Below are 71,246 nucleotides of genomic sequence, written 5' to 3'. Positions count from 1 at the left end.
GACACTGATATAGTGGTATAGCAGTTGAACCGGTGATTCACTAATTAAATTGCACGCCGGTGAAATTATATATACATATATAATATATTAACATTAATGTTGAAAAATCAATAAAAACCAATAATTTTTTTATTTTTATTAAAATTTTAATTTTAAATAAAAATCAACTGCCATGATCGATACAGTTCAATTGAAAACCGACTGGTATAACAAGTTTTGACCAATATAATTACATGACCGATATAGTTAGTGTATCATACTGTATTAGGACCGATTTACCAATTTACCAGTTGAACCGGCCGACATGAACCAATTTTTATAACACTGCTAGTATTGTATGACAATTATATCACACATATAATTAAATTGGTCAAAACTAAAAGATATCAACCAAACTTTATCATTTTATATCGGTCAAAACTAGTTTGGATAAGAAAATTTTCATATTTTTATTTGAACATTTAACTTAATAATTAATTAAATATTTATAAAGTATCAATGATTGAGTTATTTCAATAATTGAATTATATTTTATAAATAATAATATTTATCTTGTAAATTTATTATACTTATTTAAATATATAATTTAATTAGTATAGGATTTAATTAGTAAATTACTTATTCAACTATTCTAATCTATATAAATATTCTTATTGTTATGATAACTTACATAATATCAATAAGGTGATGATGAAAAATAAAAATTAATTTAGCATTCAACTTCTAAAGTAATATATGTTTTAAATTTATTCTCCACGTTCCAATTTAATTGTTTATTATTCCATGTTCCAATCTAATTGTTATACCACACAACTAAACTTGAATATTAATGCCTAGTCTAGACTAGACTGAATTTTTGGGTACACCCAATAAATTAACACAATGAATAGATTTGAATATTAGTGGGTAACTAAATTATAGAATTAAATAGGTATGTAACTAAAACTAGAGAGTATATCTAAAATATATATTCACAAATAAATGACATCAATATAAACATATTAACACATATTAACAAACATTAGTGATTTAAGTCACAAGCTCTTACTATACATACCTAATCCTAAGAAATTAAAAAGAGAATAATGTATCTCCTTATATAATGAGATAACTTATCTCCTCTAGCTAGTAAAAATGTGACATGTGTGCTATTTTGTTTATTTTTAAAAATATTTTTATAGAAAATGATGAAACATGACACATGTCATGATTTCACTGGCAGGAGGAGATAACTTATCTCCTTATACAAGGAGATACTCCATTCCCAATTAAAAAATATGCATTTTTAAGAGAATAATGAGGTATTAGAAGAAGTCGAGACGACTATAAGCATCACAAGGAGAATTTACAAGTGAATATATCTAAAAAAGAAAAAAAATATGGTGTATTTAAGTGTGATATATTGTAGGAAATAAGATAAAATGAGTTAAATAACTTATGAATAAAAAAGTCATAAAACTATTAGAAAAATGTATTTATTGACAATGTATCATTAATATTTAATTATATTTTACTTTTCAAAAAATAATACAAATAATAATAAATAATATATTAAATGTGTATAAATCTTGGTGCCGACAATACATAAATATTACAATTTAAAACTATTACTTTAAAGATTAGATTCTCCGTAATAACGTATCTCCTCGCATTAGGAGATAATTTATCTCCTCCGGCCAGTAAAAATATAACATGGGTACTATTTTGTTTTGTTTTAGAAATATTTTTATAGAAAATGTTGAAACATGACACATGCCATAATTTCACCAACAGGAAGAGATAATTTATCTCCTTATAACATGAGGAAGTAATTTATTACCTTCTTTATAATACCTCAATTTTGACATAGTGTGGTGGTTGTAACTAGGTAAAAGTTGTGGTAGGGTATTAGTCTAAAGTAAAAGGATAGAAAAAATGAGAAGGATGGAAGAGGGGGTTGGGAGGTTGTAATGGAAGAGGGGGTTGGGAGGTTGTAATGGAAACATATATGTTGTCCTTCTATCTATCTCAATGTGATTGATTGAAAAATATAATTAAATTAAAAATTTAATAATGAATTATATTTTCTAACTAATTATAAGTCAAGATACACTTTTGTGGGACAAAAAATTTCAACCATATAGAAATAGGGAGGGAAAAAACACATGTTTATGAAGGTAATTGATTTCAATGGCCATATCCCAGAATTTGATGGTAAATGCATTGATCTTCATTCCCATTGATCACTCTATCCTCCTCTTTATAATATTGAGTTTGTTAAGAAGTGAAAACTGAAATAAGAAAAAAGTCTTTCAAATACTCACTGAGTTAGAGAAGAAGGAAGAAGAAAAAGAAGTGTTTGAAATGGCAGTGAGAATGAATCCACTCCACACTCAAACTACACCCTTTTCTCTTCCTCAAATGACCAATCTCAGAACTCCTAAATTCATCATGGCCTCTTCACTTCCCACTCCCACCAAGTCTCTTTCTCTTTCCTTTACTTTCTTCTCTATTTTCATTTTACTCATTCCTTTTTATTTTTCGATAACATCTATGAAAGTAATGCACCAAATATTCCTTATGCTTTATTCCATTCTTAATCCTTTTTATCAAGTCCCATTTATCGTTTGAAGATTATTGTATAACCTTTGTTTCTATATCTCTTCCACTTTATAGCTTAACCAGAAAAAGGCAATTCATAGGGGATTCAGTCTCCTGTGTCTTTATTTTGTTCTATTCCCCCTTTTGATTTTTATACTTTATTTCTCATATAATCACTATTTAGTTTCATATATATATATATATATATATATGTGTGTGTGTGTATAGCATCCTTTGTAGTTGGACTTATATGAATTTGATGAATGTTCCCTGCTTGTTTATTATGATCATATCACTGGAGTTGGGTAAAGAATATGTTAGATGATATTTGGATCACAATATTATCTTAAATATGATTTAGTTAATTTCATTTTATTTGAATTTATTTATAATTTATGTTATTATCTAAGCCGTTATTATCTTATTGTTTTGAATGGTTTTTGCCTATATAATAAATTTTTGGACCGACTCTTGACTAATCTCTACCGTCTTAAAGTTCGGCAGAATTGGTTCAAGTGCCATTTTGTTTGACAAACAAAAAATGAGTGTTTGGCTTGCTGCATCAAAATGACTACTTAACATTCACTTTAAATCTCTCTCTTTTTTATGATGATTGTATTGGTGTATATGAAGTTTATGTGATTAATGATGTTGCTATGAATATGACTACAATATACACAACATAACAATTTTAGTAGTTTCAGATCATTCCAAAAGTAGTTCTTGTTTTACTATTGTTGTTAAGGGCATTTGAATTTATCTATTCATTGTAGAGAGGTTGAAAATATTAAGAAGTCTTTCAGTCCTCCCAAAGAAGTGCATACTCAAGTCACACACTCAATGCCACCCGAGAAGATTGAGATTTTCAAATCTCTAGACGGTTGGGCTGAGCAGAACCTCTTGGTTCACCTTAAACCTGTAGAGAAATGTTGGCAGCCACAGGATTTTTTACCAGATGGTTCCTCGGATGGATTTGAAGAACAAGTAAAGGAACTTAGAGAGAGAGCAAAGGAGATTCCAGATGATTACTTTGTTGTTCTTGTCGGTGACATGATAACAGAAGAAGCTCTTCCTACTTACCAGACGATGATTAATACCTTGGATGGAGTCCGTGATGAAACCGGTGCCAGCCTTACTCCCTGGGCAATCTGGACAAGGGCATGGACTGCTGAAGAAAATAGACATGGTGACCTTCTTAACAAGTATCTTTACTTGTCTGGACGTGTTGACATGAGGCAAATTGAGAAGACAGTTCAGTATTTGATTGGTTCTGGAATGGTAACATCTCGTTCCTATAATCACTTGTACTTTGCTTGTCATATTTGTTATCATTATTATTTTCAATTTTAACTGATTGAAATTGATGGATAGGATCCCAGGACTGAGAATAACCCCTACCTTGGTTTCATTTACACTTCCTTTCAAGAGAGGGCAACCTTTATATCCCATGGAAACACAGCCAGACTTGCTAAGGAGTATGGTGACTTAAAGTTAGCTCAGGTATGTGGTTTGATCGCCTCCGATGAGAAGCGTCACGAGACTGCCTACACAAAGATAGTGGAAAAGTTGTTCGAGGTTGATCCTGATGGAGCAGTGGTGGCATTTGCTGACATGATGAGGAAGAAAATTTCCATGCCAGCACACTTGATGTATGATGGCCGAGACGATAACCTTTTTGACAACTATTCCGCTGTTGCCCAACGGCTTGGGGTCTACACTGTCAAGGACTATGCTGCTATTCTTGAGTTTTTGGTCGGGAGGTGGGAAGTGGAGAAGCTAACTGGACTTTCCGGTGAGGGAAGAAAGGCTCAGGAGTATGTCTGTGGACTCGCACAAAGAATCAGAAGGCTGGAGGAGAGAGCTCAAGCTAAAATCAAGGAATTACCAAGACTTAAATTCAGTTGGATTCATGACAGGGAAGTACAACTCTGAACTCAAGAAGCAGCATCACAAATCCTCATGCCAAAACTTATTTGGTGAAATATTGAATAGCTGAATTTTTTTAGCATTAGAAATGCTATTACAGTATTACCTTTTCATTGTGGTAGTGGTGTTTCTCTAAGTATAAGCAAACTTTTTTCTCTTGCAATTTTGATGATATAGTACATTTACTGTGGTGGTTTGTTTTGGTGCTACATGATGTTGATGATACATGAAATACAATAAATTGTGTATTTGTGATACACTCTTCTAGTTTTAGTCCAACACAACTGAATTGCAATCGTCCCTTGGCATATATGTTCATCTATTAACACCGACCAACTTTGGCCACTGTTGAATTCTGATGGGAGGAACCTCTTATAACTCAATCTTCTTAAATTGTATATAGCTTGACACTGTAAGTGAAGTGAGCATACTGTTGCAAAATAATATATCCAAAAGCTCACTTGTTGTAGGGGAACTGCAAGAAAGAATAAAGAGGACGATAACCATCTTTCCTTCTCATGGATGGGAGCCACGAGTTCCCGAGGAGAGAGAAAAATATGGAACTTGTACATAGGAGCTACCAGCCACGTTCCCCTGAAAATACACCTACTTGATAATTTCCATAAAGTTGCACTATTTCCTTAAGTTTGTGGTCTTGGGTAAATTTTCCAATAAAGAAATAAGTAAAATAAAGACATAAAGTTTGATAGACCAATGAGCCTTATACCTTAAGATCAAGGAGACCAAATTCAATATCTCCAATCCATCTCCTCCTCCCAATCTCTCTTCTCCATTTCTGTGGTACCAAACAAAGTCTTAGGAATGTGATTGTGGTGAAAAATTAAATCTACACATATTTTAAACGTGAAATAATTCAGACTAGGAATAATTCAGTTACTTACATGGCTCTCCGACCAACTTGAACAAAATAAATTACATAATTGTAGAATTCCCTTGGTCGGTCATCAAAATTCCCTTGGATTTTTACAACACACCATTGTTGATGTACTCAATTGTTATCTCCAATAAAGTAGGTCCATGGAAAATGAACCAATTTGTATTTTTGTTAACTTCATTGGGTTGAATCTTAGGCAATGCATTGACTATCTTTGGTTGAACATTTTATGCAAACTATTACTAATTTTTTTGTGAAAATTCAAGCCACTTGTTCATTATTTGCAAAAGTGCTTCCAAGTTTTTGGCTTTTTTATTATGGGAGCTGATCAAACTGAACATGGAAGCCTTGTTTGGGTCACATCCTTGTCCTTGAACACCATTGTTAATCTCTCTGAGATGATTTCATCATTGATATCCTAAACATGTAAAACTATTCTTTCAAAAAGAGAACTTAGCAATTAATTAACCTCTCTAAACTAGTGTTTAAGAAGAAGAAGAAAAAATGACCTCTGCTTGCTTTCAATTACACATTAACCCTAGTATGTGTAAATGAAAAATGCTTAATATGTGTTAAGGCACACATCTAAAAAAAATCCTAAAGATTATGTGTCTTTTCTTATTTATTCAATCATATACAAAATCAACAATGTGTTGGTCTAGTAATGTAAGGCCCGACTGGATTCCCAAGGTCGATGGTTCGATTTTTAGGAACAACACTGGTTGGGAGAGTTACGAATCTCGAACGAGATTAATTTCTTGTCCAAAAACGTAAGAGATATCATTGGTAATTCTAAAAAATCATATACATAGCATACAATTTTCATTTCTTTTATTTATTATTTAATTTTGATTTCAGAGAAAAACAAAATTGCATTTTTGTCAAGATTTTGGATTTGGGAGAGTAACGAGTCAAGAATAATTAATCTAAAAAGAGGAAGAATAGGCAAAATGGAGCGGCAATAACTAAACCAGGTTTTATTAAAACATGTTAACCTGATTTATTGTGTTACTTGACATATAGCAACTACATGGGAAGGATCATACTTGAATACTGCATCTCATATATAAACAACAAATATAAATAACTACTATATATATTTTCCACATATGCTTTTTTTATGGATTATAAATTAGTTATTGGAAAAAACTTATTTTGAAAGAAATTTATAATCCATAAAAAAAGGTGTAGTTTGAGTGTGGAGTGGATTCATTCTCACTGCCATTTCAGACACTTCTTTTTCTTCTTCCTTCTTCTCTAACTCACTGAGTGAGTGAGTTCTAACAAGTATTTCAAAGAGTTTTTCTCTCACTTTTAGCTTCTTAACAAACTATATATTATAAACAGTCAAGGGGAATGAAAGAAGAGTGACTTCATTAATTAATCCCATCAAACTTGTTTAATTTATGTTTATTTGTCTAGTGGTATAAAGTCGCCATAAGAAATATGGCTCCATTCCAACCGCCCAACCCCCGTTACATTTTTCTCCCTTCTTCAACCTTTTACTTCACACTAATACCCTTCCCCAACAAACATTATTTATCAAGCATCAATATATTCAACAATATTGTTAGTTTATACTAATATTTGTTATGGTATTTATTTGCCCCCTCTTCTATTTTGTCTTCCCAATGCAACTTCAACCATTTATGGGGAGATATTCGATTTTTTCATTATTGTTCTTTGATTCCGTCTTTGCTGATCAAAAGAAAATGTGCATAGTTTGTTTCTTACCTAGGATAGATAGCATTATTAGTATCTTTCATAAATGTGTGTTAGTACTCTTTTTTGCTACTGTTAACCTCATAGAGAAACAAACAGAAAGAATGAGTGTGCTTGAGTTTGTTTATTATTGGCTTGTGTACAAACCATTCTCCCCATTTTCTTGTTATTACCAAGAATATTCTTTACCCAGAAATTAATCCCTTTCCTTTTCCGATACGTAGTTGTTCCAACAACTGTCACTCACACAAATTGAACTCAACGTTTTGCTCATCTTGTAAATCTAGTAGAGTCTTACGCTATTAAACCAACACCTTGTTGGTATTCTTCTCATTTACTGTAAAAAATCAAAATTGAAGATGGCAAGAAAGCTCAACGATATATACATTTCTTGTGTGTTCATGTGCATGTTTTCTAAGCAAATGATGTGAAAAGTAGCAGTAGTATTAGATAATTTGTTGGGAGAATAAATACTCACATATTACTCTTCTTTTATGCTTTTCATTAACATTGAAAATATTTTTTTAGATAGAAATGCACAACGTTTAACATGATTGGAACTTGGAAGTAACATGCCTATGGACGGAAATTTTATAGATTTTGGGTTATCCTGTTTGAGTTCTAGTCTAAATAGTCGGAGACCCTTGTATTCGCACGGATGATAATGTGCATTGTATGAATTTAATTAAAGAATTTTAATGAAAAATGTCATTGAGGATTCTCTACTAAAACATGGTTTATAATAATCATTCTTGATGTAAAGATGTTGAGACTATTAAATGTTATTTAACTTGTAAGATTAAAAAAATGAAGAATGTTATGAAAATTTGATTAAACTTAGTTGCAAATAACACCATGTTTGTTAATAGGAGAATGATAATAAAGATTACCTCATAAACTTTGTTTTGTATATATTTGATTGTTGATGTAAAGTTGTTATACATTGAGATGATATTGAATCTGTTATTTTAAAAAATATAATAGTTAGAAATAAATATTTGAAACATAATGTAAAATAAGATATAGATATGTTAAAAAATTTGGAAAACTTCTTTATAAACAACATTTGTCGTTGTCTTCAGTAGTTTATCATCCTTGTCATGTATCAATATCTTCAATCCTTTTTTACTCTATACTCTTGAAACAACTACATACAATTTACCATACCTGAATATTGGTCTAGGAAAACCCACACTAGCGTATAATGAACAAGAATATTGGTCCCATTTAATCACTTGCAATGTACTTTATCTTAAGATTACCTAACCACTTTTCTCACGTTTTGTTGGATTTATTCAAGTGTGAAGTCTCACATTGGATATGTAGGGAGGAGTAAAAGAATTTATAAGTAAGAAATGTTCATGCAACTAATGCCTTAAGGTTTTAGGTCAAGATGTAGTGTCAAACCCACTTATATGCTTCTTTCACTTAGCTCATGAAAGAATGATATAGCCCAAGGATGAAGATTTTCCAACAAGTGGTATCAGAGCCGATGGTTTGATGGCTTAACGGAGTATTGAAGCGACAAGTGGTTGTTAGACCCATGAAAGATCCTTGTGTCGAAAGTCTTCCTTACGAGAGGCCAAGGCGACATATTCCGTTGATGAAAGGATAAGCAAACGACAATGCAAGTAGATAACGAGTTGAGCTTTAGCGTATCCAATACTCGAAGGGGGAACTCATACTTGAGGGGGAAATGTTGGATATTCCAATTATGAATTAAGAAGTCCCACATTGTACAAAAATGGATGAGTTAAAGAACATATAAGTGGATGGATCATAGACCTAATGTCTTAAAGTTCTTGGTCAAAATATAGTGTAAGTCCACTTATATATTTCTTTTACTTAGCTCATAAATGAATGGTATAGCACAAGAAATATCTCCCACACATTTTTGTCAAGTCTCTTAATCCTATATCATCTTCTCTCACCAACAATTTTACCATGGGATACTTGTAACATACATAGTCTATTACATCACATTCAACAACTCCAATTCTATCCTTATATATGATTTTTTTTTTATTCCATTTAAATTGTATATCTCACATCTATTCATTATCATATATTTTTAGATTCCAAATATGAATAATAAATTAGAAACTATCATTATACATGGGTTCCATTTTAAGAGAATTTTTTAACAAATCAGATTTGTTGATATTTATTTGTTTGACTAGAAAATCAACATAACATTAATGATTTTTTTAAAACTCTACTTGTAACTAATAATAAGAGGGCTAGTATGTGGAAATAAATGACTAATAATAAGAGGGCTAATATGTAGAAATATTAATTACATTTTTTAATTGGTATGTTATGACTTATGACCTTGGGAGACAAATAATTAGAAAAATATTATTACTTATGAAGATAATTTTTGAGTAGCACTAACATTATTTAATTGGAGTCAAGGGCATGGTGATGTCATTAAGGATGAGATGAGTTCTTTTTGGAATATGAGGGGATGGATAAATAAATTGTTTTATAATTCAAAAAAATATGGACCCTTGAATTTTTCTCTTGTCATGTGTTAAAATCTGAATCCAATAGATGAAGTTTTAGGTAATCAGTGACATTATCTGTCATGATGTCTGATACCTATCTATAGATCAATAAAAATTCAAAAGTGATTAGGAAAAATCCAAAGAGACTGGTAGATGGACTTCATAAAGAACAAAAAAATTGACTTTATGATGATACCATTAACCCAAAAAAGAAAAGAGAAAACTTTCAATCAAACCATCAATTCCTATTATGTTTTTACTAGTTTACAACTGCTATACTTCTTGTCAAACTATCACCAATACACTTAACCATAATAATGTAACTGATAGCATCACCAACATGAACAAAACAAAATGGTTAAAAAAAAATCACACAAATCTTGTAAAAGGCTTTCTTCCCACTGTTGCTGGCATAGATACTGTTGAATCCACACTCATGTTCCCTAAAGTTTCAAATGACTGATATTTAGAGCTAGAATCCTTGTTTGAGAACAATGACCCTTTAGTCCATTTAAATGATCCAATGCCTTCTGACAAAGGAAATGAAGACCTCCTCTGTGATGATTCACTGGTTGGAGTTCCACCAAATCTTTCTCTCTGATTACAATTCGTGCGCGCTTTTGCCTTAGCAGAAACTGTTGGAACCATGTAATTTGGCACTGAAAATGGAGGGCAGCTAGTGAGACTATCATCATCCTTTAGTAGCATATCAAAAGGTGAATGTGATCCTATAGCCCTTGGCTTTGAGTATTTTGAGGTGTTTCCTTGTGGAGTTCTGTATGGAGGAGTTCTTGTCGGTTTTGAAGATGTAACTATTGTTGATTTGGTGGATTTTGGGGTTGGCGTGTCGATATTGTCAAAGGCAAAATGGTGCTGCAAAGGAGTGCTTGAGGTTGGTCTTGGACTAGTCTTTTGTTCTGAGTATGGTCTAGGAGGTGTAAGTTTGAAATTCTTCAAGACTTGTCTTTCTTGTCCATTTGATGCTGCTGGCACTTGACTTTCCAACAAGTTCCACCACCACCGAAATCCCCCGGATTGCATATCTGATACCGGTGTTTGATTTGATTTTGGAGTACCTTTCCACAACTGTTGGTAGAGCCAACAAAGTTATGATAAAAATAGTGGTTTTGTTGTTCCCAATAGACAAGACAATAAAAAATTAAAATCAACTATGTAAAGTATTTCCAATTCCAAAGAACACTTTCTTTTAGAAGTGCGAGTTTAAAAGAATTAAGCAAGAGGGCAATAGAACACACAATGTTGCAATCTCATTGAAAATTGGATTTTGGTTAGTACCTGATGTGAATATGCAAATGCCATTGCTCTTTCTCTTTTGAGGATTGCTTCCACCTTTCTCTGCAACCTTGCCTCTCTTTCTTCCTTTGTCAGTAAGCTATCATCCCAGTTTCCATGTGCCTCAGACTACATAAAAAATCCAAATTATGAAGAATACTTGGTTTCATTTATGTAAAGATAGAGGCTTGGAAAATGCAAGCAAGCACACATTTCTGATTAAACATCAAACTAAGTTACTAACTCTTTACACATCATAAGGAAGAACATGAGCATGTATAGTTTAATAGATCAAGTTGTGATTGCATAATCCTAGGATTATGTAGTTTTATAATAACTATAATACACCACCAACAATTTGAATATTTCATTAAATTTATTACCTGATTAATAAGGGGGTAAGAGAAGACAGAGGGCTACCTCCCATTGTGTCATCCACAGCAACCAAAAAAAGCGAAAACAGAACTTAACCGTTAAGGCAACATTACCGAGGGAAGGTATTTAGTCCTTTATATATTGCATGCATTTATCCATGTTCCAATGTGCTTAACAAGTTTTTTATAGGACCACAGAGGAAGGTCTAAGTAAGAAGGCTTACCAATTTGCCCAATGTACTTGCATTGTCATTCTTGAACTCAGCTTGATATCGTGCCTGGTTTTCTAGCATCTGAATCCTTCGAGATCGAATCTGAGATTGAACTCGTACCAAACGCTGCATGTGTTTCATGGCATTAACTGTCTGCCTCTTCACATTCTGTCCTCTTACTACTCCTTGAAGCCTCACCAAACCCTTTAGAGCTCTAAAACTCTTCCTGGCCTGTATTGAAAGTACTAAACATCAGAAGGTAGACCCTTCGCTTCATATTAATGAAACCGAATAAAATTGATGGGTCAGGGAATTCTGCATACAAATATTGACTCAATGCTTTACCTGTTCACTTTCTCATGGTATAATAACACAATAATCAGTCTATTCGGGACCATAACTTTGAAGGTTGACAATAAAGAAATGACTAGATTGTTTTTTGCCAGCAAAATCTTGGATGAAGTACATCAATGTTCCATTTTCTGATTGTTGGACAAACTTAACTGCCGGTATGTGCAACTCAATGAAGAATAATTATTTATACCATTAATTTGTTCTTGTACAATACAAGTTTCAATTAAAATCTCAAAATTTTGCTGTATGTATATGAACAAGGAGCAATGAACATGTGTATCTATGAAAGAGTTAATTAATGAAGTTTATGGTCAGCCCTTATATTCCATTACCTTTAATTAAATCATCCTAATCGGCAATTACTTAAATAAGAAATTAATTAACGATCATTAGATTTTCAAATTAATACCTACTTCTACTTTAATTCCTTAACACGAGCCATAAGCCCATAAGAACAAACTTAAGCAAAACCAAAATTCTATTTACGGTACTCATAAGGAAAAATATGAGAGCCTACCATATAACCTCTAAAAGCAGCCTGGACCTTAGTTGCAGAATCATGCTGGTTCCTCAGAGTTGGTTCTGGTCTATAGCCAACCTCCTTGGGGCGATGAACCATCCGGGAGGGTGCAGCTTTGGGAGAGGTCAGTCGTGGAGATAGTGGCCTTGGAGACGGAGGCTGTGGAGAAGCAGCTCTAGGAAGGACAAAAGGTTGTGTCTTAGGTTGCTCAGAGGGTGTAGGAGGCCTAACAGTAAGTATTTGTTGCTCTCTTTCGAAGTCAGCAAATATTTTCTCAATGCTGCTTGGCTCTCTGAAGAGAGGAATGAAAGAATTGGTCTCTCCATGCCTTAGTTTTCCTTTCTTCTTCTCTTTTGTACTTTTATTATCTGAATCCTGCTATATTATTAAAAATGATTATATATATATATGTATATATATATATATATATATATATCAATCTACAGAGTGGAAACATGTATGCATACAAAACATGTAAGGAAGAGTTACATGAAGACAGACAGCACAATAAAGTAATAATCATTGTGCAAATTTTGCTTCCTACTTAAGAGTTCAGACAAAATGGGCAAAAAAATTAAAACAATGCTTGAAGCAATAAGATATAAGAATGCTTGGATGAATGGCAAGTAACCTCTTAGACCACATTGCCGTATTTCAAATTATTTATAGTGTGGAACATCAATATATTTGTCCATCACCAGAATTTGAATGCAATATAAACTTGTAAGATTCAAAATGAAGATTTTTCTTGATATTGCTTCAGGTCTGTCAATTACAGTCCACCAGTGTCACTAAATTTTGCTGTGAATCCATTCACAACATTCCAGCCTTAAATGGCTAACCATTTTGGAATCCAATGGAGATGTCAAAATAAAACCATATTACAAGAACAATAAGAATAACATACAAAAAAGAAAATCAGTTACAAGCACATCAGGTTTCTTTGGGAATTTTTCCTAATTTATGAGAAAGCATAACCATTGAACCTTGGCATGTGATCAATTGAATATGAGCATATGGTCATTGAACCTTGATAGATGATCCATTGAATACATTTAACGAGTTGAAATTATTCATCGATTCTTGAAGACTATGAAGTCCAACATAGAGAGTTGATTATAGTATTTTCAAGGTGTCTCCGAAATATGACAGATTTATTATTCACTATCTTTTTATGAAGAAGCCTCCCTCCCCTTCATTATATAAAGGGAACTTGCGAGGAAGAGATGAAAAGCAAGAAGAGCAACATGGAGAGCAAGTAAGAGAGTTGATATTCATTATAGTGTGAGATTAGTATTCCTAGTAAGAGACTTTGTATTTCATCATTTTTGGGTGAAATTGAGTGTTATTTATTCTCTTACAAATATTGTAATGTTAATTTATACACTGGATATTTCTGAACTATGTCTGGTGGTTGTTTACTTCACAATTGATGAGGTTTTTCCACATCAAAATTCTTGGTGTCATTTTTGTACTTTTGCCCAATTTTACTTATACACTTGCATGCTTTTGCAAGTATCCATTTTGCATCACACAGAAAAAGGAAATTGTTTCTGAATTTCACTAACACTCTATACAAACAAGGTAGGAAGACACTTACATTAACTACCCTTTCCTTGGAGTGGTTTGTGAAAACCCTCTTTATTGCAGCAAACCAACTCCCCTTCTTTCCCATGTCATAGCATTATTCTTTGTCCCTGTTTCAGAAAATGAAGATAAACCATCATGGCCTATGATCCATACTAGAACTTTTTTAGAATTAATGAATTTTCAGATAGCTCCACTCCACATATAAAATCAATTCAGTATTTTGAGATCAAAATCCCATTCATGAATTATATATATTGCAAAGAAGCTCCACATATAAGCTAAATAACAAAATGAAAGTGGTTATAGCTTTTAATGCACTAAATTTGTTACTTGTATCAACAACAAAAAGATGTCATTACCAATATAAGGATACATGAAAATAAGGTATGATAAATTAAAGTTGCAGAGAAAAGTATGTTGTCTAATTTAAGGTGAGGCACAAAATTATGAACAGAAAATTGCAAAGAAGCCTATGTAGAAGGTAGCATAGTCAATTAAACAAAAAAGAAAAGATTTTTTGTCCTAAAAATCAAAGGAAAAGTAAAAACAAAGAAAATCCTATATGACCTATGAAAGCTATTAACATCCCAATGGAAAGAGAATTATCTCCTATCAGTTTTAAAAGCAATAATAATACTCTTATGAAGTTAATCAAATAATAATAAACAAGTAAAGTACACTTAAGAAAACATAATCTTCTGAATCTGACATGCTCAAGGATTTAAGGATCCCAAGGATGTGTCAGTTTAATGTTTGATTAAGAAGCCAAAGGGAAGAAGAACCATAATTCAGACATGTCCATGCACAAAAGAATCCTAACCATACTAATTAAACAAATTTAACACAACCACAAAAGCTTAAGCTTAAATAAAGATAATAATAATAAGTAATAACATGAACAAACTCTAAGATAAATGATACCATGTTGGTTGAAAGAACTACCAAAGTTGCAAGAACACCTAAAAGTAATGTCACAAGAACATGCACAAAGCAAAGAAGATGAAACCCTCTATTTCTACCACTTTTTCTAGCCTCTCCCTCTTTTCCAGCACCACATGCTTCTTTCTCCCTTAATATTAATATTTCTTATAATATATTGGAATCCAATTCTCTCTACCTTGTATGAATTTACTTTTGCTCTAGCCACCTTTCATCTTTTAAGTGATATATAATGTACATATCTTTTGTCTCACATAATATGCTACCATATGTGATATTTATTGATTGAAAAAATATATTTAAATTAAAAATATAATAATTAAATATTTTTTTGACTAAACATGAGATATGAAGTAACATATTTTATAAAAGACAAAGATGTCTCTCATATATAATTGTTTTTCTTTTGCTGGAACCTATAATAAACTTTGTTTTGGTTTCATGATGGTGATGATGAAAGAAAGAGAAAGATCGCGGGGTTAGGTGGCCACTTTCTTACTCAATGTGTACAACTTCAACTAACTTTACTTCAATGGGAAGATTATGTGGACACCAAGAAAACAATTATATAGCCACTTATTATAAATACTTTAGTTGGTACCTTGTGTTCTTTATTTCTTCTTCCTTATGATAACTTTCATTATTAATTATTATTACTACCTTACCTACATTCTTATATGAATTTGAGATCCGACAAAAAAACAAACTGTACTATAAAAGAGTAGAGATTTTTATTGATGACACTGGCATGTAGCTTTCTTAAAGTGCTTTCACTCCCACGCTCCTTCAAACCCCATGAACAACACGCGCTCATTTATGCTTTCACTCCCACGCTCCTTCAGTATGGGTAAACCGGACTCACCTCTAACTGGTCATTTAGTTTGGTCCGATCCTAATTTATGTGATAACCAGTATGGTAAAAAAACTGACCCATAAGTAAAATCTATACGGGTATAAATTATAAATGGATACTCGCAAATTTTAGAAATGAGTATAGTGATATTTATGGCGACAAGTCCTCGTAATATATGGAATTACTTAAATTTGGAAAAATATTGTCTTCATTGCATTTTTATAGCTAACATATACCTAACATACAAATTGATCAAGAAAGTTTATCTTTTTTTAATTTTAAAAGCAAATAACAAATACTTATTATATCCACTAGTATCCGCTAAAATTCATAAGTGAATACCCATATAGATATATATAAAATTTCTGGTGTGTAACACAGGTAATGAAATATAGATGAAAATCTACAAATAAATTTTATTTGTAAATTGTACTAGAATCTTACTAATTGTACATTCAATTCTTTGTTTGCATGGAAAGTATGAGATGCAACTCAAAAGTCATCCACATAAAAGAAAACATAGGATAACTAGTGTGTTTGTGATAACGGTGAGAATAAGATTAATAATCTATTTATAAGTTTTTTCTTGTTCGGATATATGTGCCAAAAAACTATTCTAAGATTGTATTCCTTTGTTTGGATTATATAAGAGAATTCTTTCACATAGTAAATTATGAAAATAAGTATGAAGTTATTTGTATATGCTGATAATATTCATTTAGTAGTTTATTTAAAAAAGGTGAAATGGGAAAAATAATCTTGTTGATTCCAAAATAATCTGAAGTTCTTTATAAATAAACTCGACTTTTAAAAATTACCTCTTTGCCTTAAAGAAACATCTTTTATAAATATAGCTTCATCAATTATACAATACTAAAACACCATAAAATAACAATGAAAACCATTCAAATCCACTACTAATACAAAGATATGAGATAAGATAAGGTATTAGCAAGGTGTGGTTTTCACAGCACAAAACCTGTATTATGGGGGTCATATATGCACTACCCTAACCCAGTGAGTGACCCTACAGGCACAAGGACACTGTGTATAGAGATAATGTTGGTGTGGCATGGAAATCACACTTCACATATATGGAGAAGTAACTACAACATGGGAAAGAAAAGAAGGGCCATAAATTTTGTAAGTGAAACTACACTTGATAGTATAAGGTTTTTTAATATTATAAGTGTATTATCTAACATTGATAACTCTAAAATAAAAATAATATATAGTAATATCCATTTTGCACATATTATATTATTCTAAAGCACAAGTGTCCTCCCGGTTTGTCTGTTTTCTCACGTGAACTGCCATTATCATAGCATTTAACATATTTTTTTATGCATCCTCCTATTAGTTAAGAAATTTAAAAAAATAAAATTTAATCAACTACTCTTATATCTAAGATAAATTATTTGAAATATCCTTTTAGGAGGTGAAAGTTTGAAATTATCTACTATGATCTTTAATCTCAACACTTTTCGTAAATTCATAGAATTTTGAATGAAATAGCAGTCCAAATACATGCTGAAATTTTTTGTTATGTGTGATTGTATATCTCAACAAATGTCACTCTTAAAAATTAAATTATGACATAGTACAGAGAGATTCATGAAGGAATAATTATGTTCAATCCTAATACATTAAAGAACCTCTTCCCAATCCTATTAGGGTTGTAAATGATTAAGGGTTAGATTAAAGAACCTCCTCTGCTTTCAATAAAAAAATTCCTTATCCAAAACAAGTGAAAATGGTAGAATTAGATTAGATACAAAAAAAGCTCTTAGATTCAACTTTTTGAAAGTAAACTTTCATTGCCGGTCGTGCAGCACAAGTACTAATAATGAATAGGTCATCTTTTCTTCCCATTATTACTTTTAAAACACAAAAAAAAAGTGAAAATGATTTTATTATTAATTTTGAGCATATGATTATTCAGGGAGAATTTAATATAATTAAGAAGTGTCTATGGTTGTGATTTTTCCACAATAAAACAACATGGCACTATGGCAGGACCAAAAAACAGGTAGAGAGGGCACACATTTTGGTTCACATTTATGCCACCTGTTACATAATTGAGAATGAAATAAAATTAAATAATATGAAAATGACTTGGGGTTGGAATGTTGGATAGTGTGGTTGAACATTCATAGTGGAATCTCAATCAGCTTGAAGTTGTCTATGATAGATTCCTAAATATACTATATGAACCCCTTTATTTGGATTTTTGTGTGGTGGTTGGTGGTGGGGAAATTTCAAGATTCCTTCAACTAAGTTTTTTTTCATCACAAACAAAAGAGAACACGACCATTTCATGCGTCTAGGTTGGACCGCTTGGAGTGGATGAGCAAATGAAATGGTAGTTTGCTTCACAAATTATGAATACTTTTAGGAGTTGAGTTTCAGACGGAAGATAAGTAAAAAAGAAAAGTTTTATGATCATGATAAAGAAAGTTTTATGGTCATGAAATATATGATTCTAAGCTTTAAATTTTTCTTCATTTTTCTCTAAACTTTAACTCGCAAATGAACATTTTAAAGTTACTTTTTCTACTATTATTGTCGGTAATTATAGAAATTATGGAGTATTTTATTTCGTTTTTTGTCTAGTATTGACTTCATGTTTTTATTCCAATTTTTATAAATATTTGTACCCAAAAAAAGTGAACAATAATGGAAAGATATGCAACAGGATGAAATCAAGGTCCACATTTATTGTCACACTTCTTTGTGTCACTCTATGTGCCAGAAGATATGATTGGTTAGAAAAATATTTAATAATTACAATTTTAACTTAAATAAGTTTTTTCAACCAATGTCACACTCCTTTGTGTCACTCCATATGCGAGAAGATATGATTGGCTAAAAAATATGATAGGATGGTAAATGGAATTATACAATAAGTATGACATCAGATGTGTTACCATGAAAATAATGTATAGATTCATAATTAACGAAAAAGAAAATGAATACATGATAAATATACAATCACTATTATAATAAAAAATAATGGTATAAAATGAAGACAAAGAAACATTTTCTTAAACCAAAAGACCCCAAGTAATTACAATAATATCATTCACAAGTATATATAATTATGATTCACTTAATCTGTTTGTGGTTGTCTTAATCTACTGTTTGTGACTCTGGGTGAAAAGCATGTTTTGGTAGGTAACCAATATTATCCTTCAACCATATGATCATGCTATGATGTCTCTCATTAATGTTGAATTGGAGCACAAATTTCAGTTCTTAAGTGCTTCCGTGTCCCATATTCCATTTTGCAAATTACTCTTCGATTATATAGTTAGTTAGGAGTGTGGGGATCCATTATTCCGAGAGTAATTGGGAAAAACTTCACATCTTAATTTAAATTTTAAATTAAGATTTAATGATTTAGATCTATTCATTAATTTAAAGTATTAAATTTTAATAGTTAGTTAGGAGTGTGGGGATCCATTATTCCGAGAGTAATTGGAAAAAACTTCACATCTTAGTCATCTATTCTAAGAAAATCTAATAGTTTAAATTTACTCATTAATTTAAACCATTAAAATTTAATAGAGTATATGGTTAAAATGTTAAATAAAATTTTCTGAGTTACTTTCAGAGTAAGTGGACCCAAACCAAAATAAAAAATTACATCCTTTCGTATAAATCTCAACCTAATGTTGTTCATTCATGAACAAAGAAATGCAATATAGTTTATCATTTGTTGCTTACTTATGTGACAATAACATGTGGTCCTTTCTGTTGTCTAGTAACTACTAAAAAGTGACTCCTATTGATTTAAATGTTGCTATAGAAAATTCATCTTAAGATTTAGGAGTACTAACTCCGTTCTGCATTATTTTTGGGTTCAGGGCCCCTCATTAATGAAAATTACATTAAATCTGATTAATTCAAGTTAAATAAAAAACAAGATACAACTTATAAGGAGATAAAATTCTCTTCACACTTTTCTCATTAGATAACCACTATGTCCTTCCTCTACAAGATACAACTTATTTATGAAATTTGTTTTTAGAGTTTCTTATAAGCAAATTAAAAAAATGATCTACACATAGCAGTTACTTATACTCTTAGAATACCATTTAGCATTTGCCTAAAATTTAATATTTTACACCTTAATTAGCAGATAACCCAAAACTAGAAATATGGTCAGAGGGGGTGAAATTTAGAAAGTTCATTAGATGGAAATTAAAAGGCACAAAAAGTAACAAGTGTAGCACTCATAGCAATCTAAATTTCCAATGGGTTTGGACACTTCACTCAATTAAATTGTCCAATTTCATTTGCCATAACCATCCTACTAAGTGGACTAGGCTTGAGTTTCTTTCTCCTCCTCGTACTACTCTTTGTAATAGCTTCCATTTGATTTATTCTTCTAGTCGGCATCACTGCCTCTTCCTCGATGCCAAACCTCCACATAAGAACATCACCAGTCAAGGATTCACCCTGGACCACTCTCCCTCCCTCTTTGCTAAGCCTAGCACTATGAATAGGAATCCTTTCATGTGTTGTAGTTTGTAATGGTGGTTTTGATCTTGGATAAGTATTACTTCTTCTAGGTGGCACCTTAGCTTTGGAAACCTCATTATATGAATAAATAGGTGCACAAAGACATACCCTTGTAAAGGTACTAGCAATCTTTAGAGAGGTAGATTTTCTTAGCTTCTTGTTCTTGTTGGAACTTGGTGTAAGGACTTGAGAGGTAGCAATTTGTGTTGATTTGGACATGCTTTTCCAAAGGGTAGCTATATCTATTGCTCTCTTATACCAAGGCTTCCTGTAATGTGAAATAAAGCACATGTCATGCATGATGAGTTCTTGAAATGGTGTAATTGCTTGATTCACACCCTTCACTATAGAAGCATCTATGGCAAATGGAAAATAATTAAGTTGAATTTATGTATAAAAAAAATCATAACCATAAGAACAATTTGTATGGTTAGGCTTAGGCCTGGTGTAACAAAGTTAATCATAACTTACCTATGCCATCTGAAAATTCCAAATTTAGCTTCATTGTTTGAAAAACTCTATAATGTAGGTCGGCCAGAGAATATAATTTCTTATCTTAGCTTGAGTTATAATTTGGGCTTGGTCTAATTCATTACATTATCAAAGTTGAAGGTCTTAATCTTACAATATTAAACCAATCAAAATGCTAGAATGTTGAGATTGTGCTTCCCATTTTGACCAACTAAGCCTTAGAGAAATACTGCTAGGAGAATATAATTTTGTCAACAAGATTTATATAGACTCCAAGCTTATCGATCTTAAAGTACAAATCTACATACTAGATTATAGTACTTGTAGAAAAAATTATGGTGAAAATTCCTAGAGATATTACTAGATCTTAAAGTACAAATATACCAAAATGCTAGAAATATTGCTAGGAATTTTCTCCATAATTCTCTCAAGGACTATAAACTATAGACTTGTATCTTAGATAAATATTACTAGGAACTTTGTTTTAACTTTTGCATGTATCAAGATTTAAACCCGGATTGGTAATTCTATCAATTGAATCTACTCCTGTCAACAAAAATGTGAAAATATTTTATTTTTAGTGTCCAAAATAACGCTCGGGTTTGAATTCTATTAAATATAGAATCAGAGTAATTTTACAATTAGTTGGGAGGATTTGGATTACACTAAAAAACTAATCCTACTCAAAATTAGTTTTAAAAAATTAAGTAAAAAAATGCTCAAATTTATTTGGTTTCGATTGAATCTGGATTTGTTGATTATCAGCTTGAATTTAAGCATCTAGCCAATTAGCTATGCATTGTGATTCTTTTGGGTGATAATAGATTTATTTTCCATGCAAAAACAACTAGATTGCACATGTTAGCAAATTCCGTTGCATTCAGGAAAAGTTATAGCTACATTAAATTGCTTGTCTCAACAATCTTACCTTCTAGTATCAGTATCATCTTTCTTTCAATCCAAATGTATATCTGGCTTCCATTGACATTGCTTTAAGCCAAAATTAAGAATTCATTATTGTAGTGTTATAGAAGGATCAAAATTTAATAATTTGGGCAAAGTCAGGCCAATGAGAGTGTATTATAGAAGCCAACAACTTTAAGGTTCATGAGTCATGCAAAAACTAAAATCATAAAGTAGTTGGCCAGCACTCCAATGATATCATGAATACCAACAAAGTGTTGGTCAAATGATGTAAGACTTTGTTAGATCCTCAGAAAAACCAATAAATCAAAGGTTCGATTCTTGATAGCGCCACTTGTTAGGAACTAGGATCACCTGTCCCAAAAAGTTCTCGTCTCCATGTACCAGAACAATCACATTCATCCATATGATATAAAAATATATTTTATGTTTTTATTATTTTTCTTTTCAGTTAGGTGTCACTTTTTAATTGGTTTGGTACATAAATGGGACACTAAAAGTGAGACAAGTGATCTTCATTCCACTTGTTAGGAGGGATATTCATACATCCCGAAAGAGATTAGTTCTTTACTCATATGGTGAGAAGATATCATTGGTAGTACAAAAAAATGATGAATCCATGATGCATGCATGCTACATTCACGTGCAATTTCTTCTCTTTTTTTCAGGTCATTATCTCATGTTCTCATCCAATCTTGGGCGTTGTTACTCACCAAACCTTTTAGCCCCACACCCACATGAAGATTATGTAAACTCATGAAGGAGAGGGACATTTAACACCAATTAGAAAAAAGAAGAAAAAATAAACTAGATCCTCATAAATTTGGAGACACTCAAAGCTGCATAATACAACTCTATAGTTTATAGTACTTGGTTAGTGTCCTTAAAAGTTGAAACAACTTGTGCCAACCTATAAAGGATAACTTGGTGGTATAAAGTTCCTGTTAGGGTCAGGGTTCAAGGAAGGGTTGGATCCACTATGTGAGTATATTCTAGGAAAGTCTTATCTCACATTTGCAAGAGTCGGATTCCGTGAATTGAACATTTTGACCTTCTTGTTACATGGGAGCAACTTCTAATCATTTGTGCCAAGGCTCCCCTTTTAAAGTCTTGACTTCTGTTAACTTATTAAGGAGAAAAAATAAGTTACATTGTACTAAAAATTAAAGTGCAAGTTCTCAAGTCACTACAGATTGAGAAGTCTTTTATTAGCTCACTGGCTATCAGGTTCCCCTGAGCATTTCTTGCTCCAAGCACCCGAACCAGCTTTGCGCTCCCCGCGCTTTCTTTTATTCTTCGGAACATTCACATCTTTATATAAACAGGGCTTGAGAGTTGATTGCTCTTGAGACACAGCGGCAGAGTTTGTCGCTACATTAAAATCTGTCACGGAATTAGATGCAGGGTGCAGGTTTTCTTCTGCTTCAGTTTTCACAATGTCCTGAACCTTCTCAATGGGATTATGAGTTGCACTTAAAAAAGTGTGCTCCTCTGTCTCAGCTGCTTCATGTATCAATATATTGTCCACCATCTACAATAATCAATGTCACAAATGAAGATCTTCTGATAAGCACAATCACAAATAGTGAGAATAAACTTACAAGTTTAGTTATTAACATTATCTCAAGCAACACCTTCTATTAGGCTTGATATTTTATACAGATTCTAACAGTGTATGACATTATTTCAGAAGAATGGCATTCATAACTATATGCCAAAATCACGAGAAATAAATTATAGAAAATTGTTCATATGAAAAATACGGGCAGTGGGCATAATAAGATGGAAATGAAATTTGTCATTATTGTACTCTATTATTTATAATAATAAACCTTTCTTACATTTTACATATCAATATAAAGATCCAAACAGATCACATTTTATAGCATAAGTCATTTTATGTTCATCATTTCATAAGGAATTGACAATAATTTTTATAACTAAAATCGTGTAATCCATAGTTTTATAAAACTTACATTTTCACATAAGTCCCCAGTCAGGGGAGGATGGAGGGTGATATCAGCAGCAGACAATAATCCCACAGTGCTCTCTATTATATCAGGAACAACCGTAACTGCTCCATAACTCGAAACAGCGCTGTCAGGCATAATGAAATCTCCTAAATCAAAATCAGCTACATGCTGGTTTGAGTTATAAATATCCCTAACGGATACCGCGTTTCCATTCTCGGCAGAGATTGTAGGACTATGAGCAGAGCTACTCTGTACATCACCATGAGGAAGAAGACTCAAATTCTCCGATGAAGAAAACTTCGAGGCATTTTTGGACATGACCTCATCCACTTGATTCTTCAGCTTGTGGACCCTAGCATGTGCACTGTCAATTTCCCAAAGGAGCTGCTCCAGGGAAGCATCAGCGTCGCCAAACTCGAAGAATGTTTGATTATCATTAAGGCCAAATCTGTTTGTTGGATCAGCATGCACTTCTGTAATCACTATACCAAAAGATTAGTAACAAAATTAGTCATGAGTCCGATATAAGGACAAACAAATGGCAGACCGTAACTGCAACGATGAATAAATAAAATATGCTCACTTTCTGCAAGCCTCGTCTCAAAAAAAGAAGATAAGTCAACATACACAAACCACTAACATAATGAAGATTAGTAAAAAAAAATCGAACTTTTTATTTATTTTTATTGTTCTTTTCTCGTAAGGGAAAATAATACAAGAGACATTAATGTCATCAGTGACTTAACATGTTAAGCAGCAACAGTGGTAAGGTATGATTACACGCAAAAAATTCTAACCTGGATTACCGGAATCATCAGCCAAACAGCCATCCGGATCAGACTTCTTATGCTCTACAATAAGTAAAGGCAAAAGTCACACACTTCTCCCAAGTACTTGAGACAATTTTTGGTACACAATGAGGAACGACATGCAAATCAGGTACTAAGATAAACGAGTGCAAATATTTTTGTACCAAGATAGGAGAAAAGATTGTGATGTGATGTATATGATGTCATATCAGTTGTGTCCTCAACTTTCTTTCGTTTCCTTCTTTTTTTGGCCATTCTTCTGCACTGGTTACTTGAAAATGGCAATGACTTTGAACCAAAGTCTTCTAATGTAAAATGATCAGGTTCGGTATGTTTCCCTTTATCATATTCCGCAAGTTCTTTACTATATTTTAATGCTTGTGACTCAATTTCCTTGATTCGTAGTTCTGTCCATCTGCAACGCCACATTAGAGGCCGTATAAAATTCCTCCAATGATCTGTCAACTTCTTTTTCCTACAGTTGCACAGAAAATTAATATGCATAAATAACTCAAATAGCTCCTTAATGATTACTTAAATTATATTGTAATAAACACAAAATGTTCAAAAGACCGTGACTCAACATAAATTACCAACAAAATAGGTGTGGCGGTATACCATTGCCTCTTGATGATTAGCATAAGGAAATGGATTAATGGACTCTAAAAAGGATTCTAATATGGCAAATTTTCTAATATAAATGCAGAGCAAAAAAACTATAGGTGATGCATTACCTAAGGACCTGAACAGATGCAAGCTTGATAAAGAACCTATTCCACTGAAACATCAAAGTATGACACTGACACAGTGACACACCATCAAACCATACAGCAGAAGATTGTCATCTATAAAATTCCACCCTCTTAACCTCTTCTAAAAATCATTATTAACACAGTCTGTAAACATGTGAAGGTTTCAATTTTAAACTTTCTATTAACTATGTAATTTGAAAATTTGAGTCCTTAATGTGGATTTATGAGTAACTTTAATTAGCTGTCAACAAATTCATAAGATAGGGGTTCTTTGTTCTGATGTTGATTGCTAAATCTATGGCCAAGCAATAGGATTCAATGTTTATTGATTTCGGAAGGGGGAAAATCACCTCATCTGAAACGCATAACCAAAAGCGCCGAGGGTGCATGACGAGCCATTATCACCTATGAATTCAGACTCCACTTCAGTATCACTCAATCTAGAACAGTTTTCAGTGTCAGATGTAGTGTTAGCAAAAGAACTTGAATAATCAGTAGCATCGGGGTCCTCATTTTTATTCGCTGCCAAATCACCCTTATTTGTCCAGCTCACTATATCAACCTCCATGTCTTCGAAGACTTTTGCAGTGTTAATTTGTTCTTCAAGAAAGGGCTCCACCTTAACGGTGGACTTTTCACAGTGAGCCATGTAACTCAAATCCTTCTATACTGCTTTCTCTTTAATTGATGCACATCTTAAAGTGAATTTTGATCAAATTCAGAATTGTCTAAGAAAGAACGAGCAACGCCATCAGATTGTCTTCCACAAAATTAGCTCTTAAAGTTTGCCTGCTCAAATTCAGAATGTTCAAGAACATAAGTAAACTCAATCACTTCAAAACTAACTCATAAATATAGTATTGATATTGGTTTAATATCAATTAGCTAAAACAACAAATCTGCAGCTTCTATGCAAAAAAGGCTGTATAAACTTCAAATACTCGAAGGATTAAGCTTAAATCGGGAAGTTAACAGGACTAAAAGCCGCTGCAAGGGAGCCATAGTCTCCTGAGTATGTCGCACTAGTCAAGAAGCGAGTATGAAACAATTTTCATTTGACAATTATAACAGGGCGAGTTTGACTGCTTAGTGACTATGAAGTCATGTATTCAAATCACCTACAGAGGTAAGGTTGCGCACATCTAGTCTCCCAGACTCTGCTAAGTTGGAGCCTGGGTCGCCCTTTTAATGATAACGGTGAAAGAAACCAAATTCAGAATGTATTATAAAAACAAACATATAATATGAAAGAAACCAAATTGTTCATTATATTGCAATGACAATATAAACTCACTGGTACAGACAATTTTTTAAGTTCTTCCTTAAAAGAGCCACAGGAAGCTGCTTGCAATAAAAGCAAGTAAAATGATCAAATTTGTAATATAATTCAAACTTCCTAGTAAAAATAATTCATCAAAAAATCAGCATAATGTAAACCAATAATCAAAAACACCACTAGAGGCATTAAACGAGATAATTAAGTTAATGTACACAGAATCAGAAAGAGAAAGAAAAAAAAACAAGGTAAAATGCAGTATATAAACATTAACAATTATATATATACGTATGTATTACTATAAGTACAGTAACATTATAGCACCATATATGTGAATATATAAAATAGCAACACATATACAAGTTAAAAAAAGTAGCAAGTAGCTGTAGCAGCATGAATATGAAGATATATTTAAGTGTGTGAAAATTTTGAGTTGAGAGAGATTATGTGTAATGAAAGAGAGAGAGTACCCAGTGAAGGGAATAGAATAAAAATGAAAATGGTGATGAGAGGAAAAATAGTTGGCGGCGTTGGAGAAAGAAAGAAAGTGCAAGTGAACAAGTGAAACCAACGTTATGAATAAACCTAGGAGTCTCGCTTTCCTCGACACGTGTCTCACATGGCACAAATTTCATTCTTACGAGGGTAATAAACCTCCATTTAATGAAATTGTAAGATTATCTATATTATATACAAAGCTAAAACTTGAAATAATTTTCTTTATGGTATAATTTTCATACTCAACTTGTTGCATTTAGATTCAACTTTTGAACTTGATTCACATACACTTGAATATTTTCTCCCATTTGGCATGTGGTGAGAGAAGCTAATTCAGTCATGATGCTTAGAAAAACATGGTTTGAGTTAAGATATGGAGACAAAATATTTGATAAATTTCCTACCTTTTTTGCTCCTTTTATGCTAGATAGTATGTCCACTATTTATTGTAGGATCATGTAATCTATACTTTTGTTTCTTTGAGGGGCTTTTAAGCCCGCTATGATCACCCAGGAAAAAAACAGGAACAACCAATATATACGTTGAAAATGATTTTTATTACTTCACTTCACTTGTCAAATTATTATGGGGAGTAATTAGGTATTAACTAAACATAAATAAGTTGAAGGATAGTGGTTAATTTATTCCGTTTTCACTTAACCTCGAACATGCTTTATTGTGCTTTGTAATTATAAAAGAATGTCCGTGCATTGAGTCGTTCTTTCATATCATGAACTAACCAAAAATCAACCAAGATAGATCGTTTCAAGAGACCATACACCAACCAAGATAGATCGTTTCAAGATTCTTTTACCCAAAAATCAAACTCAAGTAAAATTTGAACCCGACCCATGACAACAGGTTTCTCCATTAAATCTAGATTGAGTTTTGATAAACATCTACGAGTTTAGTTTTCATTACCCTCATACTAAGAGCTCGTAAAGTCTCACATTATATACTATTTTAGGTACATTAAAGAATGATTCCAATATAAATTATGATTTAATATAAATTATTATAATCAAATTGAAAGTTTAAATGATATAATAAGAAATTATAATCAATCTTAAAATTAATTAATTTCGGATCAATTTCCAAAAATGAAATTTTTAAATTTTTAATATTAAACTCATGAGGAAATTGTAAAATAAAGTTTTATAATAAAATATTTATTTACCATAGTATAAATTAAATTTCTATACATTTCAACAAATAAGTGACCTTTGCACCCGAGCAAAGAAATCAAAGCAAAACAATAGCATCCATGCATCCTCTATGCCATAATTTTATAGGTCAATTCTTAGTTAGTGTTCAAATTAATTCTTGTTCTTTCTCCATTAATTCCATAACTTGAAATGATTTATTTTAATTTTTGCCTTATCTATACTTTTGTTTCTTTGAGGGGCTTTTAAGCCCTCTATGATCACCCGGAAAAAAACAGGAACAACCAATATATACGTTGAGAATGATTTTGATTACTTCACTTCACTTGTCAAATTATTATGGGGGAGTAATTAGGTATTAACTAAACATAAATAAGTTGAAGTATAGTGGTTAATTTATTCCGTTTTCACTTAACCTCGAACATGCTTTATTGTGCTTTGTAATCATAAAAGAATGTTTGTGCATTGAGTCGTTCTTTCATATCATGAACTAAAACTGACAATATTATAGGTTTTCACATAGTGAAAGTTGATTTTATTCTAGTTGGTTTATGAACCTTTTTGATCTATATATTATTTGGATTCATGCATCTAATCTAACCTGACTGTTGACGCTTTTGGTGAAGAGTGAGACTTCAGTCCAAAGTGTTGTAAAATAATAAAAGAAAAACAACATATATTAATATTTAAATCCTCTTTATTTAAAGTAAGATTATACTTTTATTCTTAAAACTCAAAGGAAAAAAATCACTTTTCTCTCTATCATTTGAGAGGAGGCTCACTACTTGGTGAGTATGGTTAGTAAGGAGTAAGGGTTTGTAGCTTGTTTTGCTTTGGCCTTTGCCCCAAATTCATAAAAAATATATAACTAGATATAAATAGGAGTATGGAAAACACTTTTTTGTTTGTTTTCGCAATAGTTATTACTAATAGACATAAAATAAGAGTACGAGTAAAAAAATAGTTAGTAAGGTGAGAAAAAAAGAGACTCAAATCGTTTGTTAAAACTTAAAACTTTATAATTTATATTGTAACAATTTTTTATCCAAAAACTTTAATTGACATCAAATTTGTTTATTTAAGATAAAATTTGAGGATACTTTAGTTTCCATCCAACATCAACTTGACCATTATTATAATTTTGAATGATAAAACTGAAACTGTTCACATTTGAAACTAAAAGTATAGGCCTCAAATTGTCGTAATATTTTGATTTTTGTTTCTCCCCACCATCAGTTTATAAGTATGTTGCTAACATATGGTAAAAAAGTTTCATTTTTAAAGACCTAACGCCTTTTTTGTCTTTGTTTTCTTTTCCTCACTCTACAAAAAAAACATTTAAACCAAAATTTACTCTATAAAAATGATAAAAAATGTACCATTGAAACCTTAAAGAGTATACGAGTTTTTTACATGTAAACGTTCATATTTAATTATTGTTAAATAATAAGTTAATAACCTAAATAAGGTTACATATATAAGGTTATTAACTTATTATTTAACAATAATTAAATATGAACGTTTACATGTAAAAAACTCGTATACTCTTTAAGGTTTCAATGGTACATTTTTTATCATTTTTATAGAGTAAATTTTGGTTATTAACTTATTATTTAACAATAATTAAATAAGGTTACATATATAAGGTTATTAACTTATTATTTAACAATAATTAAATATGAACGTTTACATGTAAAAAACTCGTATACTCTTTAAGGTTTCAATGGTACATTTTTTATCATTTTTATAGAGTAAATTTTGGTTTAAATGTTTTTTTGTAGAGTGAGGAAAAGAAAACAAAGACAAAAAAGGCGTTAGGTCTTTAAAAATGAAACTTCTTTACCATATGTTAGCAACATACTTATAAACTGATGGTGGGGAGAAACAAAAATGAAAATATTATGACAATTTGAGGCCTATACTTTTAGTTTCAAATGTGAACAGTTTCAGTTTTATCATTCAAAATTATAATAATGGTCAAGTTGATGTTGGATAGAAACTAAAGTATCCTCAAATTTTATCTTAAATAAACAAATTTGATGTCAATTAAAGTTTTTGGATAAAAAATTGTTACAATATAAATTATAAAGTTTTAAGTTTTAACAAACGATTTGAGTCTCTTTTTTTTCTCACTTTACTAACTATTTTTTTACTCGTACTCTTATTTTATGTCTATTAGTAATAACTATTGCGAAAACAAACAAAACAGCGTTTTCCATACTCCTATTTATATCTAGTTATATATTTTTTATGAATTTGGGGCGAAGGCCAAAGCAAAACAAGTTACAAACCCTTACTCCTTACTAACCATACTCACCAAGTAGTGAGCCTCCTCTCTCAAATGATAGAGAGAAAAGTGATTTTTTTTCCTGAGTTTTAAGAATAAAAGTATAATCTTACTTTAAATAAAGAGGATTTAAATATTAATATATGTTGTTTTTCTTTTATTATTTCACAACACTTTGGACCGGAGTCTCACTCTTCACCAAAAGCGTCAACAACCAGGTTAGATTTGATGCATGAATCCAAATAATATATAGACAAAGAAGGTTCATATAATATCAACTAGAATAAAATCAACTTTCACTATGTGAAAACCTATAATGTTGTTAGTTTTAGTTCATAATATGAAAGAACGACTCAATGCACAAGACATTCTTTTATAATTACAAAGCACAATAAAGCATGTTCGAGGTTAAGTGAAAACGGAATAAATTAACCACTATACTTCAACTTATTTATGTTTAGTTAATACCTAATTACTCCCCCATAATAATTTGACAAGTGAAGTGAAGTAATCAAAATCATTCTCAACGTATATATTGGTTGTTCCTGTTTTTTTCGGGTGATCATAGTGGGCTTAAAAGCCCGTCAAAGAAACAAAAGTATAGATTACACGATCCTACAATAAATAGTGGACATACTATCTAGCATGAAAGGAACAGAGCAAAAGTTAGGTAATTTATCAAACATTTTGTCTCCATATCTTAACTCAAACCATGTTTTTCTAAGCATCATGACTGAATTAGCTTCTCTCACCACAAGCCAAATGGGAGAAAATATTCAAGTGTATGTGAATCAAGTTCACAAGTTGAATCTAAATGCAACAAGTTGAGTATGTCTCTATAATTTTTGTCTATAAAGCAAGTTGTTGGAGTAACTTCATATCAGGAGCCCTCAAAATTTTGCATGAAGAATTTAACAAACACCTAGGAGCTTGGAAAATGCCATAATAGAGGCTCAAAAATAGTCTTGAATAATTCTACCACAAGCAGCTACATCAGAAAAAGAAAATGAATAAGCTTCATTCGAGTTAAGTTTCACCAAACCAACAGTTATTGGTTGAAGTGGTAGATGCTTGATTCCCCTTAAGCAAGGTCTCGAGTTCGAATTTTGTGGATGAAAAATATCCGCTAGGAGAGTCAGCCCCACATACCTGTAGATATTCCCGGCTCGGGCAGGATTGCTTCCAGTGCGAGAATACCTACGGGAAACCAAAAAATCTTCATCGCATTGGTAGATATAACTATAGGATTCAAACCTGTAAGATTGAAAACTTTGGTTAGATATAAGTTCTTTTTATACATTCTAAAACCTAGTTAGTATCTCTTTGAATTACTTTTTTCTTTCTAATTTTAATATATTTTGAGAAAGATCACTGAATGTTAGTTACTGGATTGAATATTCATGTTTGGTAGATGCATCAGAAAATATAAATATAAATATAGAGCAAATAAATATTGACAAAAATAAAACACAAGGTATGATAAGGCGAAAATGAAAATAAATCATTTCAAGTTATGGAATTAATGGAGAAAGAACAAGAATTAATTTGAACACCAACTAAGAATTGACCTATAAAATTATGGCATAGAGGATGCATGGATGCTATTGTTTTGCTTTGATTTCTTTGCTCGGGTGCAAAGGTCACTTATTTGTTGAAATGTATAGAAATTTAATTTATACTATGGTAAATAAATATTTTATTATAAAACTTCATTTTACAATTTCCTCATGAGTTTAATATTAAAAATTTAAAAATCTAATTTTTGGAAATTGATCCGAAATTAATTAATTTTAAGATTGATTATAATTTGGTATTATATCATTTCAACTTTCAATTTGATTATAATAATTTATATTAAATCATAATTTATATTGGAATCATTCTTTAATGTACATAAAATAGTATATAATGTGAGACTTTACGAGCTCTTAGTATGAGTGCAATAAAAACTAAACTCTAAATGTTTATGAAAACTCAATCTGGATTTAATGGAGAAACCCGTTGTCATGGGTCGGATTCAAATTTTACTTGATTTTGATTTATGGGTTCAAGTTTAGTACAATTAATATCCTACTTCGAATATGCTCTAAACAGACACATGATTGTTTTATATATTTTATAACTATGGAAGCTACTCTTTTTGAAATAAGTTAGTTTACCAAGTAAAGGAAGAAAGAAATAGAAGATAATTTCATAAAGAACATTCATGAATAATATAGGTTATCTGAAACACGATGAGGTCGAGGATGGTAGCATTGTTTTCTACCTGTTGAATTCGGTTCAATTTTAGAATTCGAATTTAAGAGTCAGATAAGCACAAACTTGATTTCGACTCTCCTCAACGTCATTCCTCACTCTTAGCCTCTCATTTCTCAAATAGAAAAAACAATTCAATTAAGCTCAAAACTTTGAAAGAAGTTAATCCTTATCAAGTCATTTTCACCTTTTAACCTATTATAATAAAGATTAACAAGTCTTATGTTAAATCAACTAATAATAAATAGTGCAATGAAAATTTACATGATTGATGTTTCCTATAAATTAATTTAATTGCAATGTGGGTGCTACATGTTTCTTTTCCAAATGCAATCTCACAAACAATCTCTTAAGATACACTAAAGAATATTAGCATATATAAGACACTTGTTGTTGTTATTATTTTAAGGAAAGTAAATATTCATTTGCCAATTCACTTAAACAACGTTGTTTCAGTTTTTTTTAGAAAAAGACACAAAATTATGTCGTTTTATGTTATTTTCTATCTTTTCATGAGCTCCAAGAAAAATACATATTTTAATCTATTAAAATTAATATTAGTATCATTTTAAATATATCACGAGAGACTTAAATAAATATTTACTCATCGTTACACTAAAATGGTAATTATTTTCTTTTACTCTTAAAGTAATTATTCAAAAAGAAACCTCACCTAAAAAAGTACCCCACTATAGAAATCTCAGGTTTAAACTAGATGAAAATAGTGGTCCGAAAAGAAAGGGGAAAATTAGAATAATCTTAGTTCTTATCTTTTTCTACATCATACTGAATGCAAAAATGGGTTTCACTTTTTGCCATATAATTTTGGCCAAATATTGTTTCTTTTTATGTTTGGCCGTAATATCTAGACATTACTAATATAAATTATATACTATTATTATATTATCTATTTGGATTATTCCTTCAAAGAATGACCTAATTATAATTAAATTAAATATAATAATGGATGTAGTTAATACATTTTTTTTAGTTTAACTTTTCATATATTTTTGGATACATATCTTTTCGTATATTTTTGGATTCATATCTTTTCATACATAATAATAATTAATAATTAATAATAATCTATACTAACATGCCTTTTAGGGAGAATGCAGTTAATACATTCCCTTCCTTTCTTCCATTCCCTCCATCTTCATTCTTCTTCAAAATCTTCACCCCATGACTTCACCACATTCTCTATACCCTACAACGCCGTTAACTTCTCCGTTTCATTTCTCACCCCGCTCTATTTTCTGATCCGTTACCGTTTGCAAGATCATGATGGAGATGATGAACGCCACCGTTGGCTCCGCCCTCGTTCTCCTCGTACCTTCGTTCCGGGAGATCCAAGTCGCCGCCGCCGCCTCCGCATTCATTTTCTTCGCTTATTTCTTCTTCACCTATAGAACCGATGATACCGCCGAAGATCGATCGCCTAACGATAAAGACAAGGTTATTTTCGTCATTGCGCAAATATATTTCACTGCTCTGTCGTTAATGCAATGCTGTTTTACTATTTCAATAATATCTGTGGCATGGAATCTGTTTGAATATTAGTTTCTTGTTTCGCTATTTTTTCCCGATTAAATATTATTTTATGAACTACTTGTTTCTCTCTCTCTAATTTTTAGAATAATCTTGTGCTTTGTGTTCATTTGATTAGGTTAGGTAAATTTTCCTTAACGGATCATTTGAGAATTCGGTTGTGAATGTGAAGGACACTTTAAGATAGTTTCGGTATATCTGTATGGGGCAGTTCATGGATAGTTTCAGACACTTTCAAACACTTCTTACTGTACTTTATTATTTCTTTACTTTCACTTTTTTTAAATTTTTATACCATTATAGATTATCGATGAATATGTCGCAATGGTAGATGGTGAGGCTCGGGGCAATAGTAAAGTTTACTTGACTCTTGACTTGGAGGTCATGGGTTCAAATCTAGTAGAAAATCTCTTCTCTTGTGAGGCTAAAGTTGCATATATCTACCCTCTGTACATCCCACTAGTTGGGAGCCTGAACCTCTCTTTTTTATGTGGCAATAATTAGATAAATATTTCCACTTTATTATGTTTCCACGTATAACTTTCAAAACACTATTCCTCTGTTTTGATTTAACATTTCTGCATTTATGTTAGTCTACTTTGTAACATAGTCATATCTTTTGCTATAATTTTGAAAGTTTGTCGGATCTTTGTGTCCATGTCTTGTCGTATTTGTGTGTCATGTGTGTATCCCTATCCATACCTCCTAGTTCAATTGTATCTCTGCCAAGTGCCAAGAAGGGCATATATACTTAAAATGTTTATCATAATGTATATAAGATGTGATATTGAAATGGTGTACTCAAATATTTGGTAAATGTTTGTTGTATTGTGTTTGCAATGGCTTAGTTTATTTTATATTGACCTTTTCCCTCAATTATTAAGTGGGTCAACATTTTTTCTTAATTTACTAGGTCTTGTGATGCTTCTTTATGTTTAGCGTGTTTTATGAGATGACTTTTAACTTTTTCAAATGATCCTTACATGTACGTGTACATACCTGATATCCTCACCTGTATGTCTGCATCATAGGCCACAAGTTATTTACCAGGTCTTTATCTTGTCATCACTAGTTCGTTTGCCGCTGTCACTTGTTAAAAATGAAAATATAGTTAGGCTGTATGACTTGATAGTAACTCAACATTTTCGTGTTAGTTGCTCCATGGAGTGATTTTTAACTTGTTAACACGCAGTTCTGCACTTATTTTGTAGATGGGCCTGTTGAAAGGGGATTCTCAAACCAATTCTGGGTACCTGATCAAGGTATTTACGTACTAGCAATTTTAGTCTGGACCAACATCCCAAAAAAAGAAAGCAGATTGCGTTAAGCCTTGCGTATAAATGCAAGTACTGAAATTTATTGATATTGGCTGGATTTTCTTGCTTTTTTGCAGTCAGAACTGTTGGCTGCAAAGAATCTCAGTGGTGCAAACTTAAATGGCACATCAGACCCTTATGCCATCATCACATGTGGCAATGAAAAGCGTTTCAGGTTTGATGATATAGTTATTTTTACCTTTATTTAAATCTATCTATCTTAAGGTATCTTAACCGTTATATTTTTAGCCTTCAACAACACGTTTTCTTTGTTTGAATTAATACCACAACTAGGTTTTACAATATCAGGATGTGGAAACAATATAGGCAGATACTTTTCAATTTTACTTTTGTACTGTAAACAACCTTATGTCCTCACTTTTCTTTTGATAATAAATTTGTTCTTGCCAGTCTTATTAGTACTCGACAATTGTAAATTTAGGGTTGATTTTTTAAGAGAAGCGATATGTCGTGCTTTAGAATAAGTACATGCTACGAAGATAGGGGTACATCACCTAAAGGTTCTAATGTGTGCACTCAGAATTGATCATAGAATAAAATGTTGTAAATGAAGAATATGAAAAGATGTTGAAGCTGCAAAAAAGATGTTGCACTTTAAATCGAATACAGGTACATTCAGAATTCTCATATAATAAAATGAAATGGAAGAATGTGAATTATAGGAGTCTGTTAAATTTGTGATGACAATATATGTTTTCCATATGGGCATATCTTATTCTTAGAAGAAAATTCTCATGCTAATGCAGTTCAATGGTCCCTGGTTCAAGAAATCCCATGTGGGGCGAGGAGTTCAATTTTTCTGTTGATGAACTTCCTGTCCAGGTAGCTGGCTTATCATCTATGCTTTGATTTACAGTAGTTATACCAAGTGTTTGAAGCTGATGAAAATAGTTTCAGTGGATTGTGAAGGACAATTCTTATCTAAGCAGATAGATGGTGCTATTCATGCTATTATTACAACTAAGCACTGAGATATTTCCTATAATGTATAAGTTGTTTTGTTTACTGTTTTTCTCTTTACCCGGGTTTATGTCCTTATCATCTGTTTTTCTCTTAACTGTACATTATTACGTTCATGTAAGTGCTATATAATTTTGGCTGCTGTAATGCTTCCGTGTTAGTTTTTCCATGTATAAATTGGTTTTATTTCATTAATGGCACAATTAACTCACCAGTTCTCTGTTGAGATAAATCTGGTGTGTATTATTCATTCTCCATAATTAATAATCTTGTAGTTGTTAGATGATCAATGTTTTGATAAGTGTGTCCACTGTATCCTATTTGGATTGAAGTTTGTTTTAATAACCTGTTTGTAGTCATACATTTAAAAAAATTAGACCAAAAAAGATGAGAAGAATGCTGAAAGTAAATATACCTATTCATTTGTAGTTTTCTGAAACTAATCAGTGTTCAGACATAATGTTTTGAGCCTTCACTCTGATTTATATCTTACAAAAGGAGGAGTGTTAACATATGTCCATGCTTCATTACACCATATGATTCTCAATTGACAGATAAAATCTGCCATGTAGGTTTTCGTGAAACTGACCTCTTTCCCTGCTGATGTAGCAGATCAATGTTACAATATATGATTGGGATATAATTTGGAAAAGTGCCGTTCTTGGTTCAGTGATTGTTCCAGTTGAAAGTGAAGGTCAAACTGGTGTAGTGTGGCATACTTTGGATAGTTCATCAGGGCAGGTAATACATGCTTTCAGAAGAAATTGTTTGGTTTCACCGTTTTGCTTGACTTATAGCTATATGAGCTGTAGAATTTTTCTGCCTCACAAATAGCTTTATAGATCTGTTCATTGATTGTCAGGTTTGTCTTCATATAAAAACAACAAAACGATCTGCAAATTCTTCCAGGTGGGCCTTTGGGTTTTATATTTCATTTTTTTTTTATTAATTTACATTTCCTTTTAGTGGTCTAATTACTCCTTACTCCTTATCTTGCTCCAAGATATGTTAGTGCTGTTATTATCACCACATGTTGGCCTATTTCTTATATTTATTAACTGACTTGACTATTAGAGTAAATGATTATGGTGGAGCCAACACTCGAAGAAGGATGCCTTTGGTAAAACAGGGGCCTACTGTAGTTCATCAAAAGCCAGGGCCTCTTCAAACAATATTTAATCTTCTTCCAGATGAGGTTACGGACAAAAACTATACTTTTTGGTTTCTTTATTAAGAGTTACAAGTATGGAGATTTTTGTCAAGCTATACACACAATATGAATTTCTGTAATTCTTCATTGTCTAGTCCTTTATGTGATAGTGTTTGCAGATCTAACGAGTGAAGCATCTAATTCAGGTTGTTGATCATGGTTATTCTTGTGCACTTGAGAGGTCATTCTTGTATCATGGGCGTATGTATGTCTCAGCGTGGCACATTTGTTTCCATTCCAATGTGTTCTCCAAGCACATGAAGGTCAGTCTATCCTTCTATTTTTCCTAGTTTGAGTGAACACTAGAGTTCATAGTTTCTTGTACAAGGTGGTTGATCCATCACTCAGATGTTGGCTGCTTAGTTTTATGATTTTCTTATAGCATTCGAGAGTATGATAAATATTGGACTAGGAGTGATTTACATTTCATGCCAAGTTTCTAGTTAGGCGAAACATTTGTATTATTTGTTACCGGGTTTGTGTGTGTATTTTTATTTACTGAAACTTATCTTTATATATGACCAAAGTAAAGTAGAGTAAATAACAACTTTCGTACCCATCCATAATGCCAATCTGTTAACGGTTTTTGTATTTATGGTGTCTTTTTCTTGTAACAGAAAGATCAGATATAAACTAAAAGTATGTTTTGGGACATTTGGCAGGTAGTTATTCCATTTGAAGATATAGATGAGGTGTGATCTCTATGGCCTTTTCTGCCCCTCCCTTCCCAACTTCATGCTTTAGTTACATTAAAAATTACATCTGGTGTAATTATTCTGTTTTACTTAAGATTCGAAGGAGTCAACATGCACTTATTAATCCTGCTATAACAATTATTCTTCGTATGGGTGCTGGTGGACATGGTGTCCCTCCTTTGGGAAGTCCTGATGGTTAGTAATTTGTTCTAAACACTATTTCATTATTGATTTTCTTGGTGGAACGTGTAAATATACTCTATAATGCAAATGCTTGTCCAGATTCTTCCATAAATAAATTTAATTGAGTTAAACATAAGGCATTTCAAGGGGTTTGATCCCTTTTTTCACGCAATTATAGATGTTTTATGTATGTTTCACAATGGCGTTTGGTACATGGTTGTATTCCGTTGTTATCAACTGACTTTCACACTTAAAGAAAAGTTATGACCATGTTTTCTCACAAATGACAGCCTTTCACAGATGATTTCATTACATAATTTTTCTTCTGTGTTTCAGGTAGAGTCAGATATAAATTTGCATCATTTTGGAACAGGAATCATGCATTTAGAAATCTACAATGTGCAGCAAATAATTTCCATGAAATGCTGGAAGTTGAGAAAAAGGTTACACCTCATGCTTAATCACTTTGGTTCCTTTATCTCAATTAAAAAATTACAGAGATTCTGTCTAATTCTTAAATAGTATGCTTCTTGTTCTAGAACCTACAAGAGATTCAAAATGAGCTATAATGCCTATATCATGTTGTACTTCATGAGCAAACAGTATGAAACTGATAAATCATATGCTCCAATGGCCAATGCACTAATTTTGCCTAATTATTCTAACCTTTTTGAAACTTTGGAGACTTGTTTAAAAAGCCTCAGGTCCCTCCACAACTGATAAGTATAGCTAATGTTAAGTTGAGCTTTAGTTGAGTATAGTTGCATCTGGAATTATGATGAAATCATGAGTTCACCAGATCATGACACCTTGCCACCTTGGTATACTTGTAAAACTTAAAACACCATAAATGTGAGTTATCATCATATGGGCAAAACTCGAAATCTCTTTTTTGTTAATACTATTTCTCTTTTCCTAACATAGATATGGTTGTTCTTTTATAAATAGAAGAATGATTACCTTAAATTTGTAACTGAAGAAACACTATATGATTGCTATCTCTGTTTCATAACTTTTTTTCTCCATTTGTTTATAATTTTTTTGTCATTAAAAGGGCATTGATTGCAAGGTCTCATTCATCACTTGTAAAGTAAGTGAAAATAGTTCATGTTATTAATGTTTTCGATGTACAGGAAAATGCAGAGTCAGAACTGCATGCACATAGCAGTTCTGTCCGTGGAGGTAAGATACTAGATAAGGTTCCTGAAGAAAGCATTCCAAAAGCTGGAAAACTCCAACCTTTTATCAAAGCAGAGGCTTTAGTTGGCATATACAATGTATGCATCATTTCTCCTTATGTCTTCATGAGTTTAACTATGATATCGATTATCAGCAGATAACCAGTGATCCCTCTTCAGGATGATTTTCCCTGCGCGGCTGAGCAGTTTTTTAACTTATTACTAAAGGACGATTCAAATTTTACGAACAAGTACCGCTTTGTGCGAAAAGATACCAATCTTGTGGTAAGTTTTCCCATAAGCTACTGATTCTTGTTAAAACTTAAAAGTTGTCAAATGGTTAGAATGAAAATCAAATGTGAAGTAAATCGAAACTTATGTTTTGCTAAATGGTTGGGTGACTGTTATTGATTGCAATGCAACGTACCTTAGGTTTGTCTGAGTATGATAAACTGCTGAGGTCCGCTGTTACTGAAAGCAAGGCCATAGACTGTATATGTTCTTTCTGAACAAAAAAATTTGGTTATCGCCCATGTTTCTAAAGTTTTTTGCTCTGTGGTTATGCTGTTTCCAGATAGGACAGTGGCATACAGCAGAAGAATATGATGGTCAAGTCCGAGAGATATCCTTCAGGTGCCTTTGTAACAACCCTATGTGCCCTCCGGACTCGGCTGTGACAGAGTGGCAACATTTTGTTCTATCACCTGACAATAAAAAAATGGTTAGATTGTTGATTTTATTTACTTTGATAATCCATGGAAGAATATTGATAAATGAATGATATTATGTTGGTTACTTCTGTGGTCTTTGTTAACCTTCACTAGTGTAACTCATATTCTTCTTTTTTACCATTTCTTCTTTTCGTTGATTTCGAAATATTTAATGGATGTTGCAACTTTTTAAAGGTGTTCGAGATTGTGCAGCAGATGCATGATGTTCCGTTTGGGTCCTATTTTGAGGTATGGAATACTTCAGACATCGTGTCTTTATGCTCAGAGCTTTTGCTATGTTTTCCTTTTAATATATTTTTGTTCATGAGATCTGAATTGTATCATTCCATTTCTTTATGTTTTTTTGAGTATTCATTAGCCATTACGTTAATAAGGTGGTATGATATGTGCACTAAAGAAAAGTTATATTCTCCAATGAGTAAGAAGGTTAAGTTGTAATACACTATCATTAAAGAGTTTGCTTGTAAACTATATGCCAGTGCTGCTTATTGTAAAGATAAACCTGAATTATTTTATTGGTTTTTGATTTATTCAATATAACCCTTATTGCAGTGGGTTTTTTGACTCATTTTAAATATAGCCATGGAAGTTCTACACATCTTAATATGTAATGGTAGAATTGATTCATATTTTACTCTCTGAAGGCACATTGGCATTGCACCTATAAGGGATTTGCATATTTAGAATTACTGTGAAGCTGCAGTGCACCAAACAACTACTGTACCTACCAAACTCACTTGTGCTCTAGTTTTTGTTAAGATGTACAATACTGTTTAGCTTCTAAATGGGAGCACATCTGCTGTCCCACACTTTGTGCCACTCCATGTGCCATGAGTTGTGATTGGTCAGAAAAAATATAGGCTGCCCAATGCATGAGGCTCCTACCTAGTGGGGACTGAAAATGGTAGATGTACGCAGCCTTACCTTCCACCGGGAGGAGAAGGATAGTCCCCATTTTCAATATCAAATGGAGTCAAACTCTTATTATTATCATCAGCTTTTGTTTAAAAGATGGCTTTTCCAATCTCAGGGAGAAAGAACAGGTCGTACACTTCAAAAATACCTCTTGTATAATATTAGGAAGTAAGTCCCACATAATCTGCCTCACTCTCATGTGGGTGATTTAAATACCTGTTAGGCTACTCCTATCATTGGCAATTGATTTTGAGATGAAACATTTACAATATTAGATGGCTACACCTCCGATAATGAGAACGACCAATTAGTCATTAAGGGATGAAAGAATAGAAAGTATGCTGATTATTATTGCTTCATGTGTGACCTATATGACCCCAATATATTATTCTATTCATTTTTCAGATGATAAATGATACAAAGTTCTTGTCAAACAGGTAGACTGTAGATGGACTTTGGAGACAGCTACCGAAAGTTCATGTACTCTGGACATCAAAGCGGGTAAGTTTTGGTTGAAGCTCCTGAATATTGGCCCACTTTTTATGTTCTTTAATGTTCTTATTTTATACACCTTTGAAACTTTTGAATCGGGAAAAACTAGAATTCCAGGGACTGAGGGTACCAAAATGAAGATCGTTTGGGGCATTTTAAAGGAAAAACTAATTTGGGGTCGATTCTTTCATCCACTTTATTGAAAATCTGTATGTTCAGGAAGCAGGACTAAAATGAAATTTTAAATTGTTTCTGCAGGTGTGCATATGAAGAAATGGTGTGTGATGCAATCCAAAATAAAGTCTGAGGCAGTCAAGGAGGTTGGTAGATTTTTGCTTGATTAACAAAGTTATTTCATTATTATGCAATAGTTGTAGGCATTAGCAGCATTTAATTAATAGAGGAGTTGTGTTCTTTGAATGTAGTACAAGAAAGACATAAAGGTGATGTTAGAAGTTGCTCATTCATATGTAAAGTCGCCTACTCCTGATGATGAGACTGATAATGCATCTTCATCGCCTGCTGCTGTTATCGAAAACTAGTAATATTTCTGGTGGCCTCAGATCAGGTTTTTATTTATCTTTGTAGTAGCGTAACTTCCTTGTTCCTTTGTTATTTAAATATATGTATATTTGATGGCAATGGGTTTTTGTGTAGCAGTTAGTGTATGTTGGTAACTTTCAGATTGTCCTCTTAAGAGGATCCTGCCGTTTCCACATTTGTTCTTGGAACGCTTCAGTGGAAATTGGAAATTGGAAAATGAAAAATTCTTATTTCTTTTTTTGACAATGAGATTTGTCTGCAAAATTTAGCAGCTAAACAAGTTGAAAGCGTTCTTTGACTTATCAGCCATCATAAAGTAATTCTTTGGTAGTTTTCAACTTTTCATTATCTGAGTGTGGAAAAGTGGAAATTTAAGCTAAAAGCCCAAACTCAAAGTTGCCGTCTCACGTTGGCTTTTCAATAATCGATTAATTGAAAAAGTTAAAATTACACAAAATACCCGTTGTAGACTTCCTTGAGTAAACTTTACCTACAATTGTTATAATCCACAATTTTTAATGAAAGTTAACTTACTGTTTTTAATTATGTAATCCTCCTCAGAATGATGTGGATTCGAACATGTTATTAATTATTTCTTATTTGCGACAAAGAAATAATACAAATCAGTGACTTGTTCATTACATATACAAGTCAATTAAAGCTTCCCATGTTAGGAGTGCGTGGCAATCGGCACTTCCCTTTTGGTTTTTACCAATCAATCTTTAATCTCACTAAATAAATTTGACAATGATTTGAATGATTGAATGAAGTTGCAATGTTCTATTAATCTCACTTCAATATTTATTGGAGTGATGTTCCTGGTATAACCAACGCATATAATTAAATGAACTTTCATTTGTCATCTATTTTGTCTCTTTATCAGTGTGTCGTCACCCGTCAAAAGGCATGCTTGATAAATTGGTGGAAAACATCTTTGACTTCCATTTTTAAAAAAGTGAAATATAGTGTAAAGATTTATACACAGTTATTGTATCATTCACCTTCCTTTGGAATACTTTATTTGAAAGTCAATGATGATCGGAAAATAAATGGTAGATAATGCAGTGACAGTATAAAAAATTCTTATATTGTTAGTATATACATATTTTTTCTCTTTTAAAAAATACAAATGTTTATGTGCATGTAACATTTGCATCTTAAATGCGACATTAGAAATATCTATTCTGGAGACTGGAACATAGATGAGGAAGCATGATATTTGCGAAAATTTCTAACGTTATAAATAATGTATGTTTCAAGTTGAATTCCTACAATTAATTTATTTAAATTTACAAAATTTTAAGTCAAAAAATCTTTGGTTTGCATTAAATTAACCCAGGAACGTGCTACGTGGAGCATTGAACCTGAATTAAATAAAATATGGTACAAGTAAAAAGCACAATACCCAAAGGTGTTTGGTTGAATGATGTCTTTTGAGGGTCCCGTTCTTTTAAGCCTTTTTTCTTACTGAGAAAACAAAAGAACATGTTAAATAAGTAGAAAGATAACACTCAAGAGATTGGTGCAATAATTAATTTAAAGTGATACTTGAAGAGATTGGTTTTATGAGAACACCACGAGAAACAAAAAATAATCAATTACCAAGATAAATTATGACTTTTTAAGCCAAATTGTATTGAGGGAAGTACAAGTACTAAACCTAATAGCAGAAAAACATTACAAATATATCAACCAAGTGTTTTAAACAACCCTTTGGTACCATACTGTCACACCCCAATCTGAGAAAGACCCAACATATCCATTTTACCTTGCCTAAAAATAATAAATTACGACTTTACATCCTTCAGAGTGGACACCTTGTTGAAAACTTGATCTAAAGTGAAATATTTTTACTGTTATTATCTAACTAGGCGACATAACCATGAGACAGCAATGTGAAATGTAAGGATAACGATTAACTTATAATGAAAATATACACTTAAATAATAAGCATAGGGAAATAAGGATACTTGAAAGCTCACAACACCTGCTTAAAATCAGAAAGGTGAGGGAGGGGGGCATCTTAATCAAGTTTTTAATTGTCTAACTCATACTAATATGGTTCACGGTACCAGTGAGCGACGACCAATTATATGCAGTTCGTCACTTTTTACATCATTATTATAAAATTTCTTTTAAGGAAACAAGTACATAGTATGCACTATGCAGTAAGGCGAATCCGGTACACCATATGTAAGCTGAATAAGGAATTATGTAATTATGGTTTAACTATATTAGCCACCGAGTATGGTGATAAATTTTCAACTTGGCACCTTTAGCCTGCTCAGGTGATAAAAAATTCAATAAAATTGAGAGTCACCATCCTTCTCAAATTTAGGTGAAGTGGTCTTGATGGGAGCCCAGATATCTGCACCATTGCTATCAGCAACTCCCATTGTTAATGAGACAGGAACAAGACATAACCCTCTACTCCTCATGCTGCATGGTTCCATACCCTGAAGAGACAACAATTCTATCACATGACTCCATTTGACACAAGACCATAGGTTCATTTATGATTGCAGAAAAGCCATCCAACAGATTATATCAAAGTTAAGAAAAATGATGATCTGTTAAATAATTTGATATGGCCTCTTTTTTAGCCTGTTAATTAACATCAAAAAATGTTTAGAGACAATTGGTTTTTCAACGAACTACTCCCTTTTAGGGTGTGTAACTCCTCCTCCCAACAAATGTTGTTCTCAGGAATTGAACATTTGACCTTTTGGTCTATCTGAAAATCCAGTGGCGTCTTATACTACTAGACTAATGCTTTGTTCGTATCCATTGTGTCATTAAATCTTTCACAAGTGTGATGTTGAAAAAACCAAATAAATAAATAAAAATTGGACTCATCTATACACTGATCCTACACCACTGTGGTATTGTTCATGCTCACCTGCATCTCGGTTTTTGGTGAACTTTCTAGGTAAGGAGCACTAAGCACCTGTCAAAACAGGAAGGGGAATTATTTGCACAAGATCAAAGTCATATTAAACATAGCTTTGAATTTGCAATATCTTGTTTATATGCATGCGTTTGAACATATAGAGTAACAATATACCTAGTCATCACTCTAATTTACATTTCCATTTGGTGACAAAAATGAGACCCTTTTTAACTTCATGGAGTCCCATTATACCACTTTTTACATTACTTCAGCTTCAATTTTTCAGTTGGGTATAAATGACATGGTCAGTGATATAAACTGGACAATAGAGATACTGAATATATATGAATCATATATTAGCATCAAAATTATCAGTGACACAAATTTAAGGAAAATGGACAATATGTTGTTTCATGAGTTGATAGGCAAGAATGGCCAAACCTTAACTTGTTGATGAAGGAACCCTATATATTCCATTGCCTCCTTTAGGACAGAAGATGTATCAGTCTGCAGTGAGAATTCGAGTTTTTAGACACAAAAACTTAGAATCTGTCAAATAATACATTGTGCAAGGAATCAATTACGGTATACCTTCCCATATGGCGAAACAAGTTGTTGCAGGGCAACAATTCGTTCGCCGAGCTTCTCCTTCCTCTCCTATAGAATAGGAAATATAAAAGAGACTCACTCCAAATGAAGAAAATCATAGATATGTCACAAATTTAAGCATCAAGGAACATGCAAGTTGAATATCAGCATAGCCTTTAAGAAAGAATAAAACATAGCTATTATAACCCTTTGAAATTCTTCTATTGATTGTGTGGTCCAGGTTAATAGGTTTAGCATTGGATTAAATATTGATCTAATCCTAAACTTAGTTTCTAATTAATGAAGTAAAAGAAAATGAAAACAATCATAAGATTGCTACATTCAAGCATTGATATGCAATAAAATGCATGCTTATTTGCTATGTACATTCAAAGATGATTATTTGCTATGATTCGGAAAGTTTTTAGAGTGTAATATCTATGCACTGTCAATTTACAAATTTATACATAGCTAGTATATTATTCACCATTAATTTGAATTACTTTTTTGAAAATTCAATGATGATTAAATTTGAATGGTAGATGATGCTATAACAGTGTAAAAACTCTTACATTGTATAAGCATGCATATTTTTCTCAAGTTTTTAATGAGAAGAGGCATCATTACATGCTTCTCCTAAGGCTTGGATATTGAAAGTAAAAAACATAGATGATAAACAAAAAGGAAAGAAAACTGTGTCAAAAACTAACACAAACCAGATGATGAAAAGAAACAAAAAGATACCTTTGTGGTGATAGATACATCAGCTTTTTGCCTTTTAGATGCAATAGAAGTATAACTACTTTGGTCAACAGAACAATGGCTCCTTTTATGTCCCATCATCTTTCTAACATCTATCCCTTCTTCTCTCTGGTAGCAAAAACAAAAACAGAGAACACTCTTGCATAAGCATAAAACAAGATAAAAGTAGTGGTACTAGCATGAATGATAAACGGCAACAAGTCTTAATATCATTAGTTGAAGTCGGTTACATGGATCAAATGAAGTCATAATACTCTATCGGATTAACGGATAGTAAATGCATGCAGTTTTACCTCACAAACGAAAATGTTGTTTCTAGCAGTAACTATCTATGTGGAATATCATAGTTATTGCTGGGAAAAATATTGGACACCCTTAATTAAAAATACTAACAGGTAGCCACTATAGCAGAACCAAAAATGAAAGTGGCCCCATGATGATAATGCTATGCTACAGCTTAATGAAATGCCAAGGGAAATGAAGTAGCCATGCATTCAAACCACACACAACACAAACATAAGCTCTCTTTTCAAAGGGGCCAAAGGACATAACATATAATATCATTGTCACAAAAACAATGATCACCATTTTCAACGGCTTTAGAACTAATCATAGTTCTTATATGGTCCAACTATATAATTACAAGTGTACGAGAATAGATTGTAACAACTTTACCCTATGTTTAGTTACAAAATGAAAATAGACCGAATAATTGTTAAAGGAATGAAAAGTTATGGAAATGAGGTAAATTTTTAGTTATTTGGTGCGAAAGAAAAGTTTAGTCCAAACAAGCATAAATATTCATGTGCTCAAATTTTTAAAAGGGCATTTTAGTGAGACTTTATGTCACTAAATTAAAAGTATGATTTTCCAAAAAAAGAATGCAGCTGATGCGTTTTTGTAACATTTGGGTGGGAAGTTTTTTTGGGTGGACCTACCACTTTTTCCCCACTCTTTCACTTTCCACTCAAACCAAGCGAAAGCTTTTCTCTTTTCTTCTTTTACCTTTCCTTACTTCATTTTTCACAATTCCACACATATTGCTAGTTCTCTTGTCCATTAATTAAGTAATGGGATACTCCAACCCTATATTTTGCATGAATCGATTGGCCAAAATGATGTTGATAGAGTAATCTTAGATGTTCAATATTACTCATCATCTCAAGTTTTCTTGAATTATGTTTGCTTGAGGAAAATGATTTGTGTTGGATTGATAGTTTAAAGTTTTGTATGTGTATTTGAATTATGTATTTTATTTTTATTATTTAGGTTCACAATTGTTAAGTTTTTTTGGTATAACTAATGATATTCTATCATCTTATACATAAGGAACTAATGTGTTTTTGTTGTCTTTTCAACAAGTATGATTCACTAGAATCTAACATTTAACTCTTAACTTAATACAATACTTGAGAATCCATGCAAATCTGAAACAGATCCGGGTCCAAATATACATGAACAAGAAAGAAGCAATAGTGTACTACTGATACTAATTCGGTTTCATTGTTATCCCTGACAATAACAAGGTTTAAAACAAACAATTTCTGGTGGGCCCGTCATTTGATTTTTAACAAAAAAAGACTATTAACCTTGCATCAGATACATGAATTAATGCAGGATCAACGCTCCAATTTCCCTAATCACCAACCATAAATTTATTTTTTTATCTTATAAAATTACAATTAGTTCATCGGTTAGTGAAAATGGCCACACTCGTTAATCTATCTACTAAAATGGGCAGATAATCTTCCCAACCACTTTTGTTTAATGTGATAGGATATCTTTCGAGGTTTATTGTTGTCCCTCCCAATAAGTATCACTACCAATAATTGAAGATCGAGTAAGGTGTTACGCCACTAAACAAACTGATTGTTGGTATAGGATATCTTAACTGACAACATGCATAAGGATATAAAAATAATTAATTTACATAAAAGATCCAAAGTGGGAAAGGCGCGTGGATTTGGTTTTGAGCTTGTGTTTTAGAAAAATCATAAATAGAAACACAGCCACTCATCATTTATTATGTACTTACAGGTATAACAATTCTCATTATACCTTCTCAAGATGAAGATACATGTTTTTTTAAGAGTAATGATGAATCCTATAATAAATCTTTTTACATTATAATAAAATAATTTATATCACTTGTAAACATAAACAAAATATCATTGTATGACAGATATTATATTTCTTAATAGTATATGAGGATTTGTATGATATATCATTTTTATTTTTTATATAGTACAAAAACAGAAAAGTGAAAATAAATTCTGAAAATTCCAGTAGTAAAAAAATAGTGTTTGAAAAGCAAAATAAAGAAAAGTGAGAGTAAATTTAATTAAAGAACTTACTGAAAACACAGAATCAGCATTGCAGAAGGAAAGAAGAAATGGTTGAAAGCAAAGCCCTTTCTCTTTAAGCTGTTTATTTAGGGTAGTGATGACTACAATGTTGTGGTGGGTATCTATTAATGGTTCTAAAAAATGCAACTTTAAGTAGTGGCTGTGATCATAATTTCATTTTCTAATACTTTTTATCAGAAAAATTCAAGAAGGCAAAAGTTACTAGCATAGGCATGTATAGGGTAATAAAGTTAGTAACATAGTGTTGTTTGAAAGCAATAATAGTGAGAAAGATAGTGTTGTGGGCAAGGAAAGGATTAAGGAAGAAGAGGAAGAGGGAGCAGGTAAATGTCTAAATGTGCTTATATAAAGCTATATATATAATAAATATATATATTATATACTGGTTACATAAGATTTTTTAATTAATAGTTGTCATATATATACTTGACAGCTAATGTCCAACCATGATAGACATTTTGGTTTTGTATTTTTTTTTTAAAGTAAATGAAAACTCTTAAACTTATTTTATTTGTAAGTAATTATTATCTATTTTTTTCCTACTTCTCCATTAATTTCGTCTGGATAATGTTAAATTATTGATATGCTAATAAGGAAATTAATGTTATCAAATTCACAATAATAATGATCGGTAGGGAGACTATCACTGGTAAAATTGATTGAAAAGAGTATGATAAATAAATTTCAAAATTAAATAATAATATTTCGATGGTTGAAATTTAAATAAAATACATATGTGGGAATTTTTCTTTTGTAGTATTTTGATATTATCTTTACATAAAAATCAATGTAACCAATAATTAAATTTTAAGAGATAATTAGAGTGAATGAAAATAATTCATAATAGATGTTTTTAAAAAACATAAATTTTAGAGAAATTTTATGGAGTTTCCCATATTTATTTAGGGGACATTTCTTCTATCCCAAATGTATCATGTATAATTTTGTTGTTATTGATCATAAAACATAAAATTATTATGTATTTACTTTTACTTTTATTATCAATAAAAAATAAGTGATACACATATTAGAGTGAAATTTTGACTCAATTTATTTATCACCATTTTAGCATAGTTATACCAAAGGAAAAAAACAATGAAAATTTAATGTTTAAAGTTATAACCATGATTAAAAGAAGAAAAACTTTAATATGCAAATAAATTAAAATGATATTGAGTTGTTACATGTAAATTTTTAAATAAAAAACATTGATTTATGATTTAAGTATCAGAATATAGGAGTATCACTTTCTCTTTTTAGAGAAGAAAAATGAAAACAGTTGCCCGAGAAATACTTTTCAAGTAACTAAAAATATAAAAAATACTTTTTAACATTATATTTTACTAGTGTGTACAGGCACTTCGTGGCCTGCTGGCGAATATTGTGTGATACTACATATTTAATTTTTATATATTATATTTTTTGTGTGTTTATGATAATGTTTAATTTAAGGTGAGATATATGGTTAATTAATGTATTGGTGGTAGTTGCTTAGGATTATATAGTTTTTTTGTAAATTAAATAATGTCAAGGGCAATATAGGAAATGAAAATTACACCATGAGAGAAGTTATTTCATATTTTGGCTTTATATATAGGGTAAATATATTTGGATTCCATAGATAACTGTATACTTTTTATCTATATGTTTTTGTAGATGTGATAAAACAAATATATCACCAAAGAATTCAAAATATCTTATAATAATTTTATTGGAGTCACATACAATATTTTATATTTAATACTCATCCTTAAAAATTAAAAATAACATTTACTTTTTTATCATTATATCATATAATTTTTCTATCGTCGCTTTTCTCTTTGATACATATTTTCTTATAAGAATAATAATAAGAATATTTTTATATGAAATAATGAATCTTAATGAATAAGAACTTTATACTAACAAAAGAACGTTCCTATACCCTTTAAATATTATGTCCGGTGGCTATTAAAAAAGCTATAAAAGGCTCCTCTTTTCATTTGTTAATTAACAAAATTAAACGTCTCTGTCACGAATCCTGATCTTCCGAGAAGACAAATTTTGTGACATAAAATTATTTTTTATTTAATAAATCCACCGTTGTATGTCAAGAAATTTATGTGGTAAAATACAAATTTCAAAATAAGTTTCATTTTTAAATAATACGATTAAAGAAGCTAATAATATCTCGTATGAGGGAATACTCACTTTAATTTAGAATTTTTTTTGTAAGTGCCAATTTGTTTTCTAAAAATATAAAATTTGAATTAGTAGTTAAAGATTATGAATGTGAATAAAAATAGTTATTCTTATAAATTAAATTTTCCAATAATTAGCCATAAAAAGTACTAAGAATGAATAATTCAAATCGTGTTTAATATATTTGGTGATTTTTTAAGTTTTTCCATTTTAGATAAACTAAATTAGTATATATAAAAAATACGTGGGACCAAAATAAATATGAGAGTAATATATATGCACCGATAATGTAAAGATTTATATATAATTATTATATCATATATAATTCATTATATTATTTCTTTTGAAAAGTAAACAATGACTACATATGAACCAATGATAATTATCAAACTTATACACGATAAGTATATATATTTTTTCTCAATAAATATTTACTTATATATATATTGATACTGTAAACTAATAGTTATAAATTATGAATGTGAGTTAAAATTGTTCATCCCATAGATTAAAATGTCCAAAAATTAGTTATATAGATGTTACAAATAAACAATTTGATTTATATTTAATATTTTTTATAATTATTTTGAGTTTTTTCAATTTTTCCGAAATCAAAATTTTATATGCAGAAATTAAGTATTTATTCTTTATTTTTTATTAATATATAATGGTAGTATTGAATGTATAAGTTATAATTCATAATTTATCTTCCAATAAGTTAAATTTTATTTATCCATGGCTTACTTTTCATTTTTATCATTACACAACTATAAAAATCATTTAAAAAACAAATGATAACTAAAAGTTATTATAAGTTGGTTGGTTTTGTACATTTTAATGGTAATCTAAGGGGAAAATAATTAACATTCATCCCATTTCAATTGGAATTGAGACATTAAGAGAAAAATAACTAACAAAATTAATTATATTGATTGGATTTTCTAGTATTTAGTTGCGAATGTGGCATATCTTATATAAGAGAATCTGAGTGGTTAAATTTCCTTTGAGATGATTATTGTGTATTGTGGATTTTGTTTCATGAATTTTTCTTCTTAAGAATCATTTATCCATGCGTATAACATGGGGGTTCATTTCAACACTGCTAACTATATTTTAAAAAAATAGGAACTTTTCATATTTGAATCATATTCACGCACACATAATTCTATTATTTTAGGAATCATATCATGTGGTGGAAGTTTACATCTTCATTATATCTTAGCTTATTCTGTTCTGATTATATCTTAGAAGATATATTTTAAGAGATTTATTTTTATGCACATGTACATTTTAATTTTGGCTTTATATATAGGGTAAATATATTTGGATTCCATAGATAACTGTATACTTTTTATCTATATGTTTTTGTAGATGTGATAAAACAAATATATCACCAAAGAATTCAAAATATCTTATAATAATTTTATTGGAGTCACATACAATATTTTATATTTAATACTCATCCTTAAAAATTAAAAATAACATTTACTTTTTTATCATTATATCATATAATTTTTCTATCGTCGCTTTTCTCTTTGATACATATTTTCTTATAAGAATAATAATAAGAATATTTTTATATGAAATAATGAATCTTAATGAATAAGAACTTTATACTAACAAAAGAACGTTCCTATACCCTTTAAATATTATGTCCGGTGGCTATTAAAAAAGCTATAAAAGGCTCCTCTTTTCATTTGTTAATTAACAAAATTAAACGTCTCTGTCACGAATCCTGATCTTCCGAGAAGACAAATTTTGTGACATAAAATTATTTTTTATTTAATAAATCCACCGTTGTATGTCAAGAAATTTATGTGGTAAAATACAAATTTCAAAATAAGTTTCATTTTTAAATAATACGATTAAAGAAGCTAATAATATCTCGTATGAGGGAATACTCACTTTAATTTAGAATTTTTTTTGTAAGTGCCAATTTGTTTTCTAAAAATATAAAATTTGAATTAGTAGTTAAAGATTATGAATGTGAATAAAAATAGTTATTCTTATAAATTAAATTTTCCAATAATTAGCCATAAAAAGTACTAAGAATGAATAATTCAAATCGTGTTTAATATATTTGGTGATTTTTTAAGTTTTTCCATTTTAGATAAACTAAATTAGTATATATAAAAAATACGTGGGACCAAAATAAATATGAGAGTAATATATATGCACCGATAATGTAAAGATTTATATATAATTATTATATCATATATAATTCATTATATTATTTCTTTTGAAAAGTAAACAATGACTACATATGAACCAATGATAATTATCAAACTTATACACGATAAGTATATATATTTTTTCTCAATAAATATTTACTTATATATATATTGATACTGTAAACTAATAGTTATAAATTATGAATGTGAGTTAAAATTGTTCATCCCATAGATTAAAATGTCCAAAAATTAGTTATATAGATGTTACAAATAAACAATTTGATTTATATTTAATATTTTTTATAATTATTTTGAGTTTTTTCAATTTTTCCGAAATCAAAATTTTATATGCAGAAATTAAGTATTTATTCTTTATTTTTTATTAATATATAATGGTAGTATTGAATGTATAAGTTATAATTCATAATTTATCTTCCAATAAGTTAAATTTTATTTATCCATGGCTTACTTTTCATTTTTATCATTACACAACTATAAAAATCATTTAAAAAACAAATGATAACTAAAAGTTATTATAAGTTGGTTGGTTTTGTACATTTTAATGGTAATCTAAGGGGAAAATAATTAACATTCATCCCATTTCAATTGGAATTGAGACATTAAGAGAAAAATAACTAACAAAATTAATTATATTGATTGGATTTTCTAGTATTTAGTTGCGAATGTGGCATATCTTATATAAGAGAATCTGAGTGGTTAAATTTCCTTTGAGATGATTATTGTGTATTGTGGATTTTGTTTCATGAATTTTTCTTCTTAAGAATCATTTATCCATGCGTATAACATGGGGGTTCATTTCAACACTGCTAACTATATTTTAAAAAAATAGGAACTTTTCATATTTGAATCATATTCACGCACACATAATTCTATTATTTTAGGAATCATATCATGTGGTGGAAGTTTACATCTTCATTATATCTTAGCTTATTCTGTTCTGATTATATCTTAGAAGATATATTTTAAGAGATTTATTTTTATGCACATGTACATTTTAGTAAGAGATATTAAAGTATTGAAGTGTCAAACTTATCAAATATGTAAGCGTTAGTCATCTATTCTTGTTAACTAGCTTTCATAATAGTATTCTAATATTATACTAGAGTAATTTCATGATACTGGATCACCCACAAATTTTTGTTCTGGATGATAGTGTTAAAATTTTGAAATATCACAATTGTTGAACACATGGGATATGAACCAGTGTTTGTTTAGTGTCAAATATATTTTTCATGAGAAACAAATTTGCTGAGTAATCACCATATGGAACAAAATGCTTACTAGTAGAGTGGTAATAGAAGAGAAATATAATGAAATAAGAGAAGTTGGAACAGAAATATGCTTTTTCTGTCATTTGGTCTAGGTGAGACTTTTAGATGTGAGAATTAAAATGGAGTTGGGCTCAATAAATTTCTATCTCCTCCAAAGTGAGGAGAGAATGAGAGGAAAGAGGGATTAATATATGTTGTCACAGACTGTATCTTAAACTATGTTTTGAACCCATAATATTGAAACAAAAATAAAAAAATAAAAAAATTTATTTTTTTAATTGATATAACATGTTTTCACTGATTCATAATATGATTATGACATAATTTGATATAACAAATTCTTGTTCGGGAAGAATAGGGGGAAAATATCACTTATTTATCTTATTTTTCTATATAAACAAACAACACTAAAATTCTTATATTTTTCATTCATTTCTCTATTTTCATTATCTCTCACATATTTCTCACTTTCTAGTTTCTTCTCTCAAATCAAATGGAATGTATTTAACCTATAATTAAAGTAACATCTACGACTTTAAAAAATATAAATTAGTACTCACATATAAAAAACGTGAGCCAAAATAATTTATAAAACATGTCCTAACAAATTTGACAGACTTCTGATTTTTCAAAGCATCCAAATAATTCTTTACTCAATAATAACAATAATAATAATTATACAGCCCTGTAAAATTGAAATAAAAGGAAGAAGTGTAGTTTCATTAATAAATAGATTTGGAAAAATAAACTAAAAAACTTTAAAAAAGTAATTGAATTATTTTGGCGGGAAACAGGTGGGGGTGTCTTGTCATGGCAGTTTTTCAGCATCGGGTAGGCTATGAGTTCACATCTGCTCCACATTTTGTGTTACTCAATATGTTATGGGCATATGATTGATAAAAAAATATATTTAAGTTAAAATTTAATTATTAAATATTATTATGACCAACCATAAACCCAAGGTATATAGTAACACAAAATATATGATACCAGATATGCTCCCGTAGTCTATACTGCCCTTCCCGACATTGGGTCCCACAATCTTTCTTATAATTTTTTTGGTACAAATTTTCTTTCTATTTTATTTTTATATGAATAAAGCTAACCCGTGACCCTACCACCCCACGCGCGGCCCGAGTTCAGTGTTTTCAAAACGCTTTTAAAACAATGTAAGAAGACACATCTGACATTATTCTAAAATCTTCACAACACATTAAAAATTAATTTAACAAAAACTTAATTCTAAATAATAATACTAAAAACGTAAATGTGATTATATACAAATACAACATATTAGATATATCTTTACACAAGTTTTTCTCCTGCCATACAACAACTCTGGATTGAGAGTGGGGTCCACTCAGCGGTACTTCTACGACCGTGCGCCTCAAAAGTCCACGAGCGAACATTTTTGTCAGGGTTTGCGGGCCATCCCATGCAGTGGGCCCACGCGGTTTTACTTTCATCGTTTCTCTTATTTTTCTTGTCCATGACTTTTTCTTTCTCCACCCATTCTTGTTTTGGTTATTTTTTCCACTTTCTTTAAAACACATGTTGAAGAAATGATGTCTCATTGCTCTTCTAATTCTTACTAGTTATTAGGATTTTCTTTATCTAACTCCCATAGTGTGAAAGATTTTTTTTATTTTCTAATTTATCATTCCGAAGATGAGTCGGGGTGCCAGAGTTATTTATCTTTTGCCATGAATGTCCTTTGTTTAAATTTTAGAAATGATATATTTACTTGTGATAATAAGATTATATACTCTACTCTATCAAGATTCCATTGGGATAAAAGTCTCGTGCAATTGGTTGTTGCACTTTTAAATTTATCATTTCCAACATAAAGTTCTTATTTTTTAAAATAACTCTCAAACTCATGAGTTTGTTCACCTACATTTTTATATTAATTAGGCTAAAAAAAATGTATCCCCTTTGTCTGGTGAGCAATTGTAAAAACATTTTCCCAAATAAAAATTATAATGATAAAAAAGGCTTGAGAATTGTATACTATGGTTTGTAATTAAGTAGTCAATGAAAGATTTATTAAATTAATGGCTTAATAATTGATTGAATTGTTAAATAAAACATTAAAAGAATGTTATCTTGTACATTTTAGTTTTATCATCTTATAGGAATAGGAGGGAGGGTGTAATTTTGTTGTTGTTAATGTTGTTGCATACTTGTACTTGAAGTGGTTAAAAGCTTCACGAGAAGAGAACTAGAAGAGTAGTTGAACAATGACCCCTGTTCTAACTTGATTTGCAAAATTATCTTTGTAGCTTCCTAAAATGGCAATAGATACAAATAAATGTGTGATTACCTACATAATTATTACTTGAATAACTCAATTGCAAATTCTAATACTCATGCATCAAGTTTGTTATGCATATAACTTATCCAAGGACCCTTCATAGATTCAGTTATAACATGTTATTTGCCATTAGAACACTATACTTGGAGCGAACTATTTAATTATATATAGTAACTTCACTAAACAGATTTATCTTCTACATATATATATTTAATAATAAAGACATCCCACCTTATCTATCATCTGTCTAGTTTATGTTAGAAGAAACATTCAAATAAAACTTAAAAGTAGTTTTCATTATTTTCATTTTTGGGTCAAACCAATGATATATACTCAATTATAGGTAAGATATTAATCTCATTCAAAATATATGGTTGTCCTCTAAATAAATGTTGCTGATAAAAATTGATATTTAACAAATTTGGATAATCTAAGGATTTGAAGAAAACTCACATTACAATACTAACACATTGGTGTATTTTGATTTGATTATTATAGTCTCAGTTTGGGTTTAATATTCTGTACATGGTAGTTGGTCTATCACACCTTAGTCACATACTAGGGATTAGAAGGCAACGGGAATTATGGCACAAAACAGGGAACATAATCTAATGACTAGTAAGGGAAGAAAACGACACCAAATCTTAGGGTGCAAATCTTCAACGTTATATATGCTGCAATAAAATATCAACTGTCCTATGAACCTTGATTTTCTACTTTTTCAGCCATGTGTATATCCACCACCACCAACAAAAATGACACGTATTAGGGGCTAAACTTATATGATAAGAAAATTGGATTTTGTTTGTTGTATTGGTGGTTTAATTTTGTACTGTATATTATCACAATTGAGTTTCAATAGGTTATTAAAAACATATTTATTATAAATTAGTCATATAAGAAGTTTAATTGTCTTAATAACGTCATAATTTATGATAAAATGAAACTTTGAAAATTGTATACTCATAACGAGTTAATTTTTTATAAGATTCTTCTAGTATCCGAAAATCACATTGGATCGTCACTAATCCTAATCTGAGTTAGGAAAATCCACTTATGAGAACAAAATGTCTATTTTCTTTATTGGCAAAAATCATACTTAAAAAAAAAACACATCCTTAAACATTTGAACTTTAGAACTTAGAAGTATTTTAATGATTCATTTTATAAAAATCTAATGTTTCAAATTTATGGATTAATTTAAATCATATGAATTATTAGATTTTTATGAAATAGAAGATGTGATTTTTTTTTAACTTACTATTGAAACGGTAGATCTTTTCTTTAATTTAAATTATTAGAATGAGAAAGGGTTAGAAGCCGAAAATATAGTTTCTTTAAAGTTAAATAAAAAAAATTCATTTTTTATTACCTCCATCGCCTAGAAAGATTTAATACTTGCTTTGACACTGACTATTTTTTTATATAAAAAAGTCTTCATTTTTTAATCTTTTTTATTCCTAAGAGTTCAAACTTAAATTGCGGGATGAAACCTAATACTGCTGAATAATATTTTAATGATGGAGATTCATTTACTTTAAGAATATTTGTATCTTAACCATTAATTTCAAGAAAATAATAATTTAAATTAGTGAATAAATTTAAATAACTTAAATTTCTGTAAGATAACTATGAAGTAAGTTTTTAAAACTTAATAAGAATAAGTGAATATATAGAAAATGAATACTAAGACTTCTGTAATCTACGAATTAATTACAATCATTGGAGTTTGTTACAATGTAAAATATCATTTTCAAGGGGCAAACTTTTACAGGGAAAACAACATCCTCCGTTTGTTGATTTAAAAGACACGAGTAATGGCAATTCTTTCCAAATATTTTAAGAGAAAAAAATGTATATGTTAACAGTTTAAGATAATTTTACATTGTTATTGTATTATCTATAATTCATTTTTAATTATTATTAACTTTTAAAAAATAATCCAAATGAATGGTGGGTGATGCACTAACTATGTATACATTTTTAAACTATCAGTGTATAACTTTAAAACTCTTATTTTAAATAGTAAAACAATATTTATCAATTACTCTTTGTTATAAGTAATTTATGTATCCATTTAATTTGGGGTCAAAATACAAATTGAAAGTAATTTTTTGAATACATGAACTCAGCCTTCACTAAAGAGGATCCATGTTCCATGGGAGAAGATGTTGCCCCAGTTGACATCCTTAACTAGATTAAATTGGTGGTGGGAATAGAAAATAGATTTAATATTTACATAATTTTATATTCACAATATATAGATATTGAACTCATAAAAAATCAAGGTGATGCAAATAACACTCGTCAAGCTACAAACTATGATAAATTATTACATAGTCCAAAATCAACTATTCAATCAAATTCCCATGATTAGTAATATAGTAGTCAATTAAAATTAAATGAGTTTATTTCAAAATAATAGCAAAAATGTAGTTAAGTATAATTAATCATCTAATCATAGGGTGATAAAGTATTTTTGGTAGTATAAAAGAGTCATGTAATAATTCTTCACACAGGAAGATCTCTTAACCCAATATGTTGGACCCAGTTCCCTCTTCGTTAAGGCCCAACTAATGTGGCTTGATCAGAAATTCAGATAAATGTACGATTATAGAAACTGTGCTCATCTATTTAATACAAAATATAAAATTTTATAAGTAAACAGGGTTCACCCTCATTTATCAAGAGCATATCACAAAGTTTATACCAATTTATATACTCCTCATTTTTATTTTTATTGATCAGAAAAAGTGAATTTAATATATATTAATTTTATATTTACTGACCAATAAAAATAAAAAGTAATTAAAGTGATACATATTTTAGGAAAGAAAATGTGTTCCCATTTATCATCAGGTGCTTTGCACGAAACCATATAATATATAGGTCAAATTTGCCTTCTATGCAAAGTTAGAAGGCTAAAATAATGATTTGGATATGCCTTTATCTATAATTTGATACTAAATATATTGTTATACACATTGAGATATGAAAACTCTTACAAGTTTAAGATTCGAGCTTACCATGACATCACAACTACTTAAATTCACGAGTTTGACAACCTTGTCTCTAACAACTACTCAATATCAATGTTTTACCGAGAAAAAATGTTGCAACAAGCTACAATAAGAAAAACAATTTATATAGTTATTAAATTATTAATCAATTCTGCTTGTTCCTAGGTAAAAATAGTTCGAAATGAATTTAACCTAAATCTATCATATTTAGAAATGAGTAATATATTAGTACAGCATTTATATTGAACAAAATTTTACATCTCTGAATATTCCTACCAATCCATTACTCTTGTTTAGAAATTTTATCTAATAGACTTTTCTAGGAGGTTGATTTTGTCACAATTGCTCAAGAGCTAAAGCAGATAGTATATAAGCAAGTAACTTATATATCATGCATTCAGTGTTAATTCAATACATAAAGTTCAATTCTATTAAAAATGTGAACTGGTGCATGAAGTGTTTGATGCACCAAAACATCTCAACTGAGTAGGTTAGATACTATTACTAACTTATGTCAAGGATTAAGGAAAATAAAGAACCTATTAGCCTTGGCTCTACTACCTTAACCTGTAATTTTTCGCATAGAGTACTACACCTGAGACATGCTGCTACTTATTCTTCCATGGTAAAGGGAAGAAGTAGAAGCAGATTAATAGTACATATGACATGATTACTATGTATGTACAAAAACATTACATTTGAGATAAAAGCATTTAGTGTTTGTCTGTAACAGCTCCATTTTTGTGACAATCAAGTAAGATATCACTGTCTATGTTACCTTGCTTACCACTAAAAAAGACAGAAAATCGAACATGAAGCAATAAACTTACACCTCCCTTTTTCTCTTTTCTGTTACAAAATGCGGGAAGGGGAGCACGGGGTGTAAATAAAATGTGCATTCATATAGTTCATACATACAGATATATATGTGATGCTTGGGGCACCCAGCACCCTTCAAATGATACATATAAAATTCATTTCGCTCTCATAGAATTTCATCATTTTAAGGCCATACCTGTCTTCTCCTTTGATTCTGCATGACGCACCAGGAACGCGCCATTGCACAGCATGGCAAAAGAATTCCAGCAAATTGAAGGAGTGATATCTGAAACTGCCATCAATCATTTCAAGTTAATTCTACCACACCCAGAAATTGCTAAAAATATCCGCGGCCTTATAGAGTGAGTCCCAAGTGATGAGAACAAAAAGTTAATCTTATCAACTTAGATAATTGACTAAAAAAGCATTCAATTCTTCTTGATTTTCAGTTATAAAATAATATTTCCTTTTACACATTAAATTAAATCAGAATAATTAAAATTCAGCCTGCAAATTATGCAGCCTTTTGTATAAACATAACATTTTTTAATTTTTCTCTCCTCAATAAGTTGACATGGAAAAATTCTAGCATCAACCTAGAGCACCCATGATAGCATTTGGTCAATCGCATCATTGATTATGATGCACTATGGTAGTTTATAATTAATCAATTATGATTGTTATCTAATGATTAATTATGTGATTAGCCTAGTGAACACAAGTTAGATGCTTTGGGTTTATGTAAGAATTTCTAGGTCACATAAAGGAATTATAAGAAAACGTGATCTCTTGGTGACTAAACAACAATCTTACTGATACACTGAGGCTCACCCTCTTGTGAATTCACATAACACTAAATACCAAAAACAAATGCATATTGCACGGACCTGTGATGTGTCAAGAAAGGAGGTTCTGAAAATATGCTACTTACGCTAAAGATGTTTGATGAATCTTTCCCGCGCGCAGAGTTTGCTGTTACCATTAAAGCTTGACGTATGAGCAAAATTATCACCAACTGCATGTATTTTCAGCCACGTCAGCTCCAAGAGGATGAAAAAAACATGATATAACATTAGATCTGTTTACTTACAGTGAGTGTGGCAGAGCGGAGGCATGCAATGCTACTGATTTGGGTAATAGCATAGTCCTCATACTCAGTTTGTAGCAACTGGTGCTCTGCTGAAGTCAGTGCTAGATGGAGATCAGAACTACGCCCCCATTCTTGCCTGGTGCATAGGAATCACATAAAACTCAGTGAAGGAAAAACTGGTCATAGATATAAAAAGAAGTATCGGCATAAGATTAGGACTATATACCAAGTTACCAACATCAGCATTACATCTCCAGAACCTGGAGCAGGCAATGCAAATGTGCAATATACAAAATATATGACATAGACACAGAATTTTGAATAGTGCAACGATAAGGGTGTATATTTAAAATAGCTTCTGGGAATGTCTATCAGGTTTGTGATATCTTAACAACATCCCTAATGAATTGATAACAGCTTAATTAGAATAAATCATAATACTGGGATTGTTGTAACTATCAAAAGTGAGACAAAGCAAGCATCCCTGTCACATGGATGACCTAAAGGTTGTTGCTAAAACATGTAAAATGAAAATCCCAACACTTGCTATGATGTCTAAGTTAGTTAAAATAAAATTACTCAAATTGGAGATGGCTACACGATTGAATTCAAAATTGACATTTCAACCACGATAAGGTAATCTTCTTGTTAGAATTTGCAATGGTCAATATCTAATGGGAAAAGCAACTCATTCATTTATTCCTGCCTGCACAAAATCATCTATTGAAGAGCCTAACGTCCACAAGTTTATTTACCATGTTCAACCAAGTTTCTAAATTGCATACATGGCCAGTTTTATTGGTATATTTTAAAACCAAACAATTTTTGTGAATGAAGAATAAGCAGCCCATGTGCATTATTGAGTCAATTCCTAGGCTCACATAGAACATATTTCCAGCTCACAAATCTCATGCATGAAGCACTACCTTTCAAAACAGAAACTAAGAAGAGACCAAATTTATATCGGTTTCTGCAAATGAATATGGAATAGTACACCCGGTCACAACCAAATATTCCAGTACATCTTCAAAATTACCTTATATCAATTGCCATAATGTCATTGCTTCTGACTGGTGGAATAGAATAATTTGGTGAAAATGCCTAAAAAGAGAGAAAGATAGAGAACTCATAATTTCCAATTCCAACTTTAGGCAACTCAAAGATTTAGAAAAATAAAAGAAACACGAACGAGGCTAAATCCCCAACCTGGTTACAGATTTCGCAGATTATATTTCCTTTCTTATTGCACCATCTTTGGATACACTTCCTATGAGCAAACTGCATGGCAAGAACTAGTGAGCTAACATAGTCATAATCCAATTTCTAATAAAAACCACAAATATCAAAAAATTCACAAAAGCCCCTCTTCTTCCCCCTATTGTACAATTGCAGCATGAGCAAGCCATACACATGAAATAAAGATTCATGAACTGAAGAAACAAACCATGTGGGTGACTATTGAAATGCTTTCAATATCTTCAATTAAATTAGTTTAAGAAGGCATCAAGCCAAACACAGATAGTGTATTTCCACAGACTTAAGGTTTTCAACTATGAAAAGAAATACACAATTCTAAGACCAATGCTATCTATACCAATAAATAACCCAACAATAAATTGAATATACACAGTGTTTTAGCCCCTATATTGGATGCAACTGAAGCCTTCTTTTTCCACCAGAAATATAAACAAAAACCGCGTATCTGCTATCTATGAGTTGAGTTGCTTATTAAAACTTCCTTAAATTTTATTTTCAATATAAAAAAACACAACAACTCCAAAAATCACTTTGTACTTTTAGGTCACTTCACTTTCTTTTCATCGCGAGACAGAACAAAAAGAGAGATACTTCAGAGTTCAGAAACCAACATGTAACAGTTATTTGAGTATTTGAAAGCAAAACCATAAAGGGTAAGAGAGCAAAACCTTAAGAGAACCATTACATGAACAAGGTGCCTCCATATCTTGAACTTTATCTTCTTCCTGACATATTCTGCACTCTTCCACAACAACAGCAACATCATCATCAACCTTGTTTGAAGAAGAAGAAGAAGAACACCCATCTTCTTCTTCTTCTTCTCCTTCTCCACCACCATTACCTTTGTCAGAAACAGAACCTACCCCATCATCACACACTCTTCCACCCACTTCTTCAAATGGTCCAAAACAACGAGTGGAAGATGCTATAATCTGATCAATGCATACAATGAAGTTGTCCCCCATTTTTTTATGTGGTTTTTTTGTTGTGACATGAAAAGAAGAGTGAGAGTGAGAGTAGTTTATGGTGCGTGTACTACTTATGTACTTTGGTATAAAGAGAGAGAGAGAGAGAGAGAGAGAGAGAGAGGACAAATAAGGAGGAGTGAGAAAAAGGAGAACAGAAAGGGGTAACGCCACTCACAACATGCTTCTTTGGCGGAATTTACAAAATAAATGAATTAGTTTACATAAATGCCCCTATGCTTCTCCAATGGCTATGGTGGAAATTGGAAAAGGCTATGTTAAGTAATGAGCTTGCATCCATTATTCATGGATTATACCTCCCGAGTTGGAAGATAGTGTATTGTTTTATTTCAATCATAAAAAATTCTATAGTTTAATTTTTTTGGGTTATAATTAAGGGTATTTCTTAATAAATGGGTTAAATATATATACATATTAAATCAATTGAGTATTTAAATCAATGACGTACATTAATAAATATTAATTAAATCCAAATACCCCATATGTTTTGATACGTTAAAGTATTATTTTTCAAGATATCATTATATTTTTTAAACAATACCTTTGACATATTTATTAACATTTCCGGTTTTAAAGCTTATTTTTTATTAGCTCAAAGGTGTGTCACAAAAAGAGTTTTACATTGTGAAACAAGAATGTTATTCTTGTTAAATAGTGTTTGATGGGAATATCTTTGCATGGGCTATCGATATCAAATAGATGTTAATCCAATTTATATAGAGAAATTGAGACTAGAAAATCGTTGAAAAAATAATTAAGAAAGATTTAAAAATAAATATTTTGTTAATAAACATAATTTATGATAGAACAGTATTATGATTGATGATTGTGAGATGAAAGTGGCAATTAGTTACTATGTTAAGAAGAATCTACAATTTAAAGGAGCCCTAATTCATTGACATGAACTTGATGTGAGTTTGACAAGCTTCTTAAATTTTAAGAAACCATAACACTAAGTATGGAGAGAGAAAGGTACAATTGTTGGGGGCATTGGCTAGCAAAGATGGAGAGGTGTATTGGTGAGAGGAGGAAGAAGTCGAATATTATTAGAGAGTTGGTTATCGGAGAGAATGTGAGCACCAAAAAGGAGATAAAGATGAAAATTACAAGAAAAGAATATGAAGGTGAGCTATAAAAATGATGAGTTTAGTATTATTTTTTGAAAAATCCTTGGAGGAATGAAGAACATCATAGGGCCATCATGTTTGATACATTATAAAATTTGTTGGGTTTAATCCTTGAATGTGTACAAGAAAAAGGGTGATCTCCTTGTCTCAGAATAAATTAATCTCTAATATTGGTGGGGTGATTCTCTTAATACATTAAAAAGGATGTGTTTAATTATCATGTAATAAAATATGAGAGCATATTCAAGTTTAATTATTTGATGGATGTAATTCTATATGCATTTAATCAAATTAAAATTTTAGTATATACTTATTTTCTCACTTTAGATAAAAACTTAGTTTATAACAGTTTTTTCCGGTTATCATTATCATTATTTATACTATATATATCTATACTATATATAAAGCCAGAACTTGAAATAACTTCTATTATGGTGTAATTTTCATTTCTTATATTGCTCTTAATATTATTTAATTTTTACAAAAAAACTATATAATCCTAAGCAACTACCACCAATACATTCATTAACCACATATCTCACCTTAAATTAAACATTATCGTAAACACAAAAAAAAATATAAAGTACACTGAACACAAAAATACATTTTAATTCAAAAAAATAAAATATATGAAAATTGAATATGTAGTATCACATAATATTCGCCGGCAGGCATGAAGTGCCTGTACACACTAGTAATAATAATGACAAAATAGTTGTAACTTATAAGCCAATTTGATTAACATGTTTAAATTGAGTGAGGTTGATAATTTTCCCCTTACAAAAAATTCGAGTTTCAAACTGACATATTTAGTGTATGCTTTATATGAGTTTAACCTAGGTGAATTAACTAAAAAATGTATTTTTATTTTTTTACTTTTGTATAATAAAATAAAGATGACATGGAAAGGTGAATAAATAAATGACTTAAGCCAAAGAAATGTAAAATTACAAGTTCTCATTCAATCCCTATTTTAGCATAACTATTGTCTATAGAATATGGGTTGTTGCTGACCTAGAATTTTGGTTTTAGGAATGTGGGTTTGGAAAGTGATTGCTTGGAACTTGTTCAGATTATTTATGAAGAGATTCTAATTCAGATTGCTCAAATTTCATGTATGATCACTAACATTAGATTTCAGTTGGCTCATTCTTGAGTAGTTAAAGTACCATTTTTCACTAGAGAGGCTAATATGGTGACGAACTTCATAGGTAAATTGAGTTCTCATTCAATGGATGAGATAAAGACTTGAGATTCATCTCCAACAAAGTATCAAAAAAATATATATTATAGTTGGCTACTTCTCAACATTGGCATGGTTGCACTAAGTGATAACGGATAGAGATTACTTATTCTAAATGGTGTTCTATTCCATGTCCCAAGCCAATCAAAGTGTTACTTTTTATTTTTAAAATTTTTATTTTATACACATATCAATATGTAATTAGTTTGAAACGATAAATAAAACACTATTGAGTACAACTGATCCTCATATGACAATAACATGTGCGGTTGCTGGGCATAAAAACCCTCACCAATAGAAAGCCACATGTCTTATATTTATTTAACTAATATTGGGCACTAGGAACAAAATGGAAGGCTATCTTGTTTGATCGTCTTCTCAATCTTCTTCTTCCTCTCATTTCATTTTATTATAGGATTTAGCATGTTACTAAACTCCTTTTAGCAGGGATTCGATTATGGTTTTGTGATAAAAGTTCATTAGTTTCTTATTATTCTATGAACAATTTGTCTTATTGATTTGAGAGTGATTATCCATTTACGCCCCTTATCTTTTTTGTGGTTACTAATTTAGTCTGTGAATTTTTTTAAGTGATATTTTACTTCCCTACAAATTCAACGTCGAGTCACATTAGTCATTCCCTCATGTGGGCACTGTTAAATGTCACAAAGTTGTTGGCATGACATGTTAACTATTGACGTGGACCCTGATGGATGATCTTACGTGTACAATTTATCATATCAGCAACCCGCTAATTTTTTTTAAATTTTTTCTTGCTCAAAACGACATCGTTTATTTTAATTTTTTTTAAAATAAATTAATATTTAAATGTATTTTTTTAATATTGAACGACGCCATTTTGCAATATTTTTAATACATTAAGCAAAATGACGTCGTTTTGCGTAGAATAATTCCAAAAAAATATTAAGGAACAAAACAACGGTTTTGCTTCATCTTCTTTCTTAAAACGTTGAGGGTCAATTACAAACCCAAATTTCTTACAACATAAACCCTAACAAACTAATTTTATTATCTTGTTACATATGACATGAAAAACTATGGTGATGTGAACTCGAGTTGCACATCTCAAACAAGTTACGGTAATGTGAGTTCTGTAGATAGAAGATTTCGTCCTCCATTGTGCCATTGTAGAAGGCTTGCTTCTGCATACACATCAAAGACTATGAATAACCCAAAGAAACAGTTCTATGGATGTCCATATTTTAAGGTTCACATTGTTTTTGTTTTTATTGTCCATTTTATGTGAAGTTATGATTTTTGTTATTTTCTAGGTCTTAAACATTTTTCATTCTTCTATGGGGATGAAACAATTATTGTGTGAATTTTTTATGTGAGTTGTAGATTGAGAAAGAAATCAAGTCATGAAGGAAGAAAATGGGATTGATCATGTTAAAGATATGGATGATTTGCAAGCTAATATAAAAGAAATTCAAATGATCATGAAAGAACGTGTCATATGGTGCAGAAAAGTTGTAGTTGTGGTAGCTGTGTTTAGTTTGTTATCTGTTGTTAGTGGTTTTATGATTTGTATTTTCAAATGATATAGTATCAATAGAATGAAGTTATGTATGTTTTGGTTATGTTTCTATCATGTAATGAAATTATTGTTCTCTTTTATAAGTTATGTATTATCAATAAAATGAAGTTATGGTTTATGGAAGTTATGTAAGTTTTATATTATGAATGAAACGATCAAGTATGTTATCTGTTAGTATTTTACTGCACTATGGCTTTGATGCGTTCTATAAAGAATGCAGTCCAAATAACAACACAAAATGACTTTGTTGCAATGTAATAGTCATTTCTTAGCATTATAAAATACTTAGCATCCTAGTAATAAGTGCATATTGTCATCCTACCAATAAGTGCATTACAAAAAACATCAAAACAGTACATCACTATAAAAACATACTTAACATCTTAACAAGTGCATTACAAAAAAAATCATCAAAACACTACATAATTAAAAACACTACATAATTAAAAACTCTCCATCATTTATTCTTAGCATTCTTTGAATTAGTTCTTGGTGGCTTGAACCTTGAAGATTATTTTCTTGGTTTCACTTGAGCTTGGACTTGATACCCTTGCATGGATTGTGGTGGTTCCAATATACTTGAGGTTGGATTAGCTCATGGTTGGACTTGAGGTGACTCCATTGTGTTGTCATCCTCAAACTGAAATAGAATGTATATACATATTAATTTAGACTAGGAAAATGACAATGTAATTTAAATATCCAGGAATATGTTCTTACCAACATTGCTAGATATCTCACATGAGTTGGAATTCGAGCTGCAGTTCTGGAAGGTCCTGCAACAAGTATGTTCTGGGTTGAAGGTTTTCAGTTGATAAGTGTTGAACATGCTATCTATAGAATAAAAGGCAATCCAACCACAATATGGATTTACACAAACAGCCATTGCCCTCATCATATCATTCTTCTTCCATTTAATTTGTCTGCCCAAGAAAATGTTGTAGTCTTTCATAACATCTTTAAAAACCTTGACATTTGCAAACTCCATTCCAATCTCCAAATGTACATGTCCAAATCTATTGTTTTCAACATGGGGTGCTTACTACATGCATTCCCTTCATCATCAGTGGAAACATGTGTATGCATATATTCACTATTAGATGAATATCACCGATCCTCAAATGAAGCTATAGGTTGTTGAGGTTCATGTTCAACACCTTCAGCTTCTGGTTCAGCTTCAGTTTCAAGAACTTCGGGTACATGATCATTCACCTTATCAACAGCCTCAGGTTCGGGGATAACCTTTCTTTTCTTTGGCGGTGACTTCTTTTTCTTGGGTGATGACTTTTTTTTCTTCATGTCTAACTTCATTTTCTTTCTGTTGTTGTTGATATCTTCATGAACAAGGTAATCATTTTCATTTACATGTGCAAAATCTGGTGCAAATTCAGCTACATGATCAGCAGCAGGTTGATTAAATTTAGTTAGAGGTTCATAAGGTTGACTAAAAAGTTCACAATGTTGACTTAAAGGTTCATAAGGTTGACTTAAATGTTCAGAATGTTGAGTTGCAGGTTTAGTTGAAGGTTCAGAAGGTTGAGTTGCAAGTTCAGTTGAAGGTTCAGAAGGTTGAGTTGCAGGTTCATAAGCTTTGACAATAGGTTCAGAAGGTTCTGGTGCATCATCACAACTTCCTTCATGCATTGAATACATTTCTGAATCATTACCATCTTCAAATTGATACACAAATTTTGTGTATTTCTCATTCAACACAGGATGTTCAAAGTACACATGCATCTCATAATCACCAATGTCATCCACCTTATTGGCCTTCAACGCTGTAGCCACCATTTCATTGATATCTTTATCTTTCTCCAATACCATTTAATCCACTCTCCAAATATGGATCTTCAGGATTTTGCCAATACATTGCCTGGAAATCGTGATAACCACATTGAACAAATAATGCTTTCAAATCCATTAAGTTTACCAAATCTACATCCAAATGATGCATTCTCTCAATTTTTTGACCAATGTATTGGAAGTTGCCATCATTGTCCATGGCAAACCGACACCCATGATGATAAACCAAAACAATATATTTAGACATTTGCATGAATGTGAATATAATAAACAAATATTAAATTACAAATGGACCCCAACACAACCGGATATACAAATATTAAACTACAAATGGATTAAAAACAGAATTGGGACCACATGAAGCAAAAAGAAAAAACATAAGGGACCACATACATCGAAATCGCAGCTTCGCTTCTCTTTACAATCACAACCACAAACCAACAATAAACGTTTTACAATTTGAAGGGCAAAGAAAGTAAAGGGCAATTATGGTGAAGAAAAGTCGATTTCGTATGCTCTGAGTTTGGTTGAAAGGTGAAGAATATTGAATGAAATAAGGAAATGTACGAGTGAAGACGAATGAAGGAAGGTAGAAGATCGACCGACAGGTTGTTGTTTTTGTCAATACAAAACGACATCATTTAGTATAAAAATAAAAATAAAATATTTAAAAATAATAATTTTACAATAAACGATGTCGTTTTGAGATGGAAAAAAATTTAAAAAAATTAATGGGTTGTTGACATGGCAATTTGTACATGTAGGACCATCCACCATGGTCCACGTCAATAGTTAACGTGCTACACCAACACTCTGTGACATTTAACAATTTCCACATGACGGAAGGACTAACGTGACTCGACATTGAATTTATAGGGGACTAAAATATCACTTAAATTTTTGAGTGACTAAATTGATAACCATGAAAAAAATGAGGGACGTAAATGGGTAATCACTCTTGATATAATGGATACTTTTTTTCTTAATCTTATTGGATGTTTCATCATCATTTATATGTTTTGATGTCTTGTTTATTTATAAGTATGTATTTGATTTACAAAAGAAAAATTTAGGAAAGAAAAGTCGAGAATAGAAAATGAGTAAAAAATATATTGATTTTTTAGTTGTTTAATATAATAGAAAAGAAAAAAAATAAAGATAAAAAAATATATTTATTATTAATAATGACATTGACATATATTATAAGAGATGAGATATCACTAACACAAAATATGGTTCTTTTAATTCATATGAAGTTCAAAAAATCCATGGCTTATTTTTTCCAATTC

General features: G+C 30.9%; 7 protein-coding genes across 23 annotated transcripts; 2 read left to right on the top strand and 5 right to left on the bottom strand.

The window, feature by feature from the left end:
* On the top strand, positions 2,215-4,577 carry LOC109332309 (stearoyl-[acyl-carrier-protein] 9-desaturase, chloroplastic-like). Its single transcript, XM_019567254.1, has 3 exons — positions 2,215-2,459; positions 3,354-3,858; positions 3,952-4,577. The coding sequence occupies exons 1-3, from the start codon at positions 2,344-2,346 to the stop codon at positions 4,510-4,512; spliced, it is 1,182 nt and encodes a 393-aa protein (XP_019422799.1). The 5' UTR covers positions 2,215-2,343; the 3' UTR covers positions 4,513-4,577.
* LOC109333112 (protein IQ-DOMAIN 14-like) lies at positions 9,834-15,107 on the bottom strand. 4 transcript variants are annotated; one of them, XM_019568390.1, is made up of 6 exons: positions 14,933-15,107; positions 13,984-14,080; positions 12,381-12,761; positions 11,522-11,740; positions 10,927-11,052; positions 9,834-10,716 (listed from the first exon to the last, which is right to left on the bottom strand). In XM_019568390.1, exons 2-6 carry the CDS (start codon positions 14,056-14,058, stop codon positions 10,000-10,002), a joined length of 1,518 nt encoding a protein of 505 aa, XP_019423935.1. In that variant the 5' UTR covers positions 14,059-14,080; positions 14,933-15,107; the 3' UTR covers positions 9,834-9,999. The 4 variants fall into 4 exon arrangements, with proteins under 4 accessions (XP_019423935.1, XP_019423936.1, XP_019423934.1 ...); XM_019568391.1 differs by having other exon boundaries at positions 9,840-10,716; positions 13,984-14,084; positions 14,932-15,028; XM_019568389.1 differs by having other exon boundaries at positions 9,840-10,716; positions 14,895-14,999.
* Positions 20,034-20,675, bottom strand: LOC109332731. The gene has a single exon (XM_019567741.1). It carries the CDS (start codon positions 20,587-20,589, stop codon positions 20,041-20,043), a length of 549 nt encoding a protein of 182 aa, XP_019423286.1. The 5' UTR covers positions 20,590-20,675; the 3' UTR covers positions 20,034-20,040.
* On the bottom strand, positions 22,849-27,066 carry LOC109333418. 2 transcript variants are annotated; one of them, XM_019568899.1, is made up of 6 exons: positions 26,965-27,066; positions 25,569-26,007; positions 24,631-24,941; positions 24,455-24,508; positions 23,661-24,130; positions 22,849-23,215 (listed from the first exon to the last, which is right to left on the bottom strand). In XM_019568899.1, exons 2-6 carry the CDS (start codon positions 25,865-25,867, stop codon positions 22,898-22,900), a joined length of 1,452 nt encoding a protein of 483 aa, XP_019424444.1. In that variant the 5' UTR covers positions 25,868-26,007; positions 26,965-27,066; the 3' UTR covers positions 22,849-22,897. The 2 variants fall into 2 exon arrangements, with proteins under 2 accessions (XP_019424444.1, XP_019424443.1); XM_019568898.1 differs by having other exon boundaries at positions 23,661-24,139; positions 26,965-27,065.
* LOC109333134 (BAG-associated GRAM protein 1-like) lies at positions 33,827-42,699 on the top strand. Of its 10 annotated transcripts, none has more exons than XM_019568428.1 (18): positions 33,827-34,153; positions 35,458-35,508; positions 35,640-35,737; positions 36,330-36,405; positions 37,156-37,284; positions 37,406-37,452; positions 37,615-37,738; positions 37,900-38,016; positions 38,416-38,445; positions 38,544-38,643; positions 38,968-39,074; positions 39,765-39,908; positions 39,990-40,094; positions 40,384-40,530; positions 40,715-40,768; positions 41,893-41,956; positions 42,206-42,267; positions 42,373-42,699. In XM_019568428.1, exons 1-18 carry the CDS (start codon positions 33,980-33,982, stop codon positions 42,487-42,489), a joined length of 1,746 nt encoding a protein of 581 aa, XP_019423973.1. In that variant the 5' UTR covers positions 33,827-33,979; the 3' UTR covers positions 42,490-42,699. The 10 variants fall into 10 exon arrangements, with proteins under 10 accessions (XP_019423973.1, XP_019423974.1, XP_019423972.1 ...); XM_019568429.1 differs by having other exon boundaries at positions 37,153-37,284; positions 37,618-37,738; XM_019568427.1 differs by having other exon boundaries at positions 37,153-37,284.
* Positions 44,345-49,413, bottom strand: LOC109333137 (transcription factor bHLH113-like). Of its 2 annotated transcripts, none has more exons than XM_019568441.1 (6): positions 49,085-49,413; positions 46,713-46,838; positions 45,972-46,037; positions 45,822-45,887; positions 45,366-45,437; positions 44,345-44,946 (listed from the first exon to the last, which is right to left on the bottom strand). In XM_019568441.1, the coding sequence occupies exons 2-6, from the start codon at positions 46,809-46,811 to the stop codon at positions 44,791-44,793; spliced, it is 459 nt and encodes a 152-aa protein (XP_019423986.1). In that variant the 5' UTR covers positions 46,812-46,838; positions 49,085-49,413; the 3' UTR covers positions 44,345-44,790. The 2 variants fall into 2 exon arrangements, with proteins under 2 accessions (XP_019423986.1, XP_019423987.1); XM_019568442.1 differs by having other exon boundaries at positions 45,390-45,437.
* Positions 60,445-64,433, bottom strand: LOC109333136. 3 transcript variants are annotated; one of them, XM_019568439.1, is made up of 7 exons: positions 63,909-64,430; positions 63,190-63,261; positions 63,020-63,084; positions 61,984-62,119; positions 61,825-61,908; positions 61,090-61,185; positions 60,445-60,863 (listed from the first exon to the last, which is right to left on the bottom strand). In XM_019568439.1, the coding sequence occupies exons 1-7, from the start codon at positions 64,203-64,205 to the stop codon at positions 60,858-60,860; spliced, it is 756 nt and encodes a 251-aa protein (XP_019423984.1). In that variant the 5' UTR covers positions 64,206-64,430; the 3' UTR covers positions 60,445-60,857. The 3 variants fall into 3 exon arrangements, with proteins under 3 accessions (XP_019423984.1, XP_019423985.1, XP_019423983.1); XM_019568440.1 differs by having other exon boundaries at positions 60,445-61,179; positions 63,909-64,433; XM_019568438.1 differs by having other exon boundaries at positions 60,445-61,185; positions 63,909-64,424.

The sequence above is a fragment of the Lupinus angustifolius genome, chromosome LG18 (assembly GCF_001865875.1).
Source record: "Lupinus angustifolius cultivar Tanjil chromosome LG18, LupAngTanjil_v1.0, whole genome shotgun sequence".
Taxonomy (NCBI): domain Eukaryota; kingdom Viridiplantae; phylum Streptophyta; class Magnoliopsida; order Fabales; family Fabaceae; genus Lupinus; species Lupinus angustifolius.
The sequence above is the reverse complement of the archived record's forward strand: the minus strand, read 5'-3'. Positions and strand labels throughout refer to the sequence as shown.

What these genes read in the sequence shown, in the direction of transcription:
- LOC109333134 (XM_019568427.1), top strand. Translation starts at nt 33,980, where the DNA reads ATGATGGAGATGATGAACGCCACCGTTGGCTCCGCCCTCGTTCTCCTC. An exon ending in TGCTGGAAGTTGAGAAAAAG is followed by an intron (nt 39,075 to 39,764) that starts GTTACACCTCAT and finishes TTCGATGTACAG; the next exon opens with GAAAATGCAGAGTCAGAACT. An exon ending in CACCTGACAATAAAAAAATG is followed by an intron (nt 40,531 to 40,714) that starts GTTAGATTGTTG and finishes AACTTTTTAAAG; the next exon opens with GTGTTCGAGATTGTGCAGCA.
- LOC109332309 (XM_019567254.1), top strand. Translation starts at nt 2,344, where the DNA reads ATGGCAGTGAGAATGAATCCACTCCACACTCAAACTACACCCTTTTCT. An exon ending in TCACTTCCCACTCCCACCAA is followed by an intron (nt 2,460 to 3,353) that starts GTCTCTTTCTCT and finishes TATTCATTGTAG; the next exon opens with AGAGGTTGAAAATATTAAGA. An exon ending in ATTTGATTGGTTCTGGAATG is followed by an intron (nt 3,859 to 3,951) that starts GTAACATCTCGT and finishes ATTGATGGATAG; the next exon opens with GATCCCAGGACTGAGAATAA.
- LOC109333112 (XM_019568390.1), bottom strand. Translation starts at nt 14,058, where the DNA reads ATGGGAAAGAAGGGGAGTTGGTTTGCTGCAATAAAGAGGGTTTTCACA. An exon ending in CCAAGGAAAGGGTAGTTAAT is followed by an intron (nt 12,762 to 13,983) that starts GTAAGTGTCTTC and finishes TTAATAATATAG; the next exon opens with CAGGATTCAGATAATAAAAG. An exon ending in CTGCTTTTAGAGGTTATATG is followed by an intron (nt 11,741 to 12,380) that starts GTAGGCTCTCAT and finishes CTTTCAATACAG; the next exon opens with GCCAGGAAGAGTTTTAGAGC.
- LOC109333136 (XM_019568438.1), bottom strand. Translation starts at nt 64,205, where the DNA reads ATGGGGGACAACTTCATTGTATGCATTGATCAGATTATAGCATCTTCC. An exon ending in ATTATGGCAATTGATATAAG is followed by an intron (nt 62,120 to 63,019) that starts GTAATTTTGAAG and finishes CCTATGCACCAG; the next exon opens with GCAAGAATGGGGGCGTAGTT. An exon ending in ATTCATCAAACATCTTTAGC is followed by an intron (nt 61,186 to 61,824) that starts GTAAGTAGCATA and finishes GATTGATGGCAG; the next exon opens with TTTCAGATATCACTCCTTCA.
- LOC109332731 (XM_019567741.1), bottom strand. Translation starts at nt 20,589, where the DNA reads ATGCATGACATGTGCTTTATTTCACATTACAGGAAGCCTTGGTATAAG.
- LOC109333137 (XM_019568441.1), bottom strand. Translation starts at nt 46,811, where the DNA reads ATGATGGGACATAAAAGGAGCCATTGTTCTGTTGACCAAAGTAGTTAT. An exon ending in ATGTATCTATCACCACAAAG is followed by an intron (nt 46,038 to 46,712) that starts GTATCTTTTTGT and finishes CCTATTCTATAG; the next exon opens with GAGAGGAAGGAGAAGCTCGG. An exon ending in GCATGAACAATACCACAGTG is followed by an intron (nt 44,947 to 45,365) that starts GTGTAGGATCAG and finishes TTGTCTCTTCAG; the next exon opens with GGTATGGAACCATGCAGCAT.
- LOC109333418 (XM_019568898.1), bottom strand. Translation starts at nt 25,867, where the DNA reads ATGGCTCACTGTGAAAAGTCCACCGTTAAGGTGGAGCCCTTTCTTGAA. An exon ending in GGTTATGCGTTTCAGATGAG is followed by an intron (nt 24,942 to 25,568) that starts GTGATTTTCCCC and finishes GTGCAACTGTAG; the next exon opens with GAAAAAGAAGTTGACAGATC. An exon ending in CAATCTTTTCTCCTATCTTG is followed by an intron (nt 24,509 to 24,630) that starts GTACAAAAATAT and finishes TACTTATTGTAG; the next exon opens with AGCATAAGAAGTCTGATCCG.